Here is a 72089-nt window from a genome sequence, read left to right on the forward strand (position 1 = left end):
GTCTAGAGAATTAGATTCAGTGTATAAGTGGGTTAGTGGAAACAAATTAGTATTAAATATATCCAAAACTAAAAGCATGATCATTGGATCAAAACAAAAATTGATGCTTAAACCAAAATTAAAGTTACATTTAGCCGGGCAAAGAATACAAACAGTAGAAAAGGCTAAACTGTTGGGTTTGGTTATTGATAGTAGTCTTTCATGGACAGAACACATAAATACTATTGTTAACAGAATAGGATGTGGCATTGCAGTAACAAAAAAAATGCTGTCAGTATGTGAATCAGAAAACTTTAAAAATAGTAACAGAGTCATTAATATTGTGTCACTTGTCGTATTGCACTGAGGTGTGGTACTCAGCATCAAAAAAGGACTTGACAAAAATTCAGGTTGCACAAAATAAAGCAGCAAGACTTGTTCTGGGCTGCTCAATTGAAACAAGTAGAGATCAGATGTATTCTACTCTTTCATGGCTTACTTTAAACCAAAGAATAACAGTTACTTTAAGTACTATGATATATAATATATTGAAAATGAAAATGCCTATTACTCTGTTTAATCAAATAGTATATTGTAATTCCGTGCATAACCATGACACCAGAAAGGCAAATAATGGTCATATAACGACCCCCTATCCAAAAACTAATTTTATGAAGAAAACAGTATTGTATAGAGCTATTGTCATTTGGAATAACATTCCCATTCAAGTGCGTCAGCTTTGTAATAAGCTTTCATTTAAAAAAGGTGTTAGGTGTTTTTTATTGATGTAGGTTTTGTTATTTTGATTTTAAGTAAGGTTATTATAATAATGTTACATTTAATCTGATTATAAATTGAAATTAAATTGTATGTATGTATGAGTATGTGTTTGTTTGTGTATGTAGGTATTGATTGAAATATGTATGTGTTAATTGTTATGATGAAATGTTTTTGTTGTTATGTAATAATGTACATTTTTAGAGCGGACCCCAGGAAGACTAGCTGACTGCATAGACTTTCAGCTAATGGGATCCTAAATAATAAACAAATAATAAACGACATGAGGGTGAGTCATTAATGACATAATTTTGGGTGAACTAACCCTTTAACTAGTTGTTAACCAGCAGAAGACAATAGCCTGGTTTAAATCCCAGTTGACAAATCGGCAACTCGAGCACCAGAATCTACCACCAAAGACACACTGAATATAATGCCCTGAATTAGCATTAAACCAGAAGATGACCTCATTTAAACATGAACCGCTATCAAACACAACTTTCCGATGTTCTATGAAATTCAATGAGAAAACATAATCCTCAAAATATGATTCGTTAGTGTAGCAGTAGGGGATTTCCCTGTTTCTCTTCTTTGCGTCATTAACCTTATATGGAAATGGGAGGATGAGGTAATCAGTACCGGTATATTTAAGTGCGTAGATTGGGATCCCTAGGACGTAGGCTTCGTCATACCCGCCCCTCTTCCGGTTTCATTAGAGTCAAGGTAAGTGACGGAGGTCATACACTGTTTCATGGAATTGCAAAGTGTTTAGAGAATGTGTTTTTATCTTTGAAGGATTCCTGTAACGTTTTTGGCTGAATGCCCTGGAGTTACGTTAAGCGCTCATTGGAAGCGTTAAGCTGGACATTCGTGAATGTACCCTGGCTTCGTGATAACGTGATGTGTGTATGATTCTCGTGTGGTACGTATGATTAGTAGTCTAAGTGTTGTTGCGAAGTGGGTTTTTATGGGGTTAGTTGAGTTTAACGGGGTTTGTGTTTTAGCTGGACATTCAATGAGTGCATCCTGACGTCGTGATAGCATTATGTGTGGTTCGTGAGGTGCGTGTGTGTGATTTCTCATGTGGTAGGCTACATATGATTTAGTACATGTTCTATATTCTTTGGAGTAACGTTAGACTCTGATCTAAGTGTTATGTTTTGCAGTCTCCCGTGAACAACGTGATTAATTCAGGTCGTGCTGCTGTTTTTCATGACTCGATTAGTTCCCTTATCTTTTTGTGGACGGACCGTTCTATAATTTAATTATTGCCGTGTTTGGTTCTGTTTTCATTTTATGGTTTGGGTTATTTTTGTTGTGTTCTTATTGAGGGTGGTTTAACCAGTGTGATTTGGGCCGTTGGCCGTGGGGTGTAGCTAATTACATCATATTATATCAGCGCCTCTCTAATGGTCACCTGTTGAGACTAATAATTATTGCTTTGGTTAATCTTTCTCCTTCTTTTTTGATGTGATTGTTGTGATGATTTTGTATTTGTATTGTTCCCACTAATTTTTCTTATTTTTGTTTCTTTTTGTTTGAGTCAAGGCTGAGTGCGCCAAAGGGGAGGCTAGTCACCTTGGGTGAACACATTTGCTGTGAGGTTGGAGCACCAGGGTTGAGCACCTCGACTTATTTGGTTTGCCGTGCACACATAAATGGTTGAGCGCACAGTTGTTTATAGCTAGTTTGCCCCCCCCCCCCCCCCCCTAAAGTAAACTTTAGCCTTGTTCTTATATATGATTTTTCTTATTTATTCTTTTTTTTATATATTATTTGGTGGAGACGATACATTTATTGGTTTCTTTTTTTTGTTTGTGATGTTTGCTGATGTGATAATTTGCTGAATCATGTACACCTGGAAGAATGTTCTTTTAGTATTGTTACAATAAACTCGCCAGTGATTTATACTATTTGAAGATATAAGCAGAATATTTGTTTTTTTTGAATAAAATCAATTGTTTGTTTTCTGAATCACATGACTCTGACTTTTCTTTGCACCACCGAACCTGGGTTCCTTTTCTTTATATTTCCTTGGGTGTAATTCCCAAGGTGGCGTAGTCAGGCTATTTGTATAGAGTTGCATCACCGAAAATACTACTCCGGTCACATTAGCATCAAAGGTACAAAAAAGAAAGGCTCAAAAGCAGAGTGTGGCAAGTAGTGCTTCCCCTCAAAAAGATCGGGGACCGGCTCGTCGCTCTTAGCAGCCTCACAATAGACCTAAAGAAAAAGTCTTGAGGGTTTTCTGTAATTTGTTCTGATTCTTTATTAGCTCTCAAAAGTATAATATCTGCATTATTTTATAGACTGAAAACAGAGGGAATAAATGTACTTTTGTTGGATACCGACACATGTTGGGATAACGGAATGAAGCTGGTTATGAGTTAGCAACAAAAAAAGCATTAAGAAAAGTTTGTTGGATATTAAAGTAGTCTGATCCTCTGGGGTGGATGAGGCACTACATTCTCATGAAAGAATACGGTGCAGATATATCACCCATGCAAGAGAAAGGTATGCATAGGTGGCGGTTTTTAGCTTTTTTAACACTGTTTTAGAATAAGAAACATTTATTGGACAGATCATGTCTGATTTTGTCCTGATTTACATGTAATGTTATTGCTCAACATGTTATTAAGTCACGTTTGATGAGGACACAGCATTTGAAAGAGCTGGATCTGAAGATGAATTCAAACATTATATCATGAATACAGACATTTGTTTGATAGAGTAGAGAAGAAGAATGAGTGAAACTCATGCCACACGGAGGGCAGTGATACAGTTTCTCTCCGGTGTTGATCCTCTCATGTGATTTCATGTTTCCTAACTGACTGAATCTCTTGTCACAGTGTGAACACTTGTAAGGTTTTTCTCCAGTATGAATTCTCTGGTGCTGTTTCAGTTCAGCATTTCTAATAAAAGTCTTTCCACAATCAAAGCACATGTACCCCACCCTGTTCATTCTTTACATGCTCCCCCTTGGCCACGTCATCAGCCGACACGGAATTTCATTCCATTGCTATGCTGATGACACTCAACTGTACATCAGGACAAGCCCAACTTCCTCTTCTGCCTTGATATCATCCACTCTGACCACCTGCCTGGAGGAGGTAGAGGCGTGGATGAAACAAAACTTTCTGCAGCTAAACAGCACGAAGACTGAAGCCATCTTAGTTGGCACTCCACACCAGGTTCGGTCATCTGACATTATCAGCATCACCTTCTCTGGCCAAAATATTCCACTTTTAACATCAGCCACAAACCTGGGTGTTAAAATGGACTCCCATCTGACATTTGAGCCTCACATTAAACATCTCTGCAAGACCTCCTTCTTCCACCTCAGGAACATTGCCAAACTTCGTTCCATACTCACCTCTGCAGATGCTGAAAAGCTTGTCCACGCCTTTATCTCCTCCAGGCTGGATTACTGTAATGCGCTCCTTATCGGGATCTCTGAAAAAAGCCTTCAGAAGCTACAGAACATCCAGAACAGCGCCGCTAGGATCCTGCTGAGGGTACGCAAATATGACCACATCACCCCCATCCTCAAATCACTCCACTGGCTTCCTGTCTCACTCAGGATTGAGTACAAGGTCTCTCTACTTACCTACCAGTGCATCCATGGTGAAGCCCCCCCCTACCTCAAGGAACTCCTTACTCCACAGACCTCAACACGTGCCCTCCGATCTGCCTCTGCGTATCTCCTGAAACCTCCCAGGACCAAGCTTCGTACAATGGGAGATCGGGCTTTCTGCTCAGCTGCCCCTAGTCTGTGGAATGCTCTCCCTGACTACCTGAGGACACCACAGACTTTGGATGCTTTTAAACGAGGCCTTAAAACCCACCTTTTTAAGAGAGCTTTTGATTGAACTCCCTTTTTCTGTTTTATCCTTTTTTTTTTTTTTTTTTTTTTATCATGTAGCACTTTGAGATTTTCTTAAATATAAAGTGCATTACAAATTAAATGTATTATTATTATTATTATTATGTAATCCTTCACACCACTGTGTATTTTCTGGTGTAATTTTAAAGCACTCAGGTGATTAAAACTCTTTCCACAAAAAGAACACACGTGAAGCTTCTCCTTTGTATGAACTTTCAGATGGTCCTTCAGTGTACCTGCCCTAACAAAGTTTTTACCACACTGATCACAGTTAAATGGTCTTTCACCTGAATGATAATGCAGATGTGATTTAAAAGAGCCTAATTGTGTGAAACTCTTCCCACACTGATCACATGTGTGCAGATTCTCTCCAGTGTGGATTTTCATGTGTTGCTTAAAGTGTGCTTTTTGTGTGAAACTCTTCCCACATTGATCACATGTGTACGGCTTCTCTCCAGTGTGGATTCTCATGTGAAGTTTAAGACTTTGTTTGTTTGAGAAACTCTTTCCACACTGAGAGCAGGTGAAAGATTTTTTTGATCTTCTTTTCTGTGAGTGACTCAAAGATTTATTTCCTTTTTTGACATCATGTTGTTTCTCCTCCGCTTCACTCAGTTCTTCACTCTCCTCATTCTCCTCCTGCAAGTCTAAAATGAAAGTAAAAAAGTTTTCTGTAAATCATAAAAACATCATAGAGAGAAATGTGAATGGGGAAAGTGAACACTGATGTAACAGCTCTTCTTCCGCGTTTAAAATGTGTAAATTGGCAAGACAAAACACGTCCAAATGATACCTTTGGCAACGGTAACTTTCACTCTAAAATGGTAAAACTTAGCAGTTAATCCACGAATCACATGTGTGCCGGACCGTGGGGCCTGTCCCGAATGGATCACAGATCAACTATACGATCCGTTGCACCCCTAATAATTAATGAACACACTTATCATCATGATTGCTTACCAAATTTTACCAAAGATGGAGAAAACTCCTACTCCAGTAAGTAAACGTGTCCCTGTCCCCAAACATGTTGGTACTCAAAAGCACTTCCCTCCAAGTTTTCTGGTGCGCATTATTTATTTTTACCACATGTGCACCAGTTATGTATGTGCACCCCTCACTATAAATAAGTATTTGGTTAATTTATGCAAAATTTGCATGCCTGTTTCCTATTCAGGAAAATGATCAACATTTATATACATCTAAGCTAATTATAACATTTATATATAACTCTGGCTAGATAAGTAATTATATGCAAATCCACAGACCAAGTATAAAATATTGGTTATTGAATCATATCGGAGTGAGTTTTACCGCGCTGACTGTCGTAACAGAACGTGACATGCTGTTTAAATGCTGAATAGAGGATGGCTGAGAAAGAGTTTCTGAAGAGTAAATATTAATCTGTCCAACACAACATACTGCACAAAAACGTTTCAGGAGCTTTACTATGCTTTTTTGCCTTTTGTGGAGCTTAACAGTAACAACCATGAGTACGCAAAGTATTAGATTTGGATCAGTCCTGTCCAAAAATGGCAGTATCAGAGCTGAAAGATACTGAATATTGGATCAGTGCATCCCTATTGACAACCAATATAAATGTTTTATTTGAGTTTCAGGATATTTTCTACCCAGTTCATGGAAAGTGCCCTGTATATTAGTCATAAATAAATAATCAAAAATAAACACCAACCTCTTTGTTCTCCAGTTTCTTCATCTTTTATCCCGCAGGACTCTGGATCACTCATGTTCTCACTGTCCTCAATCTTCTTCACTTGTAGACTGATGGGAATAATCCAGCATTTATTGGTGAACAGTGGGAGGAGCTTCACTGAAGGGGAATCAGTGTGTGGTAGGAGGAGCAGATCTGCCCACATCAAAAATAAATCATCAAATTTGTTTTCACATTTTACATATTTTCAGCTATCAAAATGTACAGTTACTGGTTTTTTTTAAACAAATACTGTATATATTTTGTTTTATTTTTTTCTGTTTTGTCAGTGAATGTATCTGCTTTAAACATTTTATACGTTATCTCTTTTTATCTGCCGAGTGAATAAAATGACACAGACATGTAGAAAAACATGAATAAATACCAGAATTAAAAGAATCCAAATATCAAGGAAATGTAAGAATAAAAATACAGTAGGATAAACTAATTCTGAAATGAATCTACAGATTAATAAGCAACAAATAACACATTTAGATTTTTTTTTTATTAATTAGTTTTTAGTTTGTAGTCGTTTTTAAATAAAACATGGTTTATCACTATAACTAAATAAATTGTAGATTTCAAAAGTGGTGATTATGCAGTTTGTCTCAGTCTGTTGACACCAGTGAAATGAGCTTTAAGTGTCAGTTTACAGGTGATTGAAGACATCAGCATAATGAATGAGCTGAAACCTATTAAACTATAGACATTCAAAATAGAGGCTTTTTAGCAGCTGTTAATAGTGACACTCCTGAAGCAAGCTTTACAGATCAACAGCAGAGATCTGACTTTATTTGAGTCAGGATATGCTGAACTACTAAAAAACTGCTTTGTCATTATTATTGTTTCTCACAATCGGAGACAAATAAAACATCAGTAATAAAACAAATGACACCCATCTTTGAAGTAGTTTTTATTTTATTTTTTATCTTTTCTGCTTCTTTTCTGAAATTCATCCCCCACAGATACATAACCCTAACAGTGGGATAAGATATTCATTTGAACTTAAATTTAGTTCGATTATCCAAAAACTACATTAGCAATAAATAAATTAGATCATTCATTTCTCACAGTATAAAATATTTAGAAGTAACGTGAAATGTGGAATGGGTATTCAGTTTCATTTTAACAATGTAAAGTAGGGTAAAGCATATTCTATGATTGTGTAAATATAAAAAGCACTGTAAACTTCCAATCTTATTTCAGAAGAGTGAGTCAATGTGGTGCACATTATAGATATCTCCCCCAGTAAACAAAACACTAACAACTTTTCACAAAACAAATTCATACGCTCTCTCTGGGCACTACCCGGCGCGAGACAGTGTTTGCTAGTTTCAGAACGACTAGCCTACGGATCTCATAGTGCTGTGATTCACAGTGTCAAGACACAAGCAAACACTATATGAATGTTATAATGCAGAGCAAGAATCGATGCTTCATCGGGACAGCATAAATTATGATATCATTTGGTTTGTTGGTCCGTTGCGTTGGATTGCTTTCACACCTCAAGCGAACCGTCCCAGAGTTTGTTTGCAATCAGTCCGAGACCCCCTTGTTCAGGAGGTTTTGGAGCGATTGTTCTGGCGTGGCAGCTTGGAAAAAACTTGTATAAGGAGTCTTTTCATTCCTCTTCTAATAAATCACCAATGTCTCTTATCATCTGCAATTTTTTTAACCTTTTTAGTTTTTATACACAGCAATGAAGGAAAGTATTACAAATAAAATAGTGTTACGGTTTTTCTTTAGTGTGGATCTTTCATGTTTCCTAACTGACTGAAACTTTTGTCACAGTGTGAACACTTGTAAGGTTTTTCTTCTGTGTGAGTTTTCATGTGATCCTTCAGAACTTCTGTTCACGCAAAACTCTTCCCACACTGATTACATGTGTAATAATATGCCTCAAGTGTAGTATACAATTCCGAATTCAGCCAGCCATGCATTGTTTTATGAGTAATCTTACTGTAAATAATGAATCCACATGCTGGTTTATCTTCTTGAGTCTTTGTTCATGAGATTCTTTTGTTCATAATATTTTAATACAAGTCACTCTGAGATGTCAGAGCTCACACCAAGAGCTGAAAATGAAATCCGTTGTTTTATTCAGCTCCAAGAAGCAGAAGTTTATTGAAATGACTTCAGGTACAATGTTCACTGGATGACATCTGCAGTACACTAGTGTTATTTAAAAAAGTCAATGATCTTTAGTTAGGCTGTACAAAGAGAAGTTGTAATAGTGAGGGTTTTATTCCCCACAACGTGCACAAAAGCATCTGCTTGAGACCACAGCGCAAACATTACATATACAACACAACAAAACGTCTCAGGTTACGACTGTAATCTATGTTCCCTGAGAACAGGGAACGAGACACTACGTCATAGACGCTTTGGGGAACGCCTCAGGCGTGACAGGTGTCTGAAATCAAATATCACCTCACGGCAATCATGTTGACCGGAGACAGCCCGTGAATCATCAGCTTGATTGATGATTAACGCGCGACCTGGATGTATAAAAGGGAGCCTTGCACACATGACAATATCCTATCGTCTGAAGGGACTGTTGGTAGGCAGGCCCCGAGGCATGGCTGGGAGACGTAGTGTCTCGTTCCCTGTTCTTAGGGAACATAGGTTACAGTCGTAACCTGAGACATTCCCTTTCGAAGGGAACTCGACACTACGTCATAGATGCTTCGGGGAACGAAATACCCACTCCGCCATGCTGAGGGGAGTGCATGCCCAAGGGCAGTGGCAACTGTCAAAACCAGCAATTCAGTGAATGCTAGACCCCCTCAGGTCACACTTGGCTGTCAGTGACAGCACTCCCTATGGTCATTGCCCAAGCTAAAAGATACCACAGAAAACCTCCATAGTTTAAAGGAAAGTCTACCTGGGCCAGCTCAAAGGCCTAGGACCACAATTCAAAAATAGAAGGGGTCCCTTCTAGGGAATGTGGCTAGGGAACCCGAGGGAACCCCAGCCAGTCACTGTTCAGGGGAACGTGCCACCTGAAATGCCACCAGGCAGGCCTGACCTGATGTCACTACATAAGACCCTAAAGTCTGGCCACTTCCTGTCTGTCTGAAGACAGAGCCTCTGGACACTCGCCTTTAAGAAAGGCATCCAGCCCGAGGGACTGCGAAGCAGGCACTGAACCACTCGGCCCGGATCTCAGAGACGGGACATCCTGGAGAGTATGACTCAGCATAGTGCTTTACAACCCTTGCCATCGAGGGGAGTTTCTCTACTCAATCCATGGATCTACCCAGTGTTTGTATTTCAAAACACTGAGGAGGCCTGTGAGGGCCTAAAGGGAGCTCACCTTCAGGAAGGCCTGGTAGGACCTCTAACCTGGCGACCACAACATGGGGGAGCTCGTATTCAACCACAACATGTGGGAGCTCATATCAGGAAGGCCGGTGAGGCCTGTAACCTGGGGACCACAACCTGTGGGAGCTTACTTTCAGGAAGGCCCTAGAAAGGCCTAATGAAGCCTGTAGCCTGATAACCACAGAATGTGGGAGATAGCTCAAGAGGGAGGCATCTGTCGTAATACATTGCGACAGCAAGATACATCTAGAGTGGGACCTAAGAACCGAAGTCCGAGCCACGTAAAAAAGGGAATTAAGCACACAGCGCATAACCCTTACCATAAATATGGATTTTAGAAAGTACATGGGACAAAGTGCATGTGCTTAGCCATTCCGAATCCAGGAAGGCCTGATGAGGCCTATAACCTGGTGACCACAGTAAGTGGGAGCTCATCCTCAGGAAGGCCGCTGAGGCCTGTGACCTGACGACCACAGAATGTGGGAGCTCGTATCCAGGAAGGCCGGTGAGGCCTGTAACCTGGCAACCACAGCATGTGGGAACCCATGATCAGGAAGGCCAGATGAGGCCTGTAACCTGATAATCACAATGCGTGGGAGCTCACATTCAGGAAGGCCTGATGAGGCCTGCAACCTGACATGTGGAAGCTCACAACCAGTGCCCTAGCGACCACAGTGAGTGGGAGCTCACATTCAGGAAGGCCTGGTGAGGCCTGCAACCTGACATGTGAAAGCTCATAACCAGGAAGGCCGAAGAGGCCTGAAGCCTGGTGACCACTGAATGTGGGAGCTTAATACTCAGGAAGGCTGGTGAGGCCTGTCACCTGGTGAACACAGTATGTGGAAGCTCATATTCAGGAAGGCCTAGTGAGGCCTATGACCTGATAACCACAGTATGTGGGAGCTCATATTCAACCACAGTATGTGGGAGCTCATACTTAACCACAGTATGTGGGAGCTCATATTCAACCACAGTATGTGGGAGCTCATATTCAACCACAGTATGTGGGAGCTCATAATCAACCACAGTATGTGGGAGCTCATATTCAGGCAGGCCTGGTGAGGCCTCTGACCTGCTAACCACAGAATGTGGGACCTCATATTCAACCACAGTCTGTGGGAGCTCACATTAAAGAAGGCCTAGTGAGGCCTATGACCTGATAACCACAGTATGTGGGAGCTCATACTCAACCACAGTATGTGGGAGCTCATATTCAGGAAGGCCTGGTGAGGCCTCTGACCTGCTAACCACAAAATGTGGGACCTCATATTTAACCACAGTATGTGGGAGCTCACATTAAGAAAAGCCTGGTGAGGCCTCTGACCTGATGACCACAGTATATGGGAGCTCATATTTAACCACAGTATGTGGGAGCTCATCTTCAAGAAGGCCTGGTGAGGCCTCTGATCTGATAACCACCATATGTGGGAGCTATACTCAAGAAGGCCTGGTGAGGCTTATATCTTGGTAATGTTGGAAAGTTTTCTTTCATCGACGCAAGACCAGGAGACAGTTGGGATCGCGTTCAACAGAAGTTATTCTTTATTGAGAACTCCGCTGTATGTGGCTGCAGTACTTCCAACATTATCTAACTAAGGGAACTTTACATGGTATCTTATAGGCATTTTAGGAGGAGGGACTTTTGAAGGTGGAGACAAATTCAAACAAAGCAGGTAACAGGTTTAGATAACACCCTAGACTGAGGGTCTGGCCAATCTCAATCCAATCAGCATAACCATTCAAACACATATGTGCTAATCCAATCAGCCCAACGATTCAATGTCTGGGCTGTGGCTCTGAGTGAAACTGGGACTCCAGAGCCATTAAAGACAATAAGGAGAAAACAGGAATCGCAACTTTGCTGAGATCTTAACCTTAAAAGCTAAAATCAGTATTCTTCACCGTGATGTTATGTATGGAAGCATATTTGAAATAGATTTAAAATTTGTAACCCTTCAGTAACCACAATATGTGGGAGCTCACATTCAGGAAGGCCTATTGAGGCCTATAACCTGATAACCACGGTATGAAAGAGCTCATATTCAACCACGGTATGTGGGAGCTCGTGTTCAAGAAGGCCTGATAAGGCCTCTGACCTGAGAGCCAAAGTATCTGAGAGCTCACTATATGTGGGAGCCCATCTCCAGGAAGGCCTGGTGAGGCCTATAACCTGATAACCACAGCACGTGGGAGCTCATATTCAGGAAGGCCTGGTGAGGCCTCTGACCTGCTAACCACAGTATGTGGGAGCTCATATTCAAGAAGGCCTAGTGAGGCCTATGACCTAATAAACCACATGTTGTTGTTTTTTTTTTAAATGGGGACTGTCTGGTCAAGGAGGCCTGCCAAGGCCTACTACCTGCCATACAGCCTCCAAAAACCTTTAGATTTTTACCTTTTTACCATAACATGCCCCAAACTCTATACAGGAGACGTGGTCTGTAAGAGAAACAGAAATATGTTATTTGCACACAAAAAACATTTCACAAAAAGACCAGACAGTACACCTGCGGCGTGTGGAGTAAAGACATGTCAGGAATCCCCTTTTTCTTTAAAAAGTACCTGGGCTCACCACTTACATGCCTGAAAGAGGCGTTCATACCAACCAGGTCGAGGAGGGCCATCAGACATGATACTCATCATAGGCCCAACCCCAGGCCTGATGTAAGAAACGCCTGGGGAACGTTGGAGAAGGCTTCTGGGGAGATTATCCCTGGCGCCGCTGAGTGCGCTTTTCCTGGATAACCTCCCTCAGATCCTTCTTCCTGCGGGAGTTGCATCTCCTCTGTGACCTGCTCCGGGCAGGAGGACCTCCTCTGTCTATGGCCCTCAGACCAAGACGGACCAGGCCTTCCTGCCTGCTTGGGTGCGGACTCGGATCTCAGCGGAATGCAGCTTTTAAAAGCAGCTGAGCGCGCCCTCGCCTCCCTGAACTTTTCAACCATCACCTGAACGGAGGGGCCAAAAAGATCAGCGGGCGAAACCGGCGAATCGAGAAGAAAGGTCTTCTCTTTCTCCCCGATGTCCGCCAGGTTAAGCCACAGATGCCTCTCCGTGTCCGCCATAGCCTCCATTGACTGGCCAATAGCGGCAACAGATTGTTTGGTGGCCCGGAGAGCAAGATCCGTGGTACGGCGCAGCTCAGTGACCGCCTCAGGGGATAGTCCTGTCCCCTGGTCGAGATCCCGCAGCAGGTCAGCCTGGTACGCCTGTAACACAGCAAGTGTGTGCAGAGCAGCACCGGCCTGACCCGCTGCTGTGTATGCTCTGCCATTCAAGCGCAATGTTGTTTTTAGCGACTTGGATGGCAGGGTAGGAGCTCTTAGTGTCGATGCCTGCCCAGACACGAGATAGTTAGCTAACGTCTCGTCAACGGGCGGCATCGACACATACCCATGCTCTGCGATTCCATCCACAGCAGCGAAACTACCCCGCTGATGTTGATGAATACGGGCAGAGTATGGGTTCTTCCATGCCTTCTTGATCTCATTATGGAGATCTGGAAGGAATGGAAGGCTCACCTGAGCTGGTGGCCTATGGCTGGGAAGAAACCGATCGTCAAGACGGCCGCGAGCGGTTTCTTCCCTAACGCGCCTCCACGGCAGCTGCGTCTTCATCCATTGTTTCGCCCATGGTTTCATCTCTTATCTAAATCTGACCATGGAGTTGACTTTGGCGGAAAGCTGAAGGTGATTGCTGATAGGCTGTCCCAATCAGTGGCACCTGCACAATCCAATCACATTTGAGAGGGTTTCCGAGATGTTGCTTTTTTCCTTTTTTTTTTTTTTTTTTTTTTTTTTTTTTTTTAAGAAGAAGTAACGGGTACTCACAGTTATGGATAGAAATGTAGTGGAGTAAAGAGTACAACATTTGCCTCTCAAATGCCTCTTGAGTAAAGTCATGAGTACTCCCCAAAAATGATACTCGAGTAAAGTACAGATCCCTCAAAATTGTACTTAAGTACTGTACTCAAGTAAATGTACTCAGTTACTGTCCGGCTCTGGTCAGCGGACAAACTGTCTAAGAGGTGCACCTCCCTCTCAAGACGATTGGCCAGCTCCATCTGAGAACCCCATGATGAAAGCCTCCGCTGAGCCTCAGCCCGAGCGGGACCAGTACCATGGGGCTCAGATGCAGAACCCTCTTCCCTTGAGAAAAGGGTCAGACGAGAGCGGAGAGTCTTTAAAGAAAAACTCTCGCAGTTTGCACAAGAGCCGCTCGTGCGTGCTCTTCCCCCAAGCAGAGGACGCACAGATCGTGTGTGTCACCCGACGTCAAAAATCTTGGGCACGGGTCTGCACACTTACGGAAGCTCTGCTTCTTCTCTGCACGTTTCATTCTTTTTTTTTACTTTTTTTTTTTTTGCGATATTCTTACCAGACAAACAGTCCCTGAAGACGAAAAGATGTTGTCATGTGTGCAAGGCTCCCTTTTATACATCCAGGTCGCGCGTTAATCATCAATCAAGCTGATGATTCACGGGCTGTCGCCGGTCAACATGATTGCCGTGAGTTGATATTTGATTTCAGACACCTGTCACGCCTGAGGCGTTCCCCAAAGCGTCTATGACGTAGTGTCGAGTTCCCTTCGAAAGGGAACTCAGTTACTTTTTTTTTATAATAGCTGTCACATACAGAGATGACCCATATCGGCTGTTCACACAGGACTTGTGTGAAGCTGGACATGGTCAAGTTACACCCATTTTGCTTTGCATTTTGCAAACATGCACTAGATTTTACATTTTGTGTATATATCTCCCTCTGGTGGTGTCTGTCTCACAAGAACGTGTAATAAGCCTAATAAATGTCTGAGCTGCTTTATTAGTGCTGGCAAAAATTATAATAAAATAAAAAATGAAACCTGTCGTATGAATTAGGTTTAATTGCAGTTTTAAAGTTTTAAATACCTCCACACATGCCAGCATGACGAAACGTGCATTTACTAGTTACTATATCAACACTATAGAGAATAAATTGCGCTAAAATTAAGAAATCTTTGGGAGATAGTCTATTACTGAACATTTATTTAACCATTGCAAAAATGTATTGTTAATTTTTCATCTGTTTTTTGGGAGGTTTATTTAAAATAACAAATCGGGTATTATTTTAATCTTTTATGTGTAAGTTAAGAAAGTTCTTTAATGCTGATCTAACCAGCAGAAGACACTAGACGCTTTTACGCTAGTTTTGCAAGAATTAACACACAAAAAAAAAAAAATCGGCAACTCGAGCACCAGAATAAAAAAACTCCCCACACCAAAATCTAACACCAAAGACACACTACATATAATGCCCTGAACTAGCATTAAACCAGAAGAGGACCTCATTATTGAATTGGAAATAGTTCCCTCACAAAACTTCATTTAAACATGAACCACTATCAAACACAACTTTCCGATGCTCTTTGAAATTCAATGAGAAAACATAATACTCTAAATACGATTTGTTAGCATCAACAAAAAAGAAAGTGTCGTACTTCCCCTCGTAAAGATCGGGGACCGTCTCGTCGCTCTTTGCAGCCTCGGTTTCTCTTCAGTGTGGACCCTCTCGTGTGTTTTCATGTTTCCTAACTGACTGAAACTCTTGTCACAGTGTGAACACTTGTAAGGTTTCTCTCCAGTGTGAGTTTTCATGTGACCCTTCAGGACTGCTGTTCACGCAAAACTCTTCCCACACTGATTACATGTGTGCGGCTTCTCTCCAGTGTGGACCCTCTCATGTGTTTTCAGAGAAGATGAAATACGGAATCTCTTTAGCCTAATAATAGGCCTCAAGTGTAGTATACAATTCAGATTTCAGCCTGCCATGCATTATATGTTTTATGGGTAATCTTACTGTAAATAATGAATTAATTAAATGAATGAAACCTCAAACATAATATACACCACAACAAAACTCAAGTTTCTTTTTTTATATAATAGTTGTCACATACACAACACAGATGACCCATAGCTGCTGTTCACACAGGACTTGACATGGTCAAGTTACACCCATTTTGCTCTGCAATGAGCACCACTTGAATTTTTTGCGAACGTGCACTAATTTTAAATTGTGTGTATATATCTCCCTCTGATGGTCTGTCTTACATGAATGTGTAGTAAGCCTATTGATTATTTAATAGCGCTGGCAAAAATAATAATAAAAAAAGTGTAAATAATTCATAGATTTAATTACATCTGAATGGCGAGATAATTGTAAGGGGTGCGAGCGGACGGAGCACAACCATGACGAAACGTGCATTTACTAGTTGCCATATCAACACTATAGAAAAAACTGCGCCAAAATGAAGAAATCTTTGGGAGACATCACTGAACATTTATTTAACCATTGCACAAATTAATTTCTTATGTTTATTTTTAATCTGCTTTTTTTGTGTTTATTTAAAATGAAAAAAAAAAAAAATCGGATATTATTTTAATCTTATACCTGTTATTTAACAGTTGAGATAGTTCTTTAACGCTGATCTAACCAGCAGAAGACACTAGACGGGTTTAAATCCCAGTTGCAAGAATTTACAAAACAAATCGGCAACTCGAGCACCAAAATAAAAGAAAAATAAAAAAAAACCACACCAAAATCTAACACCAAAGACACACTACATATAATGCCCTAAATTAGCATTAAACCAGAAGATGACCCCATTATCGAATTGGAAATAGTTCCCTCACAAACCGCTTCAATTAAACATGAACCGCTATCAAACACAACTTTCCGATGCTCTTTGAAATTCAATGAGAAAACAATCCTCAAAATACGATTCGTTTGCATTAAAGGTACAACAAAGAAAGGGTCGTACTTCCCCTCGTAAAGATCGGGGACCGGCTCGTCGCTCTTTGCAGCCTCACAATAGACCTAAAGAAAAAGTCTTGAGGGTTTTCTGTAATTTGTTCTGATTCTTCATCAGCTCTCAAAAGTATAATATCTGCATTATGTTATAGATTGAAAACAGACTGTAGCCTACTTTTGTTGGATACCGACACATGTTGGGATAACGGAATGAAGCTGGTTATGAGTTAGCAACAAAAAAAGGATTAAGAAAAGTTTGTTGGATATTAAAGTAGTCTGATCCTCTGGGGTGGATGAGGCACTACATTCTCATGAAAGAATACAATGCAGATATATCACCCATGCAAGAGAAAGGTATGCAGTAGATGGCGGTAAAACGAATAGAAGACGTGAATGTTTTTAACACTGTTTTAGCATAAGAAACAACATTTATTGAACAGATCATGTCTGATTTGGTCCTGATTTACATGTAATGTTATTGCTCAACATGTTATTGAGTCACGTTTGATGAGGACGCAGCATTGCATTTGAAAGAGCTGGATCTGAAGATGAATTTAAACATTATATCATGATTTCAGACATTTGTTTTTTGTATGATTGAGTAGAGAAGATGAATGAGTGAAACTCTTCCCACACGAAGGGCAGTGATACGGTTTCTCTCCAGTGTGAATCCGCTCATGTCTTTTCATGCTTCCTAACCGACTGAATCTCTTGTCACAGTGTGAACACTTGTAAGGTTTTTCTCCAGTGTGAATTCTCTGGTGCAGTTTCAGTTCAACATTTGTAATAAAAGTCTTTCCACAATCAAAGCACAAATAATTCTTCACACCACTGTGTATTTTCTGGTGTACTGTTAAATGACTCAGCCGACTAAAACTCTTTCCACAAAAAGAACACACGTAAGGCTTCTCCTTTGTATGAACTTTCAGATGGTCCTTCAGCGCACCTGCCCTAACAAAGTTTTTACCACACTGATCACAGTTAAATGGTCTTTCTCCTGAATGATAACGCAGATGTAATTTAAAATCGCTTAAATTTGTGAAACTCTTCCCACACTGATCACATGTGTGTGGCCTCTCTCCAGTGTGGATTTTCATGTGAACATTAAGGTGTCCTTTTAGTGTGAAACTCTTCCCACACTGATCACATGAGTGTGGCCTCTCTCCGGTGTGAATTTTCATGTGTTCCTTAAGTTTTCCTTTTAGTGTGAAACTCTTCCCACACTGATCACATGTGAAAGGTTTCTCTCCAGTGTGGATTCTCATGTGAAGTTTAAGACTTTGTTTGTATGAGAAACTCTTTCCACACAGAGAGCAGGTGAAAGATTTGTTTGATCTTCTTTTCTGTGAGTGACTCAAAGATTTATCTCCTTTTTTGACATCATGTTTCTCCTCCGCTTCACTCAGTTCTTCGCTCTCCTCATTCTCCTGCAAGTCTAAAATGAAAGTAAAAAAGTTTTCTGTAAATCATAAAAACATCAAAGAGAGAAATGTGAAGGGGGAAAGTGAACACTGATGTAACAGCAGAAAGTAGACAGACGCTATATGAAAGTTATAACTGCGCACAGATAACAGCGCGAGTCCTGATTTTCACCTCTTCTTCTGCGTTTAAAATGTGTAAATTGGCAAGACAAAACACGTCCAAATGATAAACTTTCACAGTTGGTAAAACTTAGCAGTTAATCCACGACTCACATGTGTTTTCTGGTGCGCATCGTTTATTTTGACCACATGTGCACCAGTTATGTATGTGCACCCCTCACTATAAATAAGTATTTGGTTCATTTATGCAAAAGTTGCATTCCTGTTACCTATTAAAGAAAAATGTATTTATTTAAAACAAACTGTTTAATTTTATATTTTATGTTTATTTCTAGAAATTAATAAAATCATGTGAATGTCAATTTTTTTCAATATTTACAACAAAAGTTCAGTAACATGGTTGCAAAAATTGTGAACCAGATGTAAAATGTAAAATAAAACCACTTGGATAGTATTTAGTTCGAGTTCCTGATGTTGACAACTAGGGATGCACCGATACCATATTTTCATAAACCATCCGATATTCCAAATTCTTAGTATCGGCTGATACCGATCTGAAAACATTGCTGTTTTTTTTTTTTTTTAATCACTGTAGTATATCTATAACTCTCTCTGTGTGGAACTGGTTACTAAACACATTACACTAAATACACACATTACTTATTATAGAGAATTATAGAGAAAAACAGCAAGAACAAAAAATTATCAATCTACAACAACACAAAATATATTATAAAGGAGAGTCTATAATTCAGCAGCAAATTTTTTACAATGTGACCGTAAGTGTAGTGGAAATCTGGTTAAATGTTAAAACATAAATTAAAAATTGCTTTTTATATTCTAAGAAAATACATTCATGAAAAATGTATATTACATTAAGATCTACATTTATATACATCTAAGCTATTTATAACATTTATATATGACTCTGGCTAGATAAGTAATTTTATGCAAATCCACAAACCTTTATCTACAGATCAAGTATAAAATAGGGGGTATTGAATAATCTCGGAGTGAGTTTTACCGCGCTGACTGTCGTAACAGAACGTGACATGCTGTTTAAATGCTGAATAGAGGATGGCTGAGAAAGAGTTTCTGAAGAGTAAATATTAATCTGTCCAACACAACATTTTGCACACAAACATTTCAGGAGCTTTACTATGCTTTTTTACCTGGAGCTTAACAGTAACAACCACGAGTACGCAAAGTATTAGATTTGTATCAGTCCTGTCCAAAGATTGCAGTTTCGTAGCTGATAGATACTGAATATTGGATCAGTGCATCCCTATTGACAACCAATATAAATGTTTCATTTGAGTTTCAGGATATTTTCTACCCAGGTCATGGAAAGGGCCCTGTACGTTGTTATTTTTTTTACTATAACTAAGTTATTTCACAGCTCCTATAGGTTTTTTTTTTTTTTATTTTTTTACAACAACCACAAAATCTGTTGAACTGCTTGAAGTTTTATAACCTTAATGATCTTCAGTATCATTAATAAAGAATCAAAAATAAACACCAACCTCTTTGTTCTTCAGTTTCTTCATCTTTTATCCTGCAGGACTCTGGATCACTCATGTTCTCACTGTCCTCAATCTTCTTCACTTGTAGACTGATGGGAATAATCCAGCATTTATTGGTGAACTGCAGTGGGAGGAGCTTCACTGAAGGGGAATCAGTGTGTGGTAGGAGGAGCAGATCTGCCCACATCAAAAATAAATCATCACATAATTTTTTCACAATTTTACACATTGTATTTTCAGCTATCAAAATGTACATTTGTACAAAACATGTAGAAAAAAATTAAAATAATCCAAATATAAAGAAAATAAAAGAATATAAATACAGTAATATAGACACATAAACTAAACTAAAACTAACAGATTAATAAACAACAAATAACACATTTAGATGTATTTTTATTTTAAAAAATTATATAGGCTATATATTTTTTTACATAAAACATGGTTTATCACAGACTATAACAAAATAAATTGTAGATTTCAAAAGTGGTGATTATGCAGTTTGTCAGTCTGTTGACACCAGTGAAATGAGCTTTAAGTGTCAGTTTACAGGTGATTGAAGACATCAGCATAATGAATGAGCTGAAAACTATTAAACTATAGACATTCAAAATAGAGGCTTTTTAGCAGCTGTTAATAGTGACACTCCTGAAACAAGCTTTACAGATCACCAGCGGAGATCTGACTTTATTTGAGTCAGGATATGCTGAACTAAAAAAACTGCTTTGTCAGTATATTGATTCTCACAATCTGAAACAAATAAAACATCAGTAATAAAAATAAAAAATACAAATGACAACCATCTTTGCAGTAGTTTTTTTCTTTTCTGCTTCTTTTATTTAGGAGACGTTTCATTCCCCACTACAGATAAATAACTGGCCTACCCTAACAGCGGGATAAGATATTCATTTGAACCTATTTAGTTTGATTTTCCAATAACTACATTATCAATAAAGAAATTAGATCATTCATTTCTCACAGACTTAGTCTAAAATACCCCCTTTCTCTTTTGATTGATGTACAAGATACACTGAAAAAAATGATTCTGACCCCTTGTAAATGTTACATGTTTTTATCTGGTTAATTTCACTGAATATAATGTGTTATTTAATCCTACTTATTTTTTATTATTAATTTTCAAATTCACTGCTCTTGTTTAAAACAAGTTAATTTCATTCAATTAAAAGTAATTAGAAAAAAATAAGTTTAATTTAATTTCCATATTCACTGTAAAATGAATACGCTATATCTACTCAATAAAATTGTGCAGATTACAAGCAATATTATTAATTAAATTTAACACATTAGAATTGAGTAATAATATCTGTATAACAGACAGACGTCAAAGATGAATTAAGAACTCTTTATTTTTTATTGCCAACATTTGAGAAACCTGATGGTAACAAGCAGAATCACTGAAGGAGAAAACTGTAATGTTACAACCGTAATTTTAAAGCTGCAGTCGGCAACCCTGGAAGATTGAGTGGACTTAGCCAAATTTTGAATGTTTACAACTCTCATGCCCCTCCCCCACTATTAACTAATACCCTCCCATCGAGTTTGTGCTGGTCAGTGCGTGCACCAGATTTTCGGTGAACGCGCCCTTCTCATCAGCATCGATCAACACCATGGAGTACTTATAAAGTAAATGGTTGATAAAGCACAATTACCTGTCGTAAAGAAATGTTGCAAGCTCTGACCTCCTAGCTCTTGAGGTTAACCGAGGAATTGGAATCTTTTCCGCCATCACTCTTCCTTACTGCGCGAACTTCAGGCGTGTGCATGTGATTGTAACGTGCGCGAGGGGGTAACGGGATCTGTGGCGTGTGCACGACCTGTGATTGACAGTCAGATCTCACACCCCCCTGCGCTGATTGGACCTGATGAAGCGGGAGCGGTGGATTTTTGCAAAACAAATAACACGCTCCAGGTGGAGTTAGAAGCTCGGGTTTTTTTCTAAAACCACCTTATTAATGTTGTTCTGTCGGATTATAGTGTCGATTACACTGAATATGATAAAAAAAAATGTTGCCGACGGCAGCTTTAAGTTACAACCATAATTTTAAGTTACCATCATGGGAATCAGTGGGTGTTTAAGTTGGGCTCTTTACCCTGAAACCAATAACTTTACACTTTGTTTTGGCGACTGCACGTGAATTGTAACAGTCAGTTGAACAAACGTGTAAGGAGATCTGATGGTATTGGTAGTGTTTAACATAATCAATATTTCACAATCATCTGACCTGATACAGATCACCTTCGAGCATAAGCTCATTAATTATTCATGCAGCAATGCATAGTGGGAGCAATGAATGAGTTTTGATTGGTGGCACCCAGAATTCACTGCAACATGCTTTAAAATTGTCACCATTGTTGAGATTCACAGGCTGGTTCTTGAAAAAATTGAGTAAATTCAACTTAAAATAGTTTAGCTAAAATTATGAATATTATTAATCTGAAATTACTTATAAAATATAAGTACAACCAATTTACAAAATATAAGTACACTCAACTTAAAAAATATATCTGAATTTAGATAAATTTAATTCGTGCAACCCCTTGACGTAATAAAATTAAGTAAATTCAACATAACATTTTTTTCAGTGTAGCCAAAGCTTCCTCTGAGATCTGAGTCTCACTGAAACTGTCTTTAAGTTGAACTCTGATCACAGTGACAACTTTGTATGATGTTTCTTTGTCCTGATTAATATGGAAAAGAGAGCTTTTATTGCTCAACCTATTTTTGGGTCACGTTTGGTGAGGACGCAGTGTCGCACTTGAAAATGCTGGATCTGAACATGAACTACATACATCCTGATTTTAGACATTGGTCATTCATATGTCTGTGATTGAAATTCATCCCACATGGAGGGCAGTGTTACGGTTTCTCTCCAGTGTGGACCCTCTCATGTGTTTTCATGTTTCCTAACTGACTGAAACTCTTGTCACAGTGTGAACACTTGTAAGGTTTCTCTCAGTGTGAGTTTTCATGTGATCCTTCAGGACTCCTGTTCGCACAAAACTCTTCCCACACTGATTACATGTGTGTGGCTTCTCTCCAGTGTGGACCCTCTCATGTGTTTTCAGAGAAGACGAAATATGGAATCTCTTTAGCCTAATAATAGGCCTCAAGTGTAGTATACAATTCAGAATTCAGCCAACCATGCATCAAGTCAAGTCAAGTCAAGTCAGGTCAAGTCATCTCCATTTATATAGTGCCTTTAACAATGTGGACTGTTTCAAAGCAGCTTTACAGAGATAATTTAAGGTTACAGAGATTGTTTTGGCTTTATAGCGGTTCTTTAATAAAGTTATTTTCCAGCTGAAGTTAGTTTTGATTGATTTGCTTCCGTCACAACGATCATTTGTTATTAAATTAGCGTCCGCTAAGACGACACCATTCTCTCTACACAGACTTTAAACACGAACCTGTGATAAACGCTGATGACATTCACATGCACATTAAGAATTGGTTTTATAGTTATGTGCGTTTGAATATGTGCGCAGGTTTGTAATTCCCTACAAACCAAGCCTAAACAAAGTACTGGTCTTTCCTTATAAATTTTGATATAGAATTTTATTTTATTTTGTCACTTAGGAGTAGGTATGCGAAATGAATTTTCCAGACAACGCTTTATCTGTAGAGTGGGAAAGGGATCCTCCATAGGGAGAGACTAGTAGTTGGCACTTTAGCACTGCATTGTCATCGGGTCCAGGCGAAGGTCCTTCGTCAGACCTGGATCCAGCAGGCTGCGGGAAAACCTCGAGATAAACAAAGACACTAAAATTAGCGTAGATGCCATTCTTCTTATGATGTAATGAGTACATCAGGATATATGGGAAGTGTTCCCGGTTCTGGCTGACCTAATCTATGCAGCCTAACATTGAATTATAGAAGTCTATAATGTATTATGTGAATGCTAGGTCAAAGAGATGTGTCTTTAAAGGGTTAGTTCACCCAAAAATGAAAATTCTGTCAGTAATTACTCACCCTCATGTTGTTCCAACCCCGTAAGACTTTCGTTCATCTTCGGAACACAAATTAAGTTATTTTTGATGAAATCTGAGATAGGGGTGCACCGATCCGACTTTTTCAGTCCCGATACCGATACCGATGCCTGGGCTTTGTGTATCTGTCGATACCCGATACCGATCCGATACTATAGTTGAATTAATAATAAACTGTATACCTTCCACCTTATACCTTCCTTGAAGAGACTAAAGGCACCAGACTTTACTAACTAAACATAACTAAGACAAAATAACAGATGTATGTAATGTGTTGTATTCTTATTTATTTAAAAAACAATTGTGCATTCAAATCGAAACTAGAATATAATCAAACTTCTTTAAATAAATGTAAAAAAAATCTAATTAAAATGTAGCGGTGGAAACAAAAAAACTGTGTTTCCAAAAATTGTAAACATGTAAAAATATAAAGTGCAAAGTCCTGCAACAGGAATTTAAAATGCAACATAGCAGCTGAACCTGAGAATAAAAAAATAAAAAGTTGGTCGAACAACAACTTGATCACACATACAAATAATAATAACCAAACATTGTAATGTGTGTCACACCACCATCACAAACATGACCTGTGAATGCTCACTTAATCAGCAATGGCTAATTTAAATGTCAGTTTTAATGATCATTATGTTTCATATTTTTAAAAATGAAAACAAAAAGAAGCAGGGTTGTGTTTTATATTTCGTGTTGTTAATATGCAGTAAAGATAATCAATGTACGCGTTTGCCTGAACCACATTTATGTGGCCATTAATATGTTTAAGATTTTTTTTTTTTAAATGAAAAGAGGTAGAGTGGTGTTGTATAACATACTTCGTTTTATTTTTGGCTAAAATATACATAAAGAGATTACCGGAGTAGCCAGAGCGAGCTGAGTGACGCGATCAAGAACGCATGCTGTTCCATTTGCAGAATAACCGGACTCGCGTCCTCTCGTCCTCGGGAGTTCGTTCTCCTGAGTCGAACTTGGCAAGTCCGAACTACCAAGGAGGACGCAAGTCCGAAGTTTGCGTACTTGGTATTGAGAAACGGCCTCTGGCTCGCTCCATGTTGCTTCTAGCATGCGACACGCGTGAAGCTGACGAATGACGTAGGTTCTGCTGCGACGACGAGAAAAAAAAAAGAAAAAAAAAGCTATTTTATCAGTATCGCGGCCGATATCCGATCCTAATATCGGATCGGTGCACCCCTAATCTGAGAGCTGTCTCACTCCTGCATAGGCTTCTATGTGACTGAAACTTGCCGGCCCAGAATAGTTATTAAAGACATCGTTAAAATAGTCCAAGTGACTACAGTGGCTCAACCATATGTTTATCAAGCGACAAGAATACTTTTTGTGCGCAAAAAACAAACGACTTTATTCCACTATTAATTTTCTTCTCTGTGGGCCTGAGTGTGTTTACTTAGTAAAACAGCACAGCGTGTCTGTGTTGCAAGTCACCACATAAGCTCACTATTGGCCAATGCTGGTCATGTGTGTGATGCGTGTGACGTACAACACAGACGCGCTGCGTTGTTTTACTAAGTAAACTCAGGCCCACGGAGAAGAAAATTAATAGTGGAATAAAGTCGTTAGTTTTGTTTGTTTTTTGCGATGTGTAATAGGGAGCCAATGCAGTGTTGACAGAACCGGGCTAATATGGTCATACTTCCTGGTTCTGGTAAGAACTCGAGCTGCTGCGTTTTGGACCAGCTGTAGTTTGTTTATTAAGCATGCAGGGCAACCACCCAGTAGAGCATTACAATAATCTAGCCTTGAGGTCATGAACGCATGAACTAATTGTTCCGCATTTGTCATTGAGAGCATATGGCGTCATTTAGTTATATTTTTAAGATGGAAAAATGCGGTTTTACAGATACTAGACACGTGACTTTCAAATGAAAGATTGGTATCAAAGAGCACACCCAGGTTCCTAACCGACGACGAAGACTTAACAGAGCAGCCATCAAGTAGTAGACAGTATTCTAGGTTATTACGTGTGGGGGTTTTTGTCCAATAATTAGAATCTCTGTTTTTTCAGAATTTAGAAGTAGGAAATTACTAGTCATCCAATTTTTTATATCAGCTATGCATTCCGTTAATTTTGTGAATTGGTACGTTTCGTTAGGTTTTGAAGAAATATACAGCCCAGGGGCGGAGTGGGACCAAAAAATCTACCAGGAAATTTCGTAGACCACCGGCCCTCGGTAGTCAAAAAAACAAAATAATAATAATAATTTGCTCAAAAATATAGCGGTGAATGAGAGAATATTAAATATATATTTTTTGTTCCCATTTGCTCCAATGGCAAAGAAAAACTCCTCTATAGTTTTTCACAACTTTCAAAAAGAGGAAAAAAATTGCGACAGATGGATAACGGCAGTCAGCTTAAAGGTTTTTGGTATGTATCCTAGAGACAAAGATGAATTAATGATATTTAAGAAGAGGATCTATGACCTCTGGGAGCATCTCTTTCAGTAGCTTAGTCGGAATAGGGTGTATAACATACATGTTGTCGATTTAGATGAATTAACGAGTTTGCAAAATTCTTCCTCTCCTATTGCAATAAATTAATCAATTTTTTCCGCCCACTGTCGGCCCATTTAAAAAACTCAGTACCTTTCCTCGACATTGCCGCAAAGTTTCAAAGAGCCGGAAAGTATATAAACGCCTAGCGGAAATGACGCAGGTCGAAGCTTTACTCATGCTAGGATGTAAGCGTTTTCATACGCTTCAGTGTGGATGAGCAACTTTTGGAAAACATTTGAAAAATTATAGTGTGGACGCGGAGCGTTTTTAGATGAAAACTCGTTTTCTAATTTATCCGGATTAGTAGAGGTAGCCTAAGGCACAGTATTTCTCCCATTTAATCTCTAAGAATCAGCACAGTCCTAAAATTTTATTTCATGTGATTAACACAGTTCTAAATCCTGCATGCCCTATTGTTTTTGATAATTCAGAGAGAGCTTGTGAAAATTGTTTGCAGGTTTTTATGGATAAAATCTCTGCTATTAGAGCAAACATGTCTAGTTCTATCCAGGTTCCAATTCATTTTCAATCTCCCCTGATTCTATTACCTCTGGCCAGTTAAGTACATTTGAGCTGGTAACTACTTCAAACCTGATAGAAATTGCCCAACATCTCAAGCTTGCTTATTACTCTATTGATAATCATCCCGCCTATAGCTTGTTAATTCAGGTTTGGGATGCGGTGGGTCCAACTATATCATCTGTAGTGAATCAGAGCCTTGTAGAGGTGCGGGTGCCATCTTATTTTAAGCACGCTCTTGTCCAGCCTCTTTAAAAAAAAAAAAATATATAGCTGCGAGCAGCGATTACGGGCCCAAGCCGGTGGCACCGCAACCCCGGTGCCTTTAGTTACCTAAAGGCACCGGGGTGGCGGTACCGCCGGCTTTGGCCCTCCATCGCTGCTCGCAGCTATATTTATATATATATATATATATATATATATATATATATATATATATGTATATATACATATATATACATACATACATACATACACACACATACATATATATATATATATATATATTATTGTTCAAAAGTTTGGGGTCAGTAAGATTTTTAATGGTTTTAGGAGAAGTCTCTTCTGCTCACCAAGGCTGCATTTATTGATTAAAAATACAAACAAAAACAGTAATATTGTGAAATATTATTCCAATTTAAAACAGCTGTTTTCAATTTTAAAATATTTTACATAGTAATTCATTTCTGTGATCAAAGTTGAGTTTTCAGCATCATTACTCCAGTCTTCAGTGTCACATGATCCTTCAGAAATCATACTAATATGATGATTGATGCTCAATAAATATTCATTATTATTTTCAATGTTGAAAACAGTTGTGTACAGATTTTTTTTTTCAAAATGCTTTGATGAATGTAAAGTTCAAAAGAACAGCATATATTTCAAATATATATATTTTTAACATTATAAATGTCTTTACTGTAACTGTTGATCAGTTTAACTCATCCTTCATAAATAAAAGTACTGATTTATTTCATTTCTTTCCCCCAAAAATAAAATTTTAATTATTACTAACCACAAACTTTTGAGCGGTACGTGTTTAACGTTACAAAAGCTTTATATTTCAGATAAATGCTGTTCTTTTGAACTTTCTATTCATCAAAGACTGTACACAACTGTTTTCGACATTTAAAATAATAATGAATGTTTCTTGAGTATCAATCATCATATTAGAATAATTTCTGAAGGATCATGTGACAGTGACGACTGGAGTAATGATGCTGAAAACTCAGCTTTGATCACAGGAATAAATAACAGTTTAAAATATATTAAAATAGAAAGCAGCTGTTTTAAATTGGAATACTATTTTACAATATTACTGTTTTTGTTTGTATTTTTTATCAAATAAATGCAGCCTTGGTGAGCAGAAGAAACTTCTCTGTTATGTGCGCGCCACAGACTGCACGCACGTCCGCTTAGAGTTCCGCCTTTTGCCTTCCGTCAATATTACGTTATTAGAAAAATATTTTTTTAGAGAATAGATTTTTTGACATTTGTGAATCGATTCAGAATCGTCCACATCCGCATCGCGATGCATCTAAGAATCAATTTTTTCTCCCACCCCTAGATTTCATACAACAGGTTAATAAACAGTTACAATTAAGTCACTTACATTATAGATGCAATGTTGACTGTTTTTGTTCTGTTTCAGCAGCGAAAATAGTTAAACAAAGATCCCGGCAGAACCATCACGTATCACGTGTTTTCTCATAACTGAACGATTCAGCATTTTTAACGAATCGGTTGACTCAAAGATTGAATGATCAATCCATAAACATCTGTCTTAATCATGATCGACTCATTCGAACGAATCGTTTGAACGAATGAATCAATGACTCGCTTATTAAGATGGATGCCTGGCGACACCTAATGGCGGTTTAGTGTTGTTTAAAAGCATCATTCTTTCCCACATGTGTGTGATTTGTGTGTGCAACATTATCATTATTTTTCTTTCACTATTATATTAGCGATTTAAAAGCACCCACTCGTGTCACACGTCGATTAACCGGTGGGAAAATATCCTCAGACACATACCTAATAAATGTATATTTAAATACAATATTGGCCTACCTGGTAAAAAGTTTTATATACTATTTTGATGTCCTTTTGGACACAAGAGGGCAGTATAGCCCTATGTTTGCTTTTTTGTTGAACCAAATAGCACTAAATAGCCTGTTTTTAACTTTTTCATTCTTCTTGAATTGCAAAAACAGAATAAAATGGGTTTAGTTGTGATATTTGTATACTTTTATATAGAAATAAATGGTATATAATTACATTTTTAGAAGATTTTTACTTTAATCCCTCGCCATAGCAAAACCGTTTGAGATATTTATTATCCATTCACAATTTAGCATATTTAATGTAGTTTCATCATGTTGAAAAAGTTTGGTACGAATAAAATAAATAGTTTAAGAGGAGTGGCTAAAAATTCAGAGGCTGATTTTGCAAAAAAATCCACATTCAGACCAAAATATCTGACTTCCTGATGGCCAGAGCTATTGAATGTAAATTAGAAAGTTGTCCGGCTTGATGAGAACAATATAGAAACTATTTTTTCTTTACTGTAGTTAAAAGTAACCCCCCCACTTTTGTCAAAAGCATGTTGAAAGTGACACACTTCCTGCTGCCAGTTGGTGGCGCTATAACTTTGACTCACAATAGCTACATCCATCTGATCGGCCTCTTACCACGAACACACTGCTGAAGTTTCATCAAGATCAGTTAATGTATGCAGAAGTTATTCCACTTCCGTGTTTCTCTTTTCTCGCCATAAATTCGATTCCTCGCCATAGCCAAACCGTTCGAGATATCAAAAATCCGTCCGCAATTTAGCATCCTCAAAGTCTTGACTACATGCACACCGAGTTTGGAGGGAACACGGTGAATTTTGTAGGAGGAGTATTTCACATTCCACAGCAAGCGTTTTCCAAACAACCCATAATAGCCGACTTCCTGTTGGGCTGGCGTAAAACTTGACCAGGGGAAAGTTGTTCGGCACGATGAGATCTATATGTGTACCGAGTTTCATATTAATTCATGCAAGCGTGTTTGATATATGGACCAAGTTTTAGAACCCCGTTCAAGGGGGCGCTGTTGAGCCCCCCAGCCACGCCCGGGTACCAGCTTCAGCCTGTCCCTGATGGCCGTGGGTTCTGACTTGTGTGCAAAGTTTCAAGAGTTTTTGAGCACGTTAAGGACCCCAAAAGCCCCTGAAACCTTGATTAACAATATAAAAGCAATAGTCAAATTCCCCCCTCCCCTCTCACACACAGAGACACAGAGAGAGGGAGAGAAAATTCTTCAGAAAATCCACATTCAAACCAAAATATCTCTCTTCCTGTTGGTCGGAGGTAGTTAATGTCAATTAGAAAGTTGTCCGTCTTGATGAGAACAATACACATACCAAGTTTTGTTGCTGTTGATAAAACTAACCCCCCCCACTTATGACTAAAGGTGGCGCTACTGAGCCCCTCACCACGCCCGTTTCTGAAACTTTGCACATGTCTACTGGCTAATAAATGTGATGTGTCTGTCGAGTTTCATCCAATTTCAAGTATGTTAAGAGTTTCAAAAGCATCAAAAAAGAATATTAAAGTTTGAAGCGTTGCCACGGCAACAGTATTAAAGATATCAAAAATCCTTTCACAGGTCTACATCTGCCGTGTGTTTACATTATACACATAAAGTTTGAAGCAAATCGGGTAAAAATAAGAGGGTGATTTCAAAGCATTTTGAAAGTGACATATTCCTGCTGCCAGTTGGTGGCGCTATAACTTTGACTCACAATAGTCACATCCATGTGATCGGCCTCTTACCACGAACACACTGCTGAAGTTTCATCAAGATCAGTTAATGTATGCAGAAGTTATAACACACTTCCTGTTTCCATTATTTGCCATAAATTCGTTTCCTCGCCACGGCCAAACCGTTTGAGATATCAAAAATCCGTCCGCAATTTAGCATCCTCAATGTCTTGACTTCATTCCCACCGAGTTTAGTGGCGATCGGGTGAATTCCCTAGGAGAAGTGTTTCAAATACCAGACCATGCGTTTCCAAACAACCCATAATAGCCGACTTCCTGTTGGGCTGGCGTAAAACTTAGAGCACGAAAGTTGTTCGGCCCGATGAGATCTACATGTGTACCGAGTTTCATATTATTACATGCAAGCGTGTTTGATTTATGGACACGTGTTCGGATCCCGTTCCAGGGGGCGCTGTCGAGCCCCCCTGCCACGCCCGGGTACCAGCTTCAGTCCGGCCCTGATGGCCGTGGGTTCTGACCTGTGTGCAAAGTTTCAAGAGTTTTTGAGCACGTTAAGGACCCCAAAAGCCCCTGAAACCTTGATTAACAATGTAAAAGCAATAGTCAAATCCCCCCCCCCCCCCTCCCCTCACACACACACAGACACAGAGAGAGGGAGAGAAAATTCTTCAGAAAATCCACATTCAAACCAAAATATCTCTATTCCTGATGGTCGGAGATGGTTAATGTAAATTAGAAAGTTGTCCGTCTTGATGAGAACAATACACATACCAAGTTTTGTTGCTGTTGATAAAACTAACCCCCCCACTTATGACTAAAGGTGGCGCTACTGAGCCCCTCACCACGCCCGTTTCTGAAACTTTGCACATGTCTACTAGGTAATAAATGTAATGTGTCTGTCGAGTTTCATGCAATTTCAAGCATGCTAAGAGTCTCAAAAGCATCAAAAAAGAATATTGATGTTTGATGCGTTGCCATGGCAACAGTATTAAAGATATCAAAAATCCTTTCACAGGTCTACATCTGCCGTGTGTTTACATTATACACATAAAGTTTGAAGCAAATCGGGTAAAAATAAGAGGGTGATTTCAAAGCATTTTGAAAGTGACACACTTCCTGCTGCCAGTTGGTGGCGCTATAACTTTGACTCACAATAGTCACATCAATGTGATCGGCCTCTGACCACGAACACACTGCTGAAGTTTAATCAAGATCAGTTAATGTATGCAGAAGTTATAACACACTTCCTGTGTCCCATTATTCGCCATAAATTCGTTTCCTCGCCTCGGCCAAACCGTTCGAGATATCAAAAATCCGTCCGCAATTTATCATCCTCAATGTCTTGACTTCATGCACACCGAGTTTTGAGGCGAATGGATGAATTTCCTAGGAGGAGTACATCAAATTCCACAGCATGCGTTTTCCAAACAACCCATAATAGCCGACTTCCTGTTTGGCTGGCGTAAAAAGTAAAAGTACGAAAGTTGTTTGGCCCGATGAGATCTATATGTGTACCGAGTTTCATATTATTATATGCAAGCGTGTTTGATTTATGGACCAAGTTTTCGGACCCTGTTCAAGGGGGCGCTGTTGAGCCCCCCTGCCACGCCCGGGTACCAGCTTCAGCCCGGCCCTGATGGCCGTGGGTCCTGACCTGTGTGCAAAGTTTTAAGAGTTTTCGAGCATGATAAGAGCCCCAAAAGTGCCCGAAAGGTTGACAGAAAAATAATAAATAATAATAATAAATAATCCTACCGAAAACAATAGGGCCTTCGCCCTTTCAGGGCTTGGGCCCTAATTAGTTCTGATTTGTCTGTGTTAAGCAATTATAGACCTATTTCTAAGGTGCCTGTTTTAGCTAAAATGCTGGAGAAGGTAGTTCTTAACCAACTTCTGATTTTTTTAATAAAAATAATATTTTTGATACATTTTAGTTGGGTTTCAGACCTCAGCATAGTACTGAAACTGCCCTTCTTAAGGTGACCAATGACTTGCTTTTGTCCGTGGATTCTGGGAACTGTGCTGCCGCATCTGAGTGCAGCCTTCGATAGTGGATCTCCTTGAGCGTCTGAGTCTGTGGGTGAGCATTAGGGAGACTGTATTAAGGTGGCTACATCGTATCTACAGGAGAGAACCTTCTATTTCCTCCACTTGTCCCATCATCTCTGGGGTCCCTCAAGGTTCTTGTCTCGGCCCTGTCTTCTTTTCCTTATATATGCTACCTCTGGGATTAATCGGTCAAAAGTATGGCGTGGCATACCATTGTAATGCAGATGATACCCAGTTGTATCTTCCATTGAAACCGAATGACATCTCGAAATGGTCAGTGTTGCTTGACTGTCTGGACGAAATAAAGCTGTGGATGGCATCAAGTTTCCTTCAGTTGAATGAATCTAAATATGAAGTGATGATTTTTGGCCCACCAAAGCTAGCAAATCAGATTGCATTTGACTTGAACCCTTTAGCCTCTAATGTTAGTACTCAGGGGAGGAACCTTTGTGTGATTTTTGATTCCGAACTGAAATTCGATAAACAAATAAACACTGTGGAGTAGCTTTTTTCAATTGAGGGGCATAGCCAAATTGAAAGGCTTCCTGTCTTTTAAAGATATGGAAACGTCCAGATTGGATTACTGTAATTCTGTTTATTTGGGTTTGTCTAAGAAGTTGCTTTCACGGCTGCAGCTGGTGCAGAATGCTTCGGCCAGACTGTTGACTGGCACCAGGAAATATTCAAGTATCTTTCCGGAGCTGGCTTCTCTGCATTGGCTCCCTGTTGAGTATAGGGTACAATTCAAGGTCCGTTTAATGGCTTACATGTCTATATCTCGAGTTTGTTATAGCATCATGTTGCTGCTAGACCACTAAGATCCTCTCAAAGCTTAATTTTAAATGTTCCAAAATCTAGGTTGAAAACTAAGGGAGATCGTGCCTTTGCGGCAGCAGCACCGCGTCTTTGGAATAGTCTCCCTTTACACATAAAATCCTGTGATTCCATTGAGTGTTTTAAATCTAGGTTGAAGACCCATCTCTTTTCTGCTGCTTTTAATTGTCCTTAGCTACATGTGGTTTATTTAGTGCTTCGTTTTGTTTTATGGTGTGTTTGTCTATATGTGTTGTAAGTTTGGGTCTGTAAAGCACTTTGGTCAACTAGGGTTGTTTTAAAACGTGCTTTAGAAATAAAATTTGATTGATTGATCGATTGAAGCTGGACATGGTCAAGTTACAGCCATTTTGCTCTGCAATGAGCACCACTTGATTTTTTTGCGAACATGCACTAGATTTAAAATTTTGTGTATATACAGTGGGTACGGAAAGTATTCAGACCCCCTTAAATTTTTCACTCTTTGTTATATTGCAGCCATTTGCTAAAATCATTTAAGTTCATTTTTTTTCCTCATTATTGTACACACAGCACCCCATATTGACAGAAAAACACAGAATTGTTGACATTTTTGCACATTTATTAAAAAAGAAAAACTGAAATATCACATGGTCCTAAGTATTCTGACCCTTTGCTGTGACACTCATATATTTAACTCAGGTGCTTTCCATTTCTTCTGATCATCCTTGAGATGGTTCTACACCTTCATTTGAGTCCAGCTGTGTTTGATTATACTGATTGGACTTGATTAGGAAAGCCACACACCTGTCTATATAAGACCTAGTGATCCAACGCTGGATACTCTTATAGGTTACTCCCGTGGATCACGGCTGAACGCGTCTTCTCCACACTCACTTACAAATAAACATTTTTTTTTTATTTTTCGCCTATCGTGCGTCTACTCTACACCCTTACCACTAAAAAGACGGATTATATCTAAGACTTAAGTCATAAATTAGTATTAATATTGATAGCATCACTGGTAGCTTCGTTGCTAACTTACTGTCCATCTGTTAAAATGGCGAATATATCAGAGTAGTCTAAGTAGACATAAGTAGTCTACCTTTTGGTGCAGGTGAGGACACATTTGAGCTGCACGCACTACAGTCTGAGCTGGAAGCTGTTGAGAAACAGATCCACGACCTTTTATTGAGACAAGCCGAACTGATAGACTGGCGGTTAGCTCTTGAAACATCACGCGCCGATGCACACAAATCAGTGATTAACGTTACTAACCCGCTGACTCCGACCTCGTCTACTCCGTGCGTTTCTCAACATCGGTCCCGAGCGCCGAGGTCGCGATCAGCCATGGTCTCGTTCACTCCGGCTCCAACACGCCACCACGAAGCCTGGGTGGTTCCGCAGCGGAAGAGACGATTCAGGTCTAGACCAAGACTCTCTCCGACCCTCCCAGTTTTCGAGTTATCCACACAAAACCGCTTCTCCCCTCTTCGCGAAACAGAACGCGATGCTGTGATCATCGGCGATTCCATCGTTCGGCATGTACGCGCTACGTTTCTGAAATCGCTACTCACGTTCCCGAGATTCTGAACGGTGACGAGCGCGTCGGAACTGTGGTCCTGCACGCGGGAGTGAACGACATCAGGCTGCGCCAGACGGAGGTTCTGAAGAAAGACTTCAGGAATCTGATCGATACGGTACGCAGCACATCGCCTGAAACAACGATCATAGTGTCAGGACCGCTTCCCACGTACCGACTAGGACATGAAAAGTTTAGCAGATTATTTGCGCTAAATGAATGGTTAATGTCATGGTGCAATGAGCAGAAACTGCTCTTTGTAAATAATTGGAATCTGTTTTGGGAGCGTCCTAGGCTTTTCCGTGCTGATGGCTTGCACCCAAGCAGATTCGGAGCAGATCTTCTGTCGGATAACATCTCCAAAATGTTAAATACCTTTTGACTAGTAACCAAAAGTCCAAATCATAGTCTCTGCTGCACCAATTTAACTGATATAAATACTAGTGTAGAACATTGCATAGAAACCGTGTCTATTCCTCGTTTAGTGAGATCAAATAATAAATCTACTGCAGGATCTAGGAAAAATCTAATTGTTATTAATACAGAAAATGTTGCTATTAGTAAACAAAAACTATTTCTAAAACTAGGTCTTCTAAACATTAGATCACTCACACCTAAGGCAGTTACTGTAAATGAAATAGTCACAGATAATAGCTTCGATGTACTTTGCCTTACTGAAACCTGGCTTAAACCAAATTATTATTTCGGTCTAAATGAGTCTACTCCATCTAGATACTCCTATAAGCACGAGCCCCGTCTGATTGGTCGTGGCGGCGGTGTTGCAACAATCTATAGAGATATTCTCAATGTTACTCAGAAAACGGGTTATAAGTTTATTTCGTTTGAAGTACTCGTACTAAATGTTACGCTCTTAGATGTTAGAAAAACATCCCTATTATCTCTAGCCTTGGCTACCGTATATAGACCACCAGGGCCTTACGCTGATTTCCTAAAAGAGTTTGCAGATTTTCTCTCAGACCTATTAGTCAATGTCGATAAAGCATTAATTGTTGGAGATTTTAACATACACGTAGATAATCCAAATGATGCGTTAGGGGCTGCGTTTACAGATTTATTAAATTCATTTGGGGTCAAGCAAAACGTCACCGGACCAACACATCGTCTTAATCATACACTCGATTTAATTATATCACATGGAACCGATCCAACCGATATAGATATTATACCGCAAAGTGATGAAGTCTCTGACCATTACATGGTAACTTGCATATTACATACTGCTGTAATATGCCATGCGGCGCCGCGTTATCGATCAGGCAGAACAATCCTCCCATCCACCATAGATAATTTTTCAAATTGCTTATCTGATCTGTCTCAGCTGCTCAGTGAACCCAAACAAACAGATGAACTAGAGGAATTAACTAGCACTATGAGCACCATTCTCTCTGGAACATTGGATATTGTTGCACCTATTAGATTAAAAAAGGTCAGAGAAAAAAGTAAAGCACCGTGGTACAACAATACTACGCATGTTCTAAAGAGAGAAACCCGTATTTTAGAGCGTAAATGGAAACAAACTAATTTAGAGGTCTTTAGAATCGCGTGGAAAGACAGTATGTCACGTTATAAAAAGGCCCTAAAAGCGGCCAGGGCTGAGCACCTCCGCAAACTAATAGGAAATAACCAAAATAATCCAAGGTTTTTATTTAACACCGTGGCTAGACTAACAAATAAACAGACGTCACCCGAACAAAATATCTCGTTACAGTTCTGTAGTAATGATTTTATGAAGTTCTTCACTGAGAAAATAGAAAGCATCAGAACCACAATTGTAAACGTTCAATCTTCAATTGCCCCTTATAATTCAGCCTCAATTATCACCCCGCAAGAACAATTACAGTGCTTTACAACTATAGAACAAAAAGAGTTAAATAAACTTATCACTTCATCTAAAACAACAACATGTTTATTAGATCCTATACCAACTAAGCTACTGAAAGAAGTGTTACCTGTAGTGGAAGAGCCTCTTCTCAATATTATTAACTCGTCTTTATCTTTAGGTCATGTTCCAAGAACATTTAAACTGGCAGTTATAAAACCTCTCATTAAGAAACCACAATTAGATCATAATAACCTAGCAAATTATAGACCCATTTCAAATCTTCCATTTATGTCTAAAATGTTAGAAAAAGTGGTGTCCGCTCAATTGTGTTCTTTCTTGCAAGAAAATGATATCTATGAAAAGTTTCAGTCTGGTTTCAGGCCGCACCATAGCACTGAAACTGCGCTCGTTAAAATCACAAATGATTTACTTTTAGCTTCTGACCAAGGCTGTATCTCAATACTAGTTTTACTTGATCTTAGTGCTGCGTTCAATACTATAGATCACACAATACTCTTAGATCGACTACAAAATTATACTGGTGTTCAAGGACAAGCATTAAGCTGGTTCAGATCATACTTATCTGACCGCTACCATTTTGTCTATTTAAATGGAGAAAAATCGATCATAACTCCAGTAAACTATGGAGTGCCGCAGGGATCTGTGTTAGGTCCTCTGTTATTCTCAGTATATATGATGCCACTTGGAAATATTATAAGGAAACATGGAATTAGTTTCCATTGTTATGCTGATGACACTCAAATATATATTTCATCACGGCCAGATGAAAACGCTAAATTATCCAAATTGACAGAGTGTGTTAAAGATATAAAAGATTGGATGACGCGTAATTTTCTTTTATTAAATCCAGACAAAACAGAGGTACTAATCATCGGTTCAAAAAACCACCCGCAAAACCTCTCGCAATACAACTTTAACATCGTAGGATGTCATGTTACTTTATCCTCTACAGTAAAAGACCTGGGTGTTATACTCGACTGCAACCTGTCTTTCGAAAATCATATTTCATATGTTACAAAAACTGCCTTTTTCCACCTTAGAAACATTGCTAAGCTACGTAATATGCTATCAGTTTCTGATGCAGAAAAGTTAGTTCATGCATTCATGACCTCGAGAATAGATTACTGTAATGCTTTATTAGCTGGTTGTCCTGCATCCTCAATAAACAAGCTACAGTTAGTCCAAAATGCCGCCGCTAGAGTTCTTACTAGATCAAGAAAATATGATCATATAACACCGATTTTATCATCACTGCATTGGTTACCTATAAAGTTCCGTATTAATTACAAGGTATTGCTACTGACTTATAAAGCCCTAAACGGCTTAGCTCCAGTCTATTTAACGGATCTTCTAATCGCACTATAATCCATCGCGCACTTTAAGATCACTAAATTCAAGGCTTTTGGTCATACCTAGGATATCCAGATCCACCAAAGGAGGGAGAGCATTTTCACATTTAGCTCCAAAACTCTGGAATAGCCTTCCTGATAGTGTTCGTTGCTCAGACTCGCTCTCCCAGTTTAAAACTAGATTAAAGTCGCATCTCTTCAGACAGGCATTCATATAATATTTTTAATCTTACAGTTCAAATTACAATCCGGCCTCTAGTTAATAAACGCCAGAGGAGAACTGGCCCCCGACTGAGCCTGGGTTCTCCCAAGGTTTTTTTTTTTCTCCATTGGGTCACCTGATGGAGTTTTAGGACACCATTAGGTCACTTGATGGAGTTTTTCGGTTCCTTGCCACTGTTGCCTTTGGCTTGCTCAGTTGGGGATATTCTGGGGATATTTAATTTGATTTTATCAATCAATAAATTCCACTAGAAACAAACCTTGTTGTATTATTTTAATTTAATACTGTGAAGCTGCTTTGATACAATCTGTATTGTGAAAAGCGCTATACAAATATACTTGTATATTTACAGTGGCCTCCATAATCCTTAAATGGAAGACGTTTGGGATGACCAGAACCCTTCCTAGAGCTGGCCGTCCGGCCAAACTGAGCTATCGGGGGAGAAGAGCCTTGGTGAGAGAGGTAAAGAAGAACCCAAAGATCACTGTGGCTGAGCTCCAGAGATGCAGTCGGGAGATGGGAGAAAGTTGTAGTAAGTCAACCATCACTGCAGCCATCCACCAGTCGGGGCTTTATGGCAGAGTGGCCCGATGGAAGCCTCTCCTCAGTGCAAGACACATGAAAGCCCACCTGAAGGACTCCAAGATGGTGATAAATAAGATTCTCTGGTCTTTCAAGGGAAAGATGAATGCGGCCAAGTACAGGGATATCCTGGACAAAAACCTTCTCCAGAGTGCTCTGGACCTCAGACTGGGCCGAAGGTTCACCTTCCAACAAGACAATGACCCTAAGCACACAGCTAAAATAACAAAGGAGTGGCTTCACAACAACTCCGTGACTGTTCTTGAATGGCCCAGCCAGAGCCCTGACTTAAACCCAATTGAGCATCTCTGGAGAGACCTGAAAATGGCTGTCCACCAACGTTTACCATCCAACCTGACAGAACTGGAAAGGATCTGCAAGGAGGAATGGCAGAGGATACCCAAATCCAGATGTGAAAAACTTGTTGCATCTTTCCCAAAAAGACTCATGGCTGTATTAGATCAAAAGGGTGCTTCTACTAAATACTGAGCAAAGGGTCTGAATACTTAGGACCATGTGATATTTCAGTTTTTCTTTTTTAATAAATGTGCAAAAATGTCAACAATTCTGTGTTTTTCTGTCAATATGGGGTGCTGTGTGTACAATAATGAGGAAAAAAAATGAACTTAAATGATTTTAGCAAATGGCTGCAATATAACAAAGAGTGAAAAATTTAAGGGGTCTGAATATTTTCTGTACCCACTGTATCTCGCTCTGGTGGTGTCTGTCTCACATGAACGTGTAGTAAGCCTATTAAATGTCTTAGAATCTTTAATAGCGCTGGCAAGAAAAACAATAAAAAAATTAAATAATTCATTGGTTAATTGCATCTGAATGGCACAAGCTAACACGGGGCTAGATGTAACACACTTGTTTTAAATACCTCCACACATGCCAGTATGACGAAACGTGCATTTACTAGTTGCCATATCAACACTATATAGAGAAAAAAAATTGCGCCACAATTAAGAAATCTTTGGGAGACATCACTGAACATTTATTTAACCATTGCAAAAATAAATTTCTGAAGTTAATTTTTCATCTCTGTTTTTTTGTTTATTTAAAACGAGACAAATCTGAAATTATTTTAATTTTATCTGTTATTTAACAGTTGTTAAATAAGTATTTAACTAGTTGCTAACCAGCAGAAGACACTAGCCTGGTTTAAATCCCAGTTGACAAATCGGCAACTCGAGCACCAGAATCTACCACCAAAGACACACTGAATATAATGCCCTGAATTAGCATTAAACCAGAAGATGACCTCATTTAAACATGAACCGCTATCCAACACAATTTTCCGATGCTCTATGAAATTCAATGAGAAAACATAATCCTCAAAATATGATTTGTTAGCATCAAAGGTACAAAAAAAGAAAGGCTCAAAAGCAGAGTGTGGCGAGTCGTACTTCCCCTCGAAAAGATCGGGGACCGGCTCGTCGCTCTTAGCAGCTTCACAATAGACCTAAAGAAAAAGTCTTGAGGGTTTTCTGTAATTTACAGCTCTCAAAAGTATAATATCTGCATTATTGTATAGATCGAAAACAAAGGGTATAATTGTATTTGTTGGATACTGTGGTGAGATCTGGTATTTATCTCATTTTCCTGAATAACCCCTAGCATCACAGGTAGTCTTTTGCTGTCAGGTCAGAATAGGATTATTTCCTCACTAGCTTGTTTTAATTTATACCAGCAAATCTAGGTGATTTATGTCCTTTTTTGACATCATGTTTCTCCTCCGCTTCACTCAGTTCTTCGCTCTCCTCATTCTCCTGCAAGTCTAAAATGAAAGTAAAAAAGTTTTCTGTAAATCATAAAAAAAATCATAGAGAGAAATGTGAAGGGGGAAAGTGAACACTGATGTAACAGCAGAAAGTAGACAGACGCTATACGAAAGTTATAACTGCGCACAGATAACAGCGCGAGTCCTGATTTTCACCTCTTCTTCTGCGTTTAAAATGTGCAAATTGGCGAGACAATACACGTCCAAATGATAAACTTTCACTCTAAATCTTAAATCTTAGCAGTTAATCCACGAATCACATGCGTGCCGAACCGTGGGGCCTGTTGTATGGATCACAGATCAACTATACGATCCGTTGCACCCAGTGCTCTCAAGTGTCACGCATTGAGCGTGACAGTCACTCATTTTGGTCTTTAGTCAAGAATTCCCGTATATTTATACTTATAATATATTTAACATGCCGCAGCGCCCAACATTTCTCTGGCTGTGCAGCTCTCATGGTTCGGCAGGAATCAAGCACGTATCAGACAATCAAAAAAAAGAAAAGGCCTACACAATAGCCAATCAGAAAATAGCACTATTGTATCTGGGTAAGATTTAACACAAGAACCAATGAAAATAAGCACATGCTGGAATTGTTCACGTGCCCGATAGTTTCGTTCACCCATAGAGGAAATCAATCCAAGCTCCGAGCATCACTTTGAGCACAGAGTAAGTGACAATCTCCTATTTTAATGTTACAACAAATTCACAACTTGTTTGACACAAATAGTGACAACTTGACTGCTGTTAGAGAATGTTTTCCAGATAATTAGCATCAGTTTTTCATTTTTCGTGTGTAACTTAGCCAACAGTTTTACAGCCTGTTCACTGACAACACCTGCTCAGAACAAGTAGTCTAGGCTTAGTCATATTTTCGTTATCACACGATGACTGACATATTGTCACATTATAAACATCTCTCTCTCCAAATAGGCTTAATAATTTTATTAGCACTAAATAAATTAAAGTGTATTGCATAGTGGATATTATAGGTCACTTTTAAAATAATGTCTTTTATATTTGTCTTTTATTATATCCTGGCCATGGATGCATTAATCATTGTATCTGTCTTTCTCTTTCAAAGATGTAAGGTAAAAAGCAATTAAGCATCCTCTCATTCGCCCTGAGAGGAGAGTCCCCTAAAAAGACCAGGTTAGAGGATGCTGGCCCAGAGAAGGTGGCGAAAACGGTAGGCCCATTAGATGAGGAGACAGAGGAAGAGATTGTGCAGGTCGAAGGCAACAAGTTCAAAAAGGCAACAAACACTTACAATAAACAACACCAGTCATAATCTCTTTGAATTTGAATAAATACTTTGGATTTGGTATATGAGCAATTATTAATAACAACAACAAAAACACTAATAATAATAATGAATGAAACACCCCCATTCTCGCACCTGTATCAAATTAAAAACACCTTTTTTTATATTTTATGTTTATTTCTAGAAATTAATAAAATCATGTGAATGGGTGACCATAAGTGTAATTGAAATCTGGTAAAATGTTAAAACAAATAAAAAATTGCTTTTTGTATTCAAAGAAAATACATTTATGAAAAATGTTCATTACATTAAGATTTATATATACATCTAAACTATTTATAACTTTTATATATAACTCTGGCTAGATAAGTAATTATATGCAAATCCACAGACCTTTATCTACAGATCAAGTATAAAATAGGGGGTATTGAATCATCTCGGAGTGAGTTTTACCGCACTGACTGTCGTAGCAAAGTGACATGCTGTTTGAATGCTGAATTGAAGAGTTTCTGAAGAGTAAATATTAAAGCTGAAGTCAGCAAATCTGGCAGATTGAGTGGATTTAGCCAAATTTTTTGAATGTTTAGCCTACAACTCTCATGCCCCTCCACCACTACCAGCTAGCACTCTCCCATCGAGTACGTGCACTTCGGTGCACTTCAGTGCGTGTGCACCAGATTTTCTGTGAACGTGTCCGTCTCTTCAGCATTGATCAACACCATGGACTCGGAGGTAGGCTAATCTACCCATAGATAGCAATAACCGAGGAACTGGAAGCTTGTTAGTAGATTTTCTCTCCGCCATCACGCTTCATACAATCCAACACACCTGCGAACTTCAGGCGTGTGCATGTGATATTGTAACGTACGCGGGGGAGGGGGGATCTGTGGCGTGTGCACGAACTGTGATTGACGGTCAGATCTCACACGCTGATTGGACCAGAAGAACCGGGAGCGGTGGATTTTTGCAAAACAAATAACAGGCTCCAGGTGGAGGTAGAAACGCGTTTTTTTCTAAAACAAGCTGATTTATGTTGTTCTGTCGGAGCATAGTGTCGGTTTCAGTGAATATGATCAAAAAAATCTTGCCAACAGCAGCTTTAATCTGTCCAACACAACATACTGCACATAAACGTTTCAGGAGCTTTACTATGCTTTTTTGCCTTTTCTGGAGCTTAACAGTAACAGCCATGAGTACGAAAAGTATTGAATTTGGATCAATCCTGTCCAAAAATTGCAGTATCGGAGCTGATAGATACTGGATATTGGATCAGTGCATCCCTATTGACAACCAATATAAATGTTTCATTTGAGTTTCAGGATATTTTCTACCCAGTTCATGGAAAGTGCCCTGTATGTTGTTATTTTTTTTTTTACTTTAACTATGTTATTTCACAGCTCCTATAGCTTTTCTTTTCTTTTTTGTTTTACTACAACCACAAAATCTGTTGAACTGCTTGAAGTTTTATAACCTTAATGATCTTCAGCATCATTAATAAAGAATCAAAAATAAACACCAACCTCTTTGTTCTTCAGTTTCTTCATCTTTTATCCCGCAGGACTCTGGATCACTCATGTTCTCACTGTCCTCAATCTTCTTCACTTGTAGACTGATGGGAATAATCCAGCATTTATTGGTGAACTGCAGTGGGAGGAGCTTCACTGAAGGGGAATAGGAGGTGTGGTAGGAGGAGCAGATCTGCCCACATCAAAAATAAATCATCACATTTGTTTTCAAAATTTTACACATTGTATGCATTTATGTTCATCTATCAAAATGTACATTTGTACAAGACATGTAGAAAAACATGAATAAATACCAGAATTAAAATAATCCAAATATAAAGAAAATGTAAGAATATAAAAACAGTAGGATAAACTAAACTAAAACTAAAAGACTAATAAGCAACACATTTAGATTATTTTTTATTAATTGGTTTTTAGTTTGTAGTCGTTTAAAAAACATGGTTTATCACAGACTATAACTAAATAAATTGTAGATTTTCAAATTATGCAGTTTGTCTCAGTCTGTTGACACCAGTGAAATGAGCTTTAAGTGTCAGTTTACAGGTGATTGAAGACATCAGCATAATGAATGAGCTGAAAACTATTAAACTATAGACATTCAAAATAGAGGCTTTTTAGCAGCTGTTAATAGTGACACTCCTGAAACAAGCTTTACAGATCAACAGCAGAGATCTGACTTTATTTGAGGCAGGATATGCTGAACTAAAAAAACTGCTTTGTCATGTAATGGAAAATGTACCCTTACGGTCAGATGTCGCCCAATTTAGAACTTGTGAGTTTGTAAGAATAAACTCAGCAGGATTAGATCACTAGCAGAGAAACCTCTCCTTGTTTAGATAGGAGCCTGAAGGCAGGTAACCTTGAAAGCAGTATAAAGGCTCCTCTGCCCTTCCTCCCGTTGTCACACTTGTTTCACAGGCTGTACTGCTGACTTCTGTGTTTCAACTGGGCCTTCTTGCAAGAATAAATACTTTAAAAGATAACCTGACTCAGAAATGTCTCTTACGCAGTGATGAATGTTTAATGATATATTTTTTGCCACTACAGTCATTATATTGTTTCCCACAATCTGAGACGAATAAAACATCAATAATACAAAAAACAACATCAAAACAAATACAAATGACACCCATCTTTGCAGTAGTTCTTTTCTGCTTCTTTTATTAATAATAGCCTTCCCTAACAGCGGGATAAGATATTCATTTGAACATAAATTTAGTTCGATTTTCCAATAACTACAAATAAATAAATTAGATTATTCATTTCTCACAGACTCTGTATAAAATATTTAGAAGTAACATGAAATGTGGAATGGGTATTCAATTTCATTTTAACAATGTAAAGTAGGGTAACTAAAGCATATTTTATGATTGTGTAAATATAGAAAGCACTGTAAACGTCCAATCTTATTTCAGAAGAGTGAGTCAATGCGGTGCACATTATAGACATCTTCAGTAAACACAAAACTCTTACAACTTTTCACAAAACAAATGCATACATGCTCTCTCTGAGCCCCAGGCCGACTAGCCTGTGCTTAGATTGTTAAACTAGGGCTCTCTGGATCTCAAAGTGATGTGGTTTGTGTCAAGACACACGCAAACACTATACGAATGTTAGAATGCAGCTAAAGCAAGAATCAAGGCTTCCTCAGGACAGCATTTTCGCTAGGAGAAGCGCAATTACACAACATTTTAAGATGAGGAGGTGCTCTTTTGGTTTTCAACTGTGAAATCAGACACTACTGATATTTATATAGTACATTTACCGTTATGAATTATAATACCATTTGGTTTGTTGGTCCGTTAGGTCGGATTGCTTTCACACCTCAAGCGAACCGTCCCAGAGTTTGATTGCTATCGGTCCGAGACCACCTAGTTCAGGAGGTACAAAAATTGTACATGGAGTCTTTTCATTCCTCTTCCTATAAATATTATCTGAAAGTTTTTGATCCTTTTTAGTTTTTATACACTGCAGTGATGGAAAGTATAGTTACAAATAAAATCTCTTTTGAAATTTGGTTTTGTCTTCATACATTTAGATTTCTGAATAAAGGTTTTGCCCATAATCAACATTACATTTATCTTTGTCTCCAACCATGACATATCTGAGTGCACATAAGAAAAGAAAAGATGAACAGTTCATGTCAACTTGATATAATACAGCCATTTTGTTTAAAATTAAACCGGTGTCTTAAAAACTCACTTGACAAATATATACAGTATATATCATTAATTATTTTAAATGTGTTTGCTTTAGGGGCCACTGGAAAGCTAACTTACTGGTAAGCTCACAACTTTTATGCAATTAGCTTATCATAAACTTGCAAAATCATAAACTACAATTATGGTACAGAAATGTAGGGTATAGCTCTATATTAGGCTAATATATAATTAAAACAAGATTAAACAAGTTTGTTGTGGAGGATTGTCATGAGGTCAATACCATCAAAGAGGAGGGATGGGAGTTCACATGATCCATCTGGCAAGTAAACAAGTGTTTTTAATGAAACATTTTTGGAATGGCATTGAAAACACGCTTAAAAATTGTTTGTGTTTTCAATATAAATTGTATTTAGTACAAAAGTCTGCTATATGAATAAATGTAAATGCTGGAACGTGAACTACTTTCTGTGGTTTTAGCCATTGTTTTTTGTTTTTTTTTCTGTGACTGAGAACTAAGATAATTGAGTGAAAATCTTCCCACATGGGCACTTGCAAAGACTCAATATATGTTTTACAAAGAAAAAAAATGAATGTAACAAATTATTATAAATGATATTATCAACCCGAGAGACAGAGTAGCCTATCTTGGATTAATCTTTGATGAGAAATTGAAAACAAATGTAAGAGTATAATAAATTGCATAACGTTATAGCTAATTATGAATGTGAAGCAACCAAGAGTTCAATGTTGCATGTATATCAAGCCCTAATACACTCGAGTAGAGTGTTGGTTCTCAACTGGTTTTGGCATCCCACTTCACTTAACACACATAAATTGTACAAATATTAATGATGAATAAACAGTATAATGTATGGTTAAATAGCAGTGTTACCTTTTTCTCTTCGACGCTCTCCGTCTCAGCAGCCGTATGTGTGCGTAACAGTTCACTAGTTACTCAAGTCCGTGCAAATGATGAGTTAGACGAAGCGTCCAGAGTATGCTGCTTTATTGATCTCTTCGGCATGCATTCACATGGCTTTCAATGCTGCAGTGAGCATAAATACTCGGTTCATTTCCACTGAATATAACAATGGAAATAGGGAACATATATCTCCGTTCTGTTCAGCACTTCACGCGACCATGCGTGTTCCTGACTACAACACCCATAATTCCCTCCCGCGCGAACTACAACAAAAACACATCCAACTCCTGTTTTTTTTTTTTTGTTTTTTTTTCACTGAGGCAACTCTACGGTGCCCCAGTAGTATATAACACAACGAAATTTAAAAAGCAAACATAAGTTCACAACACAACGGAAAATGTACAACACAACGAAATAAAGCCGCAACACAACGGAAATGAGCCACAACACAACGGAAAATCTACAACACAACGAAATAAAGCCGCAACACAACGGAAATGAGCCACAACACAACGAAATAAAGCCAACACAACGGAAATGACGAGCCACAACACAACGAAATAAAGCCGCCACACAACGGAAATGCTTCCGAGGGCTCTCGGAGCGCGATAAAGTTAGTTTTCCATGCCACTGAGTCTAAAACATTTAACTACACCACTATTAGTTTTAACAGTATGTAGCTAACCATTGTATATCGACATTTCTTAATTCAAAATCACCTACGTGCATTAGCTGCATATTTAGAACGCTTTGACGCGCAACCAGCGCATGATCCCTAAGGGAACATCCGCCAATTCTTTCAAGTTGTTAAAACGTATAATTTGTATTAATTAAAATTACTTTTAACATTCAAAAACAGACATGTTCCAGATCCAAAGCTTTATTGTATTGGTAATAGACTGACTTACTACAGCTGTTTTTTTCCAATACCTCCCTTCATTACAGTAAACAATTGTTATTTTTTAGGACATTTCTGTAATTTAATAATATTGTGTTTCAAAGGCTGTAGTTCCTATTAACCAGACTGACTTACAACAGGTGAAATTGTGCCAATAGCTCCCTATATGCACAGTACACAATTTGTTTTTTTTTATAAAAGCATTAGGCCTACTTTTTTTCATGTCCTAAAGCTTGTGGTAGGTTCCTAGTGACCAGACTGACTTATTACAGGTGAAATTGTGCCAATACATTCCTGTAATTCTGCAATTCACCAAATGGTTTGTGTTTTTATTTATCAAATGATATTATAAATTATAAGTTTTAACCACTTGGTGGAATTGCCAGACGTTCCCTTAGGGATCATGCGCTGTGGTAGCACGTCAAATAATTCTCCAGTGTAAATACACAGCTATAATTCATGTAGGTGATTTTGAAGTATATTTTATGTCGATATACAATGGTTGCATACTGTAAAAACTAATCGTGGTATTGATAAATTAAGACTGCCGACTCTATAGGGATCTCCCAGTCACGTGACCTCTAGCCGCGTGTCAGCCATTTTGACGGAATACTTCAGCGCACCTACATGCATGAGAATGTGGATTATCACATGTTTTATGGCTGCGAATTGATTAAAATAATGAATAATGGTCACTGTATTAATTATCTTGAGCCTGCTGAAATGTTCCTATAAATAAATTTTATTTCCAACTGTGCAATCTGAATAAAAAATAGGCTAAATATATCCACTAAGCTGCAGCAGTCCTATGCTCGTCTTCCCATTAACAGTTTTTTTCTCTTTCTGACATTTCATACCTGTTGGGTTTACATTTTTTAATTAAATTGACTATAAAAAAAGATTGCTTGTGTGTGCTGGTGTTTATTCCAGTCTTTTAAAATAGTTGAATGAATGAATGCTCGCGAGGTGCCTGTAACGATGTTAAATATAGGCTAACGTTAGGCTATTTAATGTACACAGGGTAGAGGAGAACGACAGTCAACTTTGAATATTATAGCATTTTGGCCATAAACATGTAAATAGTGAAAAGATTGACATTGAAAAATGACACAGAATGATTAAAATGTAATATTTAAATATTTAATCCAAATAAATAAATGTTCGTGGTTCGCACTGATGTTATTCATTTGTTCTCACACACTTAAGCGTCGCCGTCAGGCGAACACTGACCACTATCTAGCGCAGCGGCCGTCAGCTAGGCAACTCTTCACGTCATGTCATCACAAAAAGAAATATACACGAGTAAGATAAATGAATTAGGAATCATAGATCCTTATGAAGCACCACAAGTTCTTTTTACAGGCATTAAATGTGTAGAAAAACTTCCTGACATTGAGTTCGGTGACATTTACAGCTACCTTATTCACTTCCCATCACGCTACACCGGAGCTTCATTAAAAGCATACAAAAGCTTAGCAGGTTATCGGTATCACGAGTCCGGATGGGTCAGCAACTCTTTGATTTGGACGCCAGCGGGGAAGGATTTTTCAATCATCACCGCAAAGGTTGGTCAATGTATTTTTATCACCAAATTATAGTAGGCTACCTGTAATAATTTTTAAACGGAGTTTACAGGGAAAAACACAAAACAAAATCACCATCAAGATTAAGTGTATCTTAAATGAATTTGTTGAATCTAGTTTGATCCAAGAAAAACGAAATATGCTTAGGCCTATATACTTTTTATACTTGTAACTATCATACTACAGTATGACTGTATGATAAACTGTCTTTGAGACTGTTGTCTCAACCTGTGTTTCTAACGATTTATAAGAAGTGTCAAATAAAATACAAGATCAGCTTTTGGTATTTGAAAACGAAAGAATTGAATGTGATAATACGCCTAACGAATTAACTGATCTAGGAATGCATGTATGGGTTTAGGCCCAATAGCACAGTCATGCTAATCAGGTCCAAGCAACTGTTTACTGCAAACTAGATATAATTAAATATGTCTTATTTTATTTTTAGGTTAAACACTCCATGAAAGTGAATGAACCCCCTCTGCATCCTTGGGTTGCTGTTAATCGAGATGGATCTGTGCAAGTTGCTCACTGTAACTGCATGGCCGGATTGGGAGAAGCCTGCTCACATGTGTCTGCAACTCTCTTCCATCTTTTGGCTCAAGCTGAGATGAAACGATCTGTTTCCGTCACCTCCAAAAAGTGCAAGTGGTCAGGTGTGCAGTCGATCACCAAAATTGAGCCGAAACGAGGCAAGGATATTCAGTTCACAAAATGCAAGAGACTCAAGCCTGATATGTTGTCTGATATTCCTCCTCTTTCTCCAGATGAGGAACAAATGTTTTATCATGAATTGTCTGAAACATGCAAGTCTGAGTCCAAACCTGTTAAGCCCGCTATTTTGTCAATCATACCAGGCTATGCTGACTCATATGTCCCACGCATTTGCAACTCAAATATTCCAAAACCACTCACAGATCTGTTTGATGTAAGTAATCGCAAACTCACAAATGAGGAACTACTGGCAAAAAGTGACAATGTTTTTGCGAAAATTGAAATCACTAAGAGTCAGTCAGACCTTGTTGAGTTTGAAACAAGGAAGCAAACAAATTGTAGGCTTTGGTACCAACAAAGGGCAGGTCGTATTACTGCTTCTTCTGTCAAAGCCGTTTTAAGCACATCTGTTCACAACCCTTCCAAATCACTAGTCAATAAAATTTGTGACCCTGAGTCCGCAAAATTTTCAAGTGAGGCAACCAACTGGGGATGTAATCAAGAAAAAAATGCAAGGAAATTATATGAAATCAATATGAGAACCAGCCATGATGATTTCATTACAACTGATGCTGGATTTCGGATTAGCCCTCAATATCCTTTTATCGGTGCATCCCCCGATGCCTGTGTTTCATGTTCCTGTTGTGGAGAAGGTATTTGTGAGATTAAATGCCCTTTTACAGCAAAAAGCAAGACAATAACGGAGGCTGCCACAGATAGCAAATTTTGCTTAACATCAGATGCAAACGGTGACCTGCAATTAAGTAGGCAGCATGAATATTACTATCAGGTCCAGACACAACTGTTGACAACAGAAAGCAATTACTGTGATTTTATTGTGTTCACGGCTAATGACAATGACAATGATTTATTTGTGGAAAGAATTTACGTGGACCATGATTTTATTCTCAATGTTGTTTCAGAACTGCAGACTTTTTATGTGTCTGTTATTCTACCAAATCTTTTAGCGAAGGTAATTACATGCCGAATTAAGAGGGTAGAAAATACTGATAAAGAAAAGGTGTGTTATTGTCAAGAGCCCCCCACTGAGTCTATGCTGACCTGCATGTCAGTTTCATGTCCTATCAAAATGTTTCATGCGGACTGTTTAAAGATAATGAAAATACCTAAAAGATGGTACTGTCCTGGATGTAGGACAAAACTAAACAAGGAAAAAAGAATGTCACAGAAAATGGCATCTACTTCTCCCTCCACTGACCAAGTTAATTGAACAAATGATAAAGATTGTATTACATTTATTGTTTCTGAGTAATAATACAGGTTTTTTTTTTTTTTTTTTTAAATATCTCTAAAAGAGTAAATTTATCGGTCTTACAGTCGGTGACTTTCTTTTATGCATTTAAAGTTGGTACACTATGCACTTATTTAACACTAGATGTTGTCATGGACATGTTACAAAAACTGAATAGATGTAAAAAGTCAAATTACCTTGGATATTTTCATCTAAATTTTATTGTATATATTATCACAAACAACTGACATGAATGTAAACTTGACTACAAAGTTATTTAGCAATAAAACATGATATATATTTCAACCCATTGTTACTGTCATTGTTTCAATAGATATATTCTGAAATCTGAACACACTTCAAATTCATGAAAAAAGTAATTAATATATTTGGGTTTAGGGACCTTGTAGTGCACTATCATGGCTAATAAGCGTTAAGCAGCAACCTGGAATGTCCCACCACAGGATTCAAACACAAGCGTGATAGAATCTGTTGATATGAGGCAGTTTTCATTCAAATGGGACAACTGATTCAGAAAGATTCGTAATGGCACAACAAATATGTACTATTTTGTCCAATGGCATTTCTCCATTCGAAGACTCTAACAAAGACAATGGAATGGGTCCATCAAGAATTGTAAATTTTTGTCTTGTAAGGCCAATGACGCGCTCCACGTGGATCCGCACAGATGCTAACCCTCGAGTTTTTTCTATGTCGATTGGATCCAGTTGTTTCTTTCCTCTCGTAAAAGCAGGTATCCTCAATTCAGCATTGAATAGAGCAACTGAATCAGCAACATCAAAGCCTCTGTCCGCCAATACCAGATCCCCTGGAAGTAAATTATTCAAAAAGCCACTGTTCTCCACAATGTGTTTATCAGATGTCCGGCCCCCCCACCCTTTTGAAATAAAAGATATAGTGCCTTGGGGAGTAATGCCAATCATATATTTCATTGTATTGTGAGATTTATAAGAAGAATATGTTTGGGATCTTGCTAAATAGAGCTGAGGTTTCTCTGTAAATATCTCAAAGCAGTCGATGATACATGTACAGCGACTAAATCCATTTCGAAATGAGAATGGCAAAGTTAACCTTAGCTCATCTCTTCCTGGCCATTTAACTAACAAAGGTACAATTCTTTTATACAAAATATTAGTGCAGTTCTGAAATATTCTTGAACCTGCAGAATTACTTATGTGAAACAGGTTACACAAAAATGTCAAAGTCACATTCAATCGTAAACGCAACATTGTGAAGATGAATTGCTGAAACGGGGGGATGGAAGCATTGGACATTAGCCATGGATGTACATGACCATAGATCAATTTGAGTTTTTGGAATGAAGGAAAACCAGTTAATGTTCGAACTTTGTCATCATTATTTTCAAATCCCTTTTCATCGAATTTGAGATTGTGCAGTTTCTGTTTTAGTTCCATGTTTTCAGTCCTTAACTGTTGACATTCATCCTCCAAAATCTTTATATACCTCTTGCATTGGTCACTATTGCAGTGTGTTAAATCGTTTGGTGTTGATCCAGCATCCGCTTGTTCGCCAAATTCTTCATGATTATCAGTTTGTGACAGATGTAGCAATCCTTGAACTGCATCATCAACTTTCCCAGCTTGAGGTCGTTTACGTTTCAAATTTTGCCTCCTGTCAAAATTTGCCACTGCATTCATGGTTTTCCTTTTCTTTGGTGTTGACACATGCTTAAATATAGTTGGCACATAGTCCGGGTGGTAGGGATGATCACTTTTCGCACCTGCAACCAAAGATATTACATTGGGTCATTAATTTGTTCAATGGTATTAAAGTCAATTTGCTGGAGGAAGTACACAGAATCACAGATGTAACTGTTTCTCTGATATAAGAGTTCAGGATTGTGATGTCATGTTGCTAAGCATTGTGGTATTAGTGGCAGGCTTTTTCCATAATAAATTAATGGCGGTTTAAAAAGGTAAAATCCTGGTGTTGACGTTCACATAAAAACGTTTTGACATTGGGCTACAGTGTGTTAGCTAAATGCATTTACCAGTAGTGACTCTGAAGCTAACTGAGCAGTTCCACGGCTCTCTTCTCTACTCTTTACTAACGTTACTACTTTAATACTGTTTCTAGCTAATGTTGGTCGGTTTTTTTTCACTGCAAAAAAAAAAAAAAAAAACGTAGAAAATGTAGTCAACCCATACACCGTTATAACCGTGAAAAAAAAAGCACAATATTTTTTATCATAAAGGGCGACACCTAATCGTTTGATTTTCTGTTTAAAGCAAATTTATATATATATATATCGTAAAATTGGGAGCCTGTGTGTCCGGCTAAGACAAGCTCACGTTATGTTGAATGCTTGGTAGTGCACACAAACACTGCGGATTTCTATGGCAACAGTTAATTTATAACATTTGATCCTAAACTCAGAGAAATCATTTATTAGCATTCGAGGGGAAAACTTACCTGATCCAAAATGAAGACTGCAAAGCCGCGTGTGTTGAGTTGGAAGCCAAACACCGCCATCAGCGTTTTGCCTGTTTATTGCCGCCAACCACTTGTTTCTCCGTTTTATTTCTTTTGGGATACGGTATAAAGATATTGCTTTTGTGTGATCCCGTATCTCATCGCATCCAACTGCACAGCATCGCTCAGGCATGATAGAAAAATAGGTGAATATTTCGCGACGACCTGTATTATCACCAGCGGTTTAGCATTTTCTATACCGTCAAAATGGCTGCTCCAAATGGCGTGACGTCACGCGGGACGTCCCTATAGAACAATGGCAAGGAAAACTAACTTTACCGTGCTCCGAGAGCCCTCTAGTGGTTGGGAGCATTTCCGTTGTGTTGCGGCTTTATTTCATTGTGTTGTACATTTTCCGTTGTGCTGCGGCTTTATTTTGTTGTGTTGTACATTTTCCATTGTGTTGTTGCTCATTTCCGTTGTGTTGTAGATTCATTTCGTTGTGTTGTGAACTTATGTTTGCTTTTTAAATTTCGTTGTGTTGTGCACTACTGGGCCACCGTACATCTCCACTTGACGGAGCATACAGTCCATGTTAGCAAACTCAATTCAATTGAGACACTAGCTTATACAATCCAGCCCTACGTGACAGGGTACACAGTCCATAAGGCAGGGGGTACGGCAGCACGGTGCTTGGGGAGGGTAAGGATGACACAAAAGTTCAGTACACACAATCCCTGTTTGGAAGCAACAGTAATCCAATTCAAATTCTGAATCTCAGAGTCCAATTAGTGGATGGAATCTCTCTTCCAAATTGACATTTTGAAGGAAGGAATTAGCAGCTGTTAATACGCAGGAATTAGCAGGAATTAATACTTAGTTATTGATGAACTCACCCATAGGACAACAACTAACATCCACATGGGTCTACATAGAAAATAAACAACATTAATTTTCTTTTAACAGTATGGAGGGCAGTGTTACAGTTTCTCTTTAGTGTGGATCCGCTCATGTGTTTTCATGTTTCCTAACTGATTGAAACTCTTGTCACAGTGTGAACACTTGCAAGGTTTTTCTCCAGTGTGAGTTTTCATGTGATCCTTAAGGACTCTGTAAGGGGGGGTACAGTTGTCAGACCCAGGACCAGATATGATGAAAGAAGACCAGGAGTCGTGAAGTTCAATCAAATAAGTAAAAATTTACTGAAGAATAGTTTGCAGTTCAATTGGTAGAGCCAGCATCAAAGTCTCACGAGGAGGTCGCAAGCCAACTCTACCGTACACAAAATCTTACACCAATTATACCATTTCCAAGGGCATTCATTACATCTTTACTACTTCTGATTGGCTAAGAGAACATAAAGTCTAAACAATTCTACACTTATAGATACGTTGACATTAATAAAGATAATTGTCATTCGAGTCCCTGGAGATCCAACGTATATATCACGTATCACTACATATCACGAGACCTGCACAGAACATGCAACGCATACACCAAAGCACAAAGAGAATAACAGTTCTACCAAGGTTGAAGAGAGCTTGAGCTCATTATTATCAGGACAGACTACCCAAAACATACTGATAACACCTTCCCTCCTCAGAAAGAAGTACAGATACTGTCCACTTTATTCTCTAGAGAAATACACAAGAAATACAATTTTGTGAACGAGATCATGTAAGTCATGTAGAGGTTGACCCCTGTAACCTTCACTTGGTCAACAGAAAACAGACACAGAGTCATCTGATCAGTCTTCAGGCCTGCCCTCTTCTATTAGTTATTAGCTTTTTTCCCAATACAAAGGGCCTGTTCTCAAGGTCCTCGTTCAGAGTAATAAAGATTAGTCACAGACACCATAATGCACTTAAAAATATACTGGTAGAAATGCTGACAACAAAATATGATTAAAACTAAATATGAATCACTCGTTGAATATAGTAATGATTATATAACTTGATTAGTACTTGATATTAGCCTGGGTTTCCCCATGCTGCCTTGAGCGAAGCGCGATTTTATTCACGCTGCTAGGCAGTCTGGATACCATGGACCAGATTTTCCCCTCAGCTAGGGAACCAATCAGAGAACAGGGAGGGAGCAGCAAGACGATGACGACATCTATGCGACACACCGAAGCAGTTTGTGCAGTTGTATGACAGACGTAAAAATATATGCATATTTTTAGGAACACATCTACAAAAATATGCCTGTATTTTAAGTTGATAAAATCATTTAAAATCCACATCAGTTTATTATTTACCACGCCCTCCCAGGATCTATAACGTTACCTAGGCTACTTTCACTTTTAAAAATTTATCATAACCGCGCGCGCGATCTGCTTGCAGTCGTCGAGATGGATGCTGGGGAGTTGAAGAAAAGAATAGCTAGTGGAGATTGTAAAGTTGTCGACAATACGTCATCAAAAATCAAGTCCAGTGTGTGGGAGAAATTTGGAGTTATCTGAGGAAAATATTGTGAAAGGCTTTGCTGCAAACATTTTCGTGTTGGATAGCCGCAAATGTGGAACTTCATCCCTGAGGAAGCACGCAGAAACTGTGGTAACAAAGCAGTTCTATCGAACAGTATTTTTCATATTTAACACTGTTAAGTATGTGTGGTGTGCAGGGCGTGTTTGAACCCAGAATTGTCAGATGTAGGCTAGACGAAATTGCGTGGCAGATATAGTGTTGTAGCCGCGTCTGTTATTAGGCTACTCAGTTTGTGGTAACGTTAGCCATGTTCTTCATGTACCGGCCTTTTGACAGCTTCGGCTGAAGTTGTCCTTGTTTTAATTGTCGTGTAATAACTTCTGTATGACCTGGCAATAAACATTTTTGTAAGTGTGTCTATAATGTGATTGTCTTAACTGATTTTATTTCGGGTGCGGGTCGGGTGTCGGTTCTATTTTAAGCGGGTCGGGTGAAGATTTTAATTAGTGCTGCTGTCGGAAAACTGGTCGGGTGCTGTTTTGAGCACTGCAGGTACGGGTGGGTGCGGATTTACAAAATCGGACCCGTGCAGGACTCTGGTGTACACATAAATCTCTGACCCATTGTCGTCTTCTTCGCTGAATATCTGTCGCTCTACATACGTCATCTGGTATAATTGAAACGATTGGCTATGAGCTACGTACAGGCGCATTTGATAGACATTTGTAGCGCCCAATAAACGGCTCTGGGCATTCGTAAACTACGCCTCAAATACGAGAAAATGAACATGTAGTTCCCAGACCACGTCTCAAAGAGAAATTGGTCTGACGTTAGCCAGGCTAACTTGTTATAGGAATAATGTAAAACTCAAAAGGATATATATTGATATAGTGAAGAGAAGTGAAGTGTATTTGTTGTATGAATAAAAGGACAAAGAAATCTAGAAAAATTCAAATAAATACCACAATTAAAAAGATCAAAATGTATAAAATATGAATAATAAAACAGAAGAATAAACTCAGAAATAAATGTACAGATTTATAAGCACCAATTAACACTTTAATTAAGTTCGACATCATATAGCTGAGTTTTTGTTCATTGGCTTTAGAATTTTGTTGTTTTTACATGAAACATGGTTTATCACAGACAGACTATAAAGAAAGAAATGCTGTTAAGAGATGTCTTAACAGCAATCAAAAGCGGTGATGGTGTAGATTGTTTCAGTCTGTTGACATCAATGAAATAAGTGAGCATTTGCATGTGATTAAGACATCAGCATAGTGAGTGAGGTCAAAACAGGAACTATTGAGATGCAATAGAGTTAATTCTGTTAATCTCAGTCACAATCTGAGACAAAATTGTATTGATATACACAATTTAAAATGTATAACTACAAGTTTAGATTGCAAAGGTATAGCCTAAACGTCCAAAGAGAAATAAAGGCAGACATTAAAATCGCAGCAGCACTACTGACAGTATGCATTGCCTGTAACATTATCACTGCAAACAACGAAAGAATAATATCCATCAACATTTAAATAACACAGAAAATCATTCAGGTCTTACATAGACATCGTGTAACAATACAGAAATTACTCCATAATACTAATACAAACTTTTATGATTGTGTAAATATCCGAAACATAGTGAACTGCTTACATTAAGACTCAACTCAAGAGTTAGTGCCATGTTGACATCACAGCGTAGCGAAAATGGACATTATTCATTCTGCTCCAAATGTTGTTTACAAAGACAAAAACAATAAAATACTTGTTCATCCATAAGGACATTTTGTCTTTACCCCCCCAAAAAAGTTTTTTTTTTTTTTTTTTTGCTTTTACAATAATATGACAATGCTCTTCTCTAAAAGGAAATTACACTAGACCTGGTTCTTTGAATAAGTACAGTTTTCTTTACCTATGAAACACTTTATATATAAAAATCTTTTATGCATTTGAGGAGCAGAGAATGTAAAATTTTAGCTAAATGAGAAAAGAAAAAGAAAAAAAAGAAAAAAACAAGCACCCACATAGCTACCGCTACAATAATCTTAATAACATTTAAGTTGATGCAAACATGACAATGGACTGACTGCCTCAGATGCAGCCATTCTAATGATGAAAAAACAAATGATGGACAAAAACTTCCTAACTTCATTTGAGCTTGATTTTAGTAAAGTGTTAATAATATAATGACACATATGATCACATATAAAGCCACAATATACAATTTTACATCAATTATTACAAAAAAAAATTTAATTGTCAAATTACTAATTTTAGTCCATTGGAGGCAAGCTTGGAGAACCCATGTGCAGTTTATTGATAATCCAAAATAAGTAAATACAAAACAAAGACTTGACATGACTTGAAACCAAAAACTAAAACTTAAACATGAACTGAAATCTTGGGTTACAACATCAATACAAAACAAAGATGCACAGCAAACATGAGGGCTTAAATACACACATGGACTAAACAAGACACACCTGTGAACATGATTAGACAATACCCAATGACAACATGACATATGAGACTAGGGAAGCACATGGCAGAATCACAAGAGAATCGCGTGACAAGACAAGAAACATGCCTGACATGAAACATGAACCAAAAACCAAAACTAGACATTACAACTGGCACTAAAATAAGTAAAATAAAAGAAATAAAAATGAAATTTGTGATCTATTTTAACTCTGCCACAGTCCTTTACTGTTATTTCATACTCCGTAAACCCTACCAGTCAAAATAATGAATTGGTTTGAGTAGGACAAACTTAAACTAATTAGTTCAGTCAAATTAGAGTAGTTGCACTTTCAGTGCTAGTTCACAGAACTGATATATTTTAATTAAACTAAACTGTTTCATTGTTTTGAGTTTTATGAAATTATTTATTTTAATTTAGACGAACTTAAGCTTAACTGAAATGGCTGTGATTTCTATTTCCAAGCATGCTTTGCCCATGGCACTCGAAAGTGAGAGTAAATGCAAAAATGTATGTTTTTTTGTGTGTGCAAGATTAATGTTAAGTGGGAGATTTAGTTGTGATTGTTTTGTTACGTTAATTTAGAATCATTTCTGTTAATGATGGTTTTAGGATAGTTACCATCATGGTGACAAGTGGTGAAGCAGTTTTGTTTGAGAGCAAATATGTAAAAAAAACGTTATATTGCTGCACTCATGCATTGCAATACAAAGCAGTGTTAGATTGGATAGATCTAGACATTAAATATTAGCTCCAAATTCCTGCCAGAAGATATCCATGTCTGTCCATGTATTTTGTCTGGTGTCCAAAACCAGTAAAATTTGTCAACAGAAAGTCTTGTCTGGTACCCATAACATTTATTAACAGTTTTCTATCAGCCTGAGAGTTTGACTGAGAAAGCCAGGGAAAAGCAAAAGCAGGAGACGAAGTGATGAGAATAAAAAGAGCAAAGTTTATTGAATAATCTTAGTTGCATATGCTTCAATGCTCAGACTTCTTCTAAATGTCAATGTATCAATTCTAAGACTTCATACAATTCCGACAGGTGTCGTCATACCAAAGCAAAAACGATGGGAAATGACTGCTTCACAACATCGTCCTGTGACGTTAAACACCTTGAATTTCTTATCCACACAATCATAAGATTAAACAACAACAGCATGCATTGCAAGAGCAAGGAAATAAAAAGGTAATAAAAATATATAAAAACATAAAATGAAAATGAATGATAATATGATTAAAAGCTAAATCAAATGACAATAACATAAATGACTGAATATTAATTATTATAAAACGTAATAGTATAAAAACAGATGTACGGGGTTGCTTTTTTTTTTTTTTTTTTTTACAATTTCTTCAAAACCATTTTACCTGTACTCAAAATCATACACACGTCAATCGTAATATAAACACTACAGATTATTCATTAGACACTATATCAAAGAAATTGAGAACACAGCATCCATAACATGTCACAGAAAAAAAAAAAAAAAAGTATATTGCATATAGTAAACTAATTTTGAAATTATGTAAAAAGAATGGAGTAAGGTGAATATATTGTATAATGTACTGCAGGTATAGTATTTTATTGATTCTGTCCACAATGTTGTCTCTTTCCAAGCAAAGGGAAAAATCCTCTGGACTGACGGATTCAGCCTTGACAACACTCTTGTTCTTTCTAGTCCTCATCCATCTATTACATGTATTCTTTCACCTCTTCCTCTCAGATTGTTTCCATCCATTGTTCAAAACAACAGATCTGCCTTATATTTTGTACAACTGTTTTAGTTGGTTTGACTTTTTCCCGCCTGCGTTTTGCAACAAATGCAACAGTCCAATGTATTTTAGTGAGTGAGTATGTTAAGAGTTTTGCAAAAAGAGTGCATGAGATTTGCAAATAGTGTCTAACTGCCTGAACTTGTTCAGGGTTTTGCAGAAAGAGGAATTTATTCAACAAATTGGTTTAGGCCATTGTGAATTTGGTTCAGAGAATGGGGTTTAGTGTCTTAGTAATTGTGAAAAACTGTAAAGTAACACACACGGGTTGCTTAGATCCTTCAGCAGTTGATGTCTGAGGAGGACAGAAAACCAGAAAGACATTCAGTTTACTTGAGGTTTAGACATTCTCAAAACATGAAGGGATTTCCTCGTTTTATCTATTAGCTAGAAAGGGTATAACTAAATATTTTAACTAACTGCAAAAGCTGAATAATCAATCAAAGGCTACTGATTAATCTGTGAAATAATCAACTAACAGTCGATTAATCACTGCGATATTTTTTGATAATTGATTTTATCAAAAATTATGTTGATGCAGGACTACACAGCATCACACCTGGAAGTACAGCATAAGAAATCTAACTTCTTATTGTAATTTTAGGCATGCATTTTCTTTTTATGTCCGATTAGAGTAGATAAATGAGTGAAACTCTTTCCACATGGATGGCAGTGATACGGCTTCTCTCCACTGTGGATCTTCTCATGTATTCTCCGATATTCTGACCTCTTGAATCTCTTGTCGCAGTGTGAACACTTGTAAGGGGTTTCAGTAGTGTGAACTGTCTGGTGCACTTTCAGAGCACCATCTGTAAAAAAACGCTTCCCACACTCGGCGCAAACGTGATCCTTCACACCACTGTGTCGTTTCTGGTGTATTTTTAATGCAGTCATATTACGAAAACCCTTTCCACACAAGTAACAGACGCAAGGCCTCTCCTTTGTATGTACTTTCCGGTGGTCCCTTAGGAAATCTGGCCTAAAAAATGTTTTACTACATTGGTCACAATTATATACTCGTTCTCTAGAATGACTAAGCAGATGTACTTTATAAACACCTGACTTTATGAAACTCTTTCCACACTGATCACATGTGTGTAGATTCTCTCCAGTGTGGATTTTCATGTGATCCTTAAGGGCTCCTTTTCGTGCGTAACTCATCCCACACCGATCACATGCATGTGGCTTCACGCCAGTGTGGATTGACATATGTTCGTTAAGGGTTGCTTTATGTGCGAAACTCTTCCCACACTGGTCACATGTGTAGGGCTTCACTCCAGTGTGGCTTTTCATGTGTTCGTTGAGGTTTCCTTTATGTCTGAAACTCTTCCCACACTGAACACATGTGTACGGCTTCTCCCCAGTGTGGATTTTCATGTGTACATTAAGGTTTCCTTTATGTGTGAAACTCTTCCCACACTGATCACATATGAATGGCTTCTCTTTAGTATGGTTTGTCATGTGTACGTTAAGGTTTCCTATTTGAGTGAAACTATTTGTAGCCTGATCATAGGTGTACAGCATCACTCCAGTGTGGATTTTCATGTGTACATTAAGGTTTCCTTTATGCGTGAAACTCTTCCCACATTGATCACATTTGTACGGCTTCTCTCCACTGTGGGTTTTTATGTGCAAGTTAAGGTTTCCTTTTTGTGCAAAACTCTTCCCACACTGATCACATGAATAGGGCTTCTCTCCAGTGTGGATCCTCATGTGATCGTTAAGGTTTCCTTGATATGGGAAACTCCTCCCACATTGATCACATGAGAACGGCTTCGCTAAAGTGTGTATTTTCCTGTGCTCATCAAGGATTTTTTGTTGTGCAAAATTCTTCCCACAGTGATCACATATGTACGGCTTCTCTGCACAGTGGATTTTCCTGTGTTCGTCAAGATTTCCTTTTATTGTGAATATTTTATCACACTGATCACATGCATACGGCTTCCCTCCACGATGAAATTTTATGTGAAGATTAAGATTTTGCTCGCATGAAAAACTCTTTCCACACTGTGGGCAAGTGAAACTTGTTTTGTCTTCTCTGTTCAATGAGGGACTCACGGATGTTTCTTCAGTTTTGATATGATGTTTATCCCCCCCTTCAATCAGTTCTTCAACCTCCTTGTTCTCTTCTATCAGGTCTAAAATGAAAGTAAAAAAAAATTAGATTTCCTTCCGACGCCCATGCTTTATACAGTGAAGACTATGCAGTGTTGTTACATTATATTACTTTATTCAATTTCTGTACCTGAAAATTGTGATGTTTCACTAGCATCTAACGGGGCCAGCAGAAAAAAATCCTTATCGTTGAGTATTTCTAAATATGTGATATGCTATTAAATGAAAGATAATATATATATGATAGAGCAATAGAATGAACCATGAAAGTAACAGAAGTTTCTCCAATACATTTCAACAGGCATAATTAGGCTGAATAACTAAATAAAAAATATATTTGCTAAACTAATTTGTCTCTACCCAAAATTAATTACAAATGCAATGAAATGCAGGGATTGGTCCCTGGTATCGGCAAGTACCAAAAACTTAAGTATTGGTATCGGACTAATTCTAGAAAAAGTGGTATCGGTGCAGCCCTAATTTAAAATAAACAAATCAATTAATAAATCAATCAATCAATCAATTATTGACAAAGTACACAAAAAACAGTGTTCGAAACATACTAAGTTTATAATAATTTATAATTGAATGGTCGGGTTGGGAAATGTCGCATCAATCTATGCGTAATGATGTCATGTACATAAACAGGAAGATGAAATATTTTCAAGAGATGACAACAACTTACATAATCATCATAATACAAAAAAAGCACAACATACTTAGAAAAAATAAAACATTTAACACATCATAGCACTCAGGTCTCTCTCTAATTTGTAAAATTGTATGACTGTACATAAGGCAAGTTCTGGCTATGCGCACTAGTGTTGGCAAAAATACCAACTTTGGCACCAATTCGGTATTGAGCGCTGTTTATCAGGTTTTTAACACCTCTGATTGGCCATTGCATTCACACGTTCAACATTTATGTCTCTGTTTGGCCATTGTGTTCACACGCTAAACATATGTCTGTGATTGGCTATAATGATCAACGCTTCAAAAACATGTCTTCAGAGAGCGCTTACACAGATACACACAGGAGCGTTTGAAGCAGGGATGGAAATTAGCACCCGCCACCAGCCAAATGCGGGTGATTTTGTGTTGTGGCGGGTAAACTCGCTTCACCTACCGGCCACCGTGGCGGGTAAATAAAAATAACATACTGTTTCACATGGACGGCGGACACTTTTAGAGGAGGCACACCTTCAAAAAAATGTGGCGTTACATTGCAGGCGTTAAGAGGTCTGCAGAGAAAACAGCTCAGGAGGAGCCAGTGGACAAAGAGGCGAAGGTCAAAAAACGTTTTTTTTTTTTAAAGAACGATGGAGAAAAGCAGACAATGGGGAGTCCCGCGATTGGTTAGTTTACGACGAGACAAGTTCTGCTCGGTATGTCGTCACCACGCTTCAGAAGATTGTGTGTGTCAGGCACAGCGCCAGGATTTCACATATTCAATCACTGTTTAACCTAATAAAAATTACTGACTAATATACTGTTATATTATCTGTGCGTATAATATAGATTTAAATAGCTTGATGCTCTTTAAATATTTTGTTGCATTGTAAAAAGTGTCGGTGCATAGGACGGACCTATCCGCGATTGCTCTCCGTGGTTCTGACCAAAAAAAAGAGCGCTTTGTAATCTCCATTACGCATCATACCTGCCGTTGTCTCTTAGTGCGCTACGAAAACTCTTGAGGTATAACTTAACTAAAAGTATACTACCACTAAAGGTATACCATTGCCAGGCGTCTTCAGGGCTATCATCCACTCGCAGAGGCGCTGGCGCCCTCCTAGCAACGGCACTGGTCGCTGAGAAAGATGTGATACATCATGAGATGCACAAATATGTCTGGAGACATGACATGTAAGACATGATTTTGACCACTTCATTGAGTTTTGTTTTGTAGAAAGACTCTTTTTAAAATATTTTCGTTTTGTATAAATTGTATCTTAATTTTCCTCAATGTTTTATCAACCAATTGCCTGTATTTAATAAATAATAAGAAAATGTATAGCAGACAATGTAATAAGACGCCGGCATGATCACTTGCATTGCACGTGAACTGAAGGGCGCCGAAACTCAGCTTGTGCCTCACAGATTTTAGAAATATAAGCTATCTATTATAGAAAGCTTGAAATGTCTACTTTCAAACGAAAATATTCAAACGAAATAGGCTCTCTGATTGTGAAATCCATATGAAATGTCCATTTCTCTCTGGCGCTCATGGCGAATCTGCATCGTCAACTTCATCTTTCGGAGGCAGCCCTATTCCACATATTTTCGAACCAGGCTCAGGCCATTCTGGGTTGAGCGAGCGACCCTGCGGAATGAACGAGCGGAGCGGAATATTCAGAAATGCGCTCTCCACTCACATGCTCTGATCGGAACAAACCCGTCTGCTGAATTTGCGCAGAAACATCAAAATAGACATAACCAGCTTTTTAAACAATTTTAAACTTTATGAGCTTATTGACGATTTTTTATAGTTCTTGACAAAATTTGAATATATTAAACTTTTTTTTTTTTTTTTAAGAAAAGTTTTGGGTGGGCCTGTTGAAAAGTGGGTGGGCCTACTAACGCACCCATAACGCCATGCCTGGTGTGTGTATAAGAAAGAAAGATGAAATGTCAGTATTTCATTGAGACTTGAGATTAAATAAACTGCTGTAGATCTTGTAGTATTAATTTTCACATGCAGTTACACATTGTATGTTAAAAACAAGAAAGTGGCTGGTAAAAACATTAAGTGGCTGGTAGATTTTTAAAAATACACCAGCCACAGTGGCCTGTGGACAAAAAAGTTAATTTCCATCCCTGGTTTGAAGGCAGGCGTCTATCAGCGGATCCGTCTATCAGTGGATATATTAGGGATCCACTGACAGACGCCTGCTTTTGAACGCTCCCGTGTGTATCTGTGTAAACACACTAACACACATTACCAAAGCCCACGCCCAAAACACTGGATCAGACAGGTGAGATCTAACATGTGCTATAGTATGCAAAATTACCAAATAAAGAAATAATTAAAAACATACAATGGCTATCTATTATCCTTACATAGCTACTATTTAACAATAAACAGCCAAAAAAATTCCATAACATTAACAAGTTGCTGTTGTCCATAAACACATATACATCGTAAACATGCAACAAATAATAAACTCATCACGAGATCAACACAAACACCAAGTAAATACAGAATAGTACTAGGCTGACGCTCATCATCACAGTGTGTCTTACAGTAAGACGCAAGACTCTGAGACGCACGTAACCTACACGCATGTAAATAATTAAAGCGCATATGTATATTGAACACACAGGAGAATATATTTATTTAACTGAATCGCAGCCTTTGTGATCTCACAATAGCACTATGCTATAGTATGGTTTTTAAACGGTTTTAGTACATTGTGCAGCCTTAGAAAACGGTCTAATAATGCGGTTCATGGATTCTGGTCCGTGGAATTCACCACTTCCGGTATTTTGTCCGTTACTCGATAAGGGGAAAGTGCAATTGAGGATTTTATAAAATTGAGTACTTTGATTTAATCAAGGAATACACAGTGATGTCTATGCAAGCGGCAATAACAAACTGTTCAACTGTAATTTGACAACATGTTTTATTCATATCAGATAAACTTTGCGTAGGTAACTGTAAAGTTTACCCTATTCTTCTCCCAGTTCACCGGCCACTTACTTTCATGTATTTCGGGAGAAGTAGATTAACTTATGTGTTGTAAATTTGACAGATCCGATTCTCTGAATTAACATGGCGGCGCCCATCACGTATGATAGAATTAACATGACCATTATAAAAGGTATTTAAACAACAAAACATTCACTTACAGGTATTCGGCAATTGGAATATCAGATGTTTCAAAATCTAGTTTACAAGATTGTGAATATTTTGAACAAAAAAGGAAAAATTAAAAGCAATACATCAGACATACAGCTCTATTGTGTCTGCGGTGTGTCACGTGACAAGCATGATGCGTCGATATGGAAATAATAAGATACTCAGCTAGAATATTTTAAAATTATGTGTGAAAGGGTTAAGTTATTTCACAGCTCTTATGTTTTCTGACTGCAATCACTGAATCTGATGAACTATAAGTATTATAACATTACTGAAGAATCAAAAATAAACACCAACCTATTTGTTCTTCAGTATCTTCCTCCTTTATTCTGCAGAACTCTGGATCATTCATGTTTTCAATTTTCTTTAACAAACTCTACCGTCTTCACTTGTAGGCTGGTGGGAATATTCCAGCATTTACTGGTGAATCGCTGTGGGAGAAGCAGATTAGCTAAAATCAAAAACAAATCACTTATCAAATTGATGCTTTTATTAATTCACACACTTAAAGCACAGTGTTTGTGTTTATCTAACAAACTATCGAAATATAGTTATTTAATTAGTTTTAACAAGTTCACATATTCTACATATCTATATTTTGTCTGTGAGTCATTATACTGAAGATGCTTTTGAGCAGCTGTTAATTGTGACACTCCTTTTTTAATTAACCACAGTTATAATAACTTCTATAGAGCAGTATATGTCCAATGAACCTAAATATAGTTTATGACTTCAGCTAGTCATTGCATAGTCATAAAAAATAAAAATCATACAATCAACTTGCTGATGTTTTTTTCTAGGGACAGAAACGGCTCTTTAAATACAATGAAAGAGCATGACAAAGCAACATTTTTATGTTTACAATGTAAAACTTTCTCCATATTCAGACTTCCCTCTTGCGATGGATTTAAAGTAACAGCTGCTGAAAAGCCTCTTCGTGTCAGAAATAGATATTAATGTTAAAAATAACAAACAAAAGAAAATACCTATTCCTAATGGCTACCCTCACAAGATCATACTTTGACTTTTGATCAAGTGACATATCAGTAAATGCCATTATTGCTCCAAACATGGAAACAATCATACAGACGAACATACAAAAACACACGATAATCTCTCAGGTCATAATTAATTTAACACTGGTTCCCTACATCGTTGCCTGCTAGGCTATGTTTATGTCAGTCAGCAGACGCCAGAAAAGACGCACAAATAGCTCTGTAGCAGATGAAAAACTTACAGAAAATACACTGTAAAATGTTGCTATAACAAGCTGCGCGTTTTTTATATAATTGTATAAACACACGAAGCACCGTGAACTGCTTACCTTATCTCAAAAGGCTAACGCTGTGATGGCGATAGTGGCGACGTCTTCTTCTTGTTTTATGGCGGATAGCAGACATCATGTGCATTATTACCGCCACCTATAGCCCGGGTGGACCATGGACCCAGTTTTTTATATTTTTTCTACAAAAAAGGTATGTACATTTCTAACAGTATACTTTTTTATCATATTACCTTTGCATCAAATAAATAAAAAACAATAGTTAGCGCTGCTGTGGGGGTGTTTCTTATACAGCGGCTGTGGGAGAGACGGGGTAATATTGACATCTTTCTCTCTTCTGACTGCCTTTATCAATCTTTCTCTATTTTTTTTCTTCTTTTTTAAAGTTGTGAAAACACTATTGTGGAGTTTTTTTTGCTATTTAAGCAAATGGGAGCATACAAATAATGTAGTCTCTCATTCACCACTATATATGTTTACCCAATGACGACTTCCGCTTCTGAGAAACCTGGAAAAATGTGAAAAGGGACACTCAGCCTACGTTTGCCTAAATTACATACATTACACCAACCTGTAGGATCAATTAAGGGTTATTGGTGTGACAGGATGAGTCTCTCTAATATTTGTTTTGGCTCGTTAGAAGTTTTTCATTTTTAATGGTTGCATATACCTCAAATGGGAAGACACGCCCACTTTCGTTGAGCAACGTCTTGACATTGAGCACACCTGTTCGGCCTAATCACGGAGATACATTAGGTTCTCGTGGCTTTATAAAAAGAATAGGCTTGTTTGAGATGAGCAAAATCAGCGCAGAACCGATCACCGGTGATCAGCGCGAGATGCATGCCGGTTAGAAATGTGTCCGAGTGCATTCCACCTTGCTCTGATGTCATATGTCAAAAATCTCTCGCGAGCGCAAGGCAGACGTGTCGGATTCTGCAGTCGAGCGCAGTTGCTCTCCACTGACTGCGCTGATCAAAAGCACGATGGGAAACGACTTGCTGACGACACAGCCAGTGGCGGTTCTAGACCATTTCAACTGGGGGGGCCAAGCTGGGGCCAGTTGTACTGTTAGAGGGGCCAGTTACATTTAGACCTTATTGTTGTCATATTATTTTCTGCACTGCACTGTAGGCATTAGCAGGCAAAATACCATGTTTACAATCATTCAACAATGTATTTGCATTTCCATTATATTTTTACATTTGCATTGCATATTCAGAATCAGTCACAATAACTGTATTCTACGATTTGTGGGGTTTATTTTTCTTTTCTTTTTTTTTGCAAAAAGATCAGCAAATTCACCTAGATTTAAGGCCTTTGCCCTCCTTGACTCAATACTTAGAACACCTAAATTGCTTAATCTGTCATCTGACATTGTGGACCTGAGATAGGTTTTCACCAGCTTTAGTGCATACAAAATATAATATACAATTAAATTATGCTTATTTTAAATGTATTGTGCAGGCTAGGTATAAAAAATATAGGAAAAAACATGCTTCAAAACAGAGCACAAAGCGCATATTCGCATCGCGCGTGCAGAATGATGTGCTCAAAGCAACGTGGAGTCACAAGTGCGCATTTAAAAGTTCACGGCACAAAGCGAAGAAAAGCCGAGCGCACAAATCCTAGTGTATATCTGTACAACAGTTTATTGATAATTTGTTTCTTCACAGTTTTAAATTCCAGTTATTGTGCGTTTGATGCCGATTCATATGGTGTGAACAGGCACACGGTAGCGAGTCGTTTAAAAACAGCAACAAACATAAAATACAAATACACAAAATAAAGTCATTTTATGCAAATCCACAGCCTTTTATCTACAGATCATGCATTATAATGTGAATATATCATATTGGAGAGAGTTTTACCGTGCATCCTGCTGTAACCGGACGAGGCGCGCGCGCTGTTTGAATACTGAATGGAGAATGATTGAAAGCGCAGAGGAGGGAAAACGAGTTTCCATACACTTTAATCTAATGATGTAAATAGACTTCTGTCCCTCACATTAAGCTATGGAATGGCTTCAGATGACTCTGTGAAATTATAATCAGATCAGACCCAAGTCACCCAAACTGACGTGAAAAAGAGGCGCAGAAAAGCGAGCTGTTTGCATCCCTGTTCATATATTTTATCCTTTTTCAAACTGCCACAAACTAACAAACGGCCAGGTTACAACGTTACACTTCTGTAATGCATTTAATACAAATAGAACATAGCCTATTAACAACTTTACTCACCTCTATATTTCCTTCTTTGCTTGAACTAGGCTATAATATTCGCGCAAAACGTCCACCAAATTCTGAATAGAAAAAAAACCTGCAGATCCGATTTAAGCAGTCCCTCTAGGGTTACATTTGTGTTCCGTGTTGCCACTGTCTAATAACGGATGTGGAAAACAACGATAGCAAAAAATTGTTTTGTAAAAATTATTTCACACTCCACATTTAGGGGGGCCACAAGGGGGTCCAAGCTTGTTGTCACAGGGGCACTGGCCCCCCCTGGCCCCCCTCTAGAACCGCCACTGGACACAGCTTAATGCTCATTGGTTTAAACTACTGTGATGTATTGTTCTCTTTTAAAATGTTTGATTTTAAAACGTACTCGGTTACTAACGTAACCTCGGTTCTCTCTAGAGAGGGAACGAGTATTGCGTAAGCTAGCTTACGCTGCGGGAAAGTCTCCTTTCACGAGATACTGAAGCCAAAAATTATCCTAATTTTTATAAAACTTGTCAACGCAGTGCGGCAGCCTGCAGACCTAGGGCAAGCGAGTCGCGTGCCCATTGGCTGCTCTGCGGCAACTGCAGCAGCCTATGGCTGAGCCTTGCGCGTGACGTCACGTCCAATGAGCGCGCTTGGCGCGCTTAGTGCGTCACAGCCCGTCATAGGGGTGTGGCTTAGCGTATATAAGCAAGGAACAGAGGCTGCTTCGCTGGTTTCTGTCGCATGAAGCGAAAACGAGCTCGTGGCGAGAGCACGGCGGGTTACGCAATACTCGTTCCCTCTCTAGAGAGAACCGAGGTTACGTTAGTAACCGAGTACGTTCTCTTACGAGAGGTTCTCTCGTATTGCGTAAGCTAGCTTACGCTGCGGGAACACCTTTGTCAACGCCGTGCGCGCGCCCAGCATCCTGAATGAGTCCCGTGGGGAGCCCAGGGAACGCGAAGCGGAGCTGGGCGGCCAAGATACCACAGTACACAAGCACGTAATATGGGGCAGGGAGCGGCACAGCCGGTCCAACTAACACTTCCATATAATGCAGCTCAACCAGTAGAGCTAAATCAGCAACGTAGCCCGCGCACAGATAGTGGGCTGGCTTACGCGAGACTTAGACTGATAGCACTTTGGCCTGCAAGGCGGGAACTTCCAGGTTGTAAAACCTAACAAATGTGGAGGGGGAGGCCCAGCCTGCCGCTGCACAAATGTCATGAATGGGAATCCCACTGGACCACGCCCACGATGAGGCCATGCCTCTGGTGGAGTGTGCCCGAATGCCCAAGGGGCACTGCAGGTTTTTAGATGCGTAAGCAGCTGCGATAGCATCGACTATCCATCTGGACAGAGTGTGTTTCGAGGCGGCGAGACCCTTGGTGCGCCCACCAAACGAAACAAAAAGCTGCTCTGAACGCCTGAAAGCGGCGGAGCGCGAAACATAGCTTCTCAGCGCCCTAACTGGGCAGAGGAGGTGACTATCTGCCTCGCAGCCAGTATTCGGCAGGGCTGAAAGGGAAATGACCTGCGCTCTGAAGGGAGTGCCCAAAATTTTTGGGACGTACCCATGCCTCGGTCTGAGAATAACTTTAGAGTCATTAGGTCCGAACTCGAGGCACGCAGCGTTAGTGGATAACGCGTGAAGGTCTCCCACACGTTTTACTGAAGACAGTGCTATCAGAAAAACGGTTTTGAGCGTGAGGTATTTCATATCCACAGTTTCTAAGGGTTCAAAGGGATGTGCTTTCAGTGCGTCCAAGACCAGTGAAAGATCCCACATAGGAACCGAAGGGGGTCGCGGGGGGTTCATCCTCCTCGCTCCTCTAAGGAAGCGGATGACAAACTCGTTCCTTCCTAATGCGCGGCCCGGCTCTGAAACAGAGAGCGCTGAAATGGCCGCGACATAGACTTTGAGCGTGGAGGGGGACCTGCCCGCGTCCAGTAGCTCTTGAAGGAAGCACAATATGTGCGAGACCCCACATGTCTGTGGATTGAGCCCTTTGGTAGTGCACCATTTGTTAAACACAGACCATTTAGACGTGTAGAGCCGCCTCGTGGAGGGGGCTCTAGATTGTATGATCGTGTTCATCACCCCTTCTGGTAGATCAGCATGTAATTGTTGAGGCTCCACGCATGCAGAGACCAGTGCTCTGGGTGGGGATGCCAAATCGAGCCGCGGGCTTGAGAGAGAAGGTCTCTCCGCACCGGAATCGGCCAAGGGGCTGAGTCTGCCAATTGTATGAGTTCCGGGAACCAAGCTTGGTTCTCCCAGAACGGGGCTATGAGGAGCACTGTGTGGCGCGCTTTCCTGACTCTCTCGATAACCTGAGGCAGCAGAGAGACTGGTGGAAAGGCATATAGCGGGCCGCTGGGCCAAGGCTGGGCCAGCGCGTCCTCGCTCTTTGAAAAGAACGCTGGGCAGTGCGCATTGTCTTTTGACGCAAAGAGGTCGACTTTCGCTCTGCCAAAGCGGTGCCACAGCGACTGGACTGTTTGGGGGTGTAGAGACCACTCCCCAGGGGGAACGTTGTCCCTGGACAGTCTGTCGGGGCCCTCGTTCAGATGGCCAGGCACATGCGATGCTCTCAGAGAGCG

The 72089-nt window shown here is 38.7% G+C and overlaps 2 protein-coding genes across 4 annotated transcripts; both read right to left on the minus strand.

Annotated features, from left to right (window-relative positions):
- Positions 1-16857: 16857 nt before the first annotated feature.
- On the minus strand, positions 16858-46686 carry LOC311295991 (uncharacterized protein). Of its 2 annotated transcripts, XM_084417598.1 has the most exons (4): positions 46412-46686; positions 43352-43529; positions 19521-19697; positions 16858-17891 (listed from the first exon to the last, which is right to left on the minus strand). In XM_084417598.1, the coding sequence occupies exons 2-4, from the start codon at positions 43404-43406 to the stop codon at positions 17023-17025; spliced, it is 1101 nt and encodes a 366-aa protein (XP_084273724.1). In that variant the 5' UTR covers positions 43407-43529; positions 46412-46686; the 3' UTR covers positions 16858-17022. The 2 variants fall into 2 exon arrangements, with proteins under 2 accessions (XP_084273724.1, XP_084273725.1); XM_084417599.1 differs by lacking the exon at positions 43352-43529 and having other exon boundaries at positions 16869-17891; positions 46412-46614.
- Positions 46687-59181: 12495 nt separating this feature from the next.
- Positions 59182-69815, minus strand: LOC311296029 (uncharacterized protein). Of its 2 annotated transcripts, none has more exons than XM_084417667.1 (3): positions 67324-69815; positions 66297-66430; positions 59182-62166 (listed from the first exon to the last, which is right to left on the minus strand). In XM_084417667.1, the coding sequence occupies exons 2-3, from the start codon at positions 66349-66351 to the stop codon at positions 60629-60631; spliced, it is 1593 nt and encodes a 530-aa protein (XP_084273793.1). In that variant the 5' UTR covers positions 66352-66430; positions 67324-69815; the 3' UTR covers positions 59182-60628. The 2 variants fall into 2 exon arrangements, with proteins under 2 accessions (XP_084273793.1, XP_084273794.1); XM_084417668.1 differs by having other exon boundaries at positions 66297-66450.
- Positions 69816-72089: the final 2274 nt, after the last annotated feature.

This window comes from Rutilus rutilus, assembly GCF_951802725.1.
Source record: "Rutilus rutilus genome assembly, chromosome: 8".
Classification (NCBI taxonomy): Eukaryota; Metazoa; Chordata; class Actinopteri; order Cypriniformes; family Leuciscidae; genus Rutilus; species Rutilus rutilus.

Bases quoted from the DNA above. Each gene is read 5' to 3' on its own strand.
- LOC311296029 (XM_084417667.1), bottom strand. From the start codon at position 66,351: ATGAATGATCCAGAGTTCTGCAGAATAAAGGAGGAAGATACTGAAGAA. The intron at 62,167-66,296 runs GTTGGTGTTTAT...CTTTCATTTTAG, and splicing joins AGATACTGAAGAACAAATAG to ACCTGATAGAAGAGAACAAG.
- LOC311295991 (XM_084417598.1), bottom strand. From the start codon at position 43,406: ATGAGTGATCCAGAGTCCTGCGGGATAAAAGATGAAGAAACTGAAGAA. The intron at 19,698-43,351 runs GTTGGTGTTTAT...TGATGTGGGCAG, and splicing joins AGAAACTGAAGAACAAAGAG to ATCTGCTCCTCCTACCACAC. The intron at 17,892-19,520 runs GTTGGTGTTTAT...CTTTCATTTTAG, and splicing joins AGAAACTGAAGAACAAAGAG to ACTTGCAGGAGAATGAGGAG.